Source organism: Amblyraja radiata, chromosome 13 (assembly GCF_010909765.2).
Source record: "Amblyraja radiata isolate CabotCenter1 chromosome 13, sAmbRad1.1.pri, whole genome shotgun sequence".
Classification (NCBI taxonomy): Eukaryota; Metazoa; Chordata; class Chondrichthyes; order Rajiformes; family Rajidae; genus Amblyraja; species Amblyraja radiata.
In genome coordinates this window covers 42,246,890-42,318,978 of record NC_045968.1, presented here as the reverse complement: position 1 = coordinate 42,318,978, position 72,089 = coordinate 42,246,890, and positions in this window count along the sequence as shown.

The following is a 72,089-nucleotide window of genomic DNA, read 5'->3' as shown; positions in this document are numbered from 1 at the left end:
CTCCCCCCCTCCTCCTCCCCCCCTCCTCCTTTCCACCGCTCCTCCTCTCCCCCCTCCTCCTCCCCCCTCCTCCCCTTATCCCCTCCTCCTCTCCCCCCCTCCTCCTCCCCCCTTCCTCCTCTCCCCCTTCCTCCTCTCCCCCTCCTCCTCTCCCCCCTCCTCCTTTCCACCGCTCCTCCTCTCCCCCCTCCTCCTCCCCCCTCCTCCCCTCATCCCCTCCTCCTCTCCCCCCCTCCTCCACCCTTCTCCTCTCACCCATCTTCTCCCCTTCCTCTCCCCTCCTCTGGCCTCTCTCCTCTCTCACCCCCTCACTCCCCCCTCTCTCCCCCTCCACCCTCCACCCCCCTCGCTCCCCCCTCCCTCCCCCCTCCTCCCCCCCATCTCCTCTCCCCCCCCCTCCCCCCCCCCCCCCCCCCCGTCCTCCTCCTCCCCCCACCTCCTCTTCCCCCCGCTCGTCCTCTCCCCCTCTCCTCCTCTCCCCTCCTATAATATCAACGGGGGTAGTTAATGTGTGTATGGGGGGGGGGGGGGGTTAGTGTGTGGGGGGTGTGGTTAGTATGTGCGTGATGCCACAGGCCGCCCCCCCCCCCAACCGCGCCTTGAGGGGACGGGACCCAACGGGTCCCCCTTGGTCTAGTGTTATACTTAAAATCTTCACTTTGTTCTTAACATTCTAAATGGTGTGTATGCAGGGATGTGTTGGCTTTCTTTTAATATCTTTAATTTGTATCTTCTTCCAAACGCTTGGCCACAGCCTTCCCATTTTCACACATGCTACTCACATTTTCTCCGCCGACCGGATACATATCTTCCCATCACATTTCAACATATATTTCACAAATTACTAACCTTTTAAATACAGCTTCAAAATATTAAAAAGTTTTCAGTTCAAATTTTGAAGAAAAAAATCCTGACTGACGTCACAATCAACTCGCAAGGCATGATGGAACACTCCATGCGGGAGGGGCACTCAAGCACTCCAAACACACAAAAAATAATTTCACTTGCAAGTCGGGTCCTCGGGTGCAGGCCCGCTCGCTGCCTGGTGGGGAGGCTGCTGCCGTGGACCGAGCCCGTTGACTGGGCCTGGGCCTGGGCTGGACCAGAGCCTGGAGTTGGAGTGAGGGCCGAGCTCGGAGCATGGGATGGGACAGCGACCGGCGCCGAAAAAAAAGCTGCCGGTGGAACCAAGGACGAGCCGGTGTCAGGGACGAGCCCGGAGATGAAGTCGGGGTCTGCCCGCAGATTGTTGGGGCCTGATCTGGAGACCATGCGGTGGCTGTAAATTGTCCCGAGTGTGTAGGGAGTGGATGAGCTAGTGGGATAACACTTGTTCGTGAGATAAATACTGCAAACGGGTGATCGATGGTTGGCGTGGACCTTGTGGGCTGAATGACCTGTTTCCTTGCTGTATCTCTAAAAACCTTCTTTATTTAAGTTTCCACTTCTAATGTGATTTCCACTACAAGCACACATGAAATGGTGTTATTGATGTTATTGATCATGTAACATTATCTGGCTGCAGTGACAATCTCCACTGCAGGTATCAGACCTGGATTACATATTTTCCCTTGTACACCATGCTTACTGTTATGGCAAAAGCATGGCACTGCTTTAATAGCTCATTGCTGCCTTGAACCTAAGGTAATAGTGAAATTAATAGCTCCAGGCCAACTACTTAAACAGTTTCACGCGATGATCTTTAATGTAGCACCACGGTTTCTGCTCACACCAATAAAATACCTTTTAGACTTTAGACTTTACTTTAGAGATACAGCATGAAACAGGCCCTTCATCCTACTGTGTCCACACTGACCAGCAACCATCACGTACACTAGCACTATTTTGCACACAAGGGATAATTCACAATTTTACCGAAGCCAATTAAACTACAAACTTGCACGTCTTTGGAGAGTGGGAGGAAACCGGAGTACTCAGATAAAGCCCACGTGGTCACAGAGAGAATGTACAAATGTGTAGACAGCACTCGTAGTCAAAATCAAACCCGGGCCTTTGACATTGTAAGGTAGAAACTTTACCGCTGCGCCACTGTAGAAATAAATTTACAATTATAGTATAAAGATGTAGAAACAAGGAACTGCAGATGCTGATTGGTACACTAAAGGACACAAAGTGCTGGAATAACTCAGCAGGACAGGCAGCATCTCTGGAGAACATGGATAGGTAAGGTTTCGGGTCAAGACCCTTCCCGAAACGTCACCTGAGATGCTGCCTAACCTGCTGAGTTACTCTAGCACTTATTGTGTCCAATTACATTTAATGTTGGGTTTTTTAATTACAGTGTCAGCTTGATGTTAAACACGAGGGACTTGTGCTTCTGCTGTTGTGCTGGGTATTCTTTCAGAGTTTGTTTTCACTAACTGGCCAAAATGGCACTAAAGTTTGTAAGATTACAAGGACACATTATACACCTCTTATATTGGTAGAGGTCAGCCCCACTTAAAAAAAACTATCCGTTCCACTAGTCATGTTCATCATAATTGTTTGCACCTGTTTCATTAGCTTGCAAGGTTCTAACGTGTATGGTTGAAAATCGTCTAATATTCATTACTTTACTAAAGAACTGACTACGCTGCACCAAAATAACTAGTAAATGGTTCTGTCATTGTCAGCTATTTATAATCAAATTACTCACAGGTGGTGGACTAGATACTGTGATTAATATTCTTATCCTTTAGTGATTAACCCATTTTCAGTTACATTAATAAAACTGTAGCATACTACTGTATCCCACAAAAGGATGCTAAGGAGTTTTTTTTAACTGAATTGTGAAATACTGCCCAATTGCATTAGTTCACGGCTGGCTTCATGTTCAGTGATTTGTGCATGAGTTTGAGTGGGAACTTGAGGAGTGGGCAGGTCTTGAAATGAGAGTGATTTTGATTGTAATTTGCTTTGCACAGAATCAAGAGTCACTAAAGTGGAAAGTTTTAGCCCTTGCTTTAAATCATACAAAATATCCAAGAATGAACCTTAAGTGGGTATACATGATTTGTATGTCATGCATGTCAGTAACAGGAAGAAAGAGGGAACAGCTGAGAAAACGCATCATAAATATACATCTTTTAGTCGTTAGAAATATGATACAACATAACTTTATTTATCTCAGGAGGAATATTGGTCTGCTAACAGTCATAAAACACACCACACAGCACAACACAACACACAACACACACAACAAGATACATGAAGTCCAAGAAATGCTCCCTGATAGGAAGTAATATCGGTCATATGAAGGACACTCCAGAACCCTGGCTGACCTTGCACCAGTTTCTCCCCTCCTCTTCCACCTCCACTTACATTCCTTCCTCCAGCTTCACCATTCACACGTTTTCTGTCCCCAAGCTTCATAATTCGCAATTCTTTATCCTTTTGGTTCACACCTGTATTTTTATCTCTGGCCTTCGTCTAACAATCTGCCTATGAAAAAATAACCCTCTCTGTGTTCACTATTGCCGGCCATACTTTGTCCAGCTCCTCCTCTCTTCCAGCTTTCTTTCTCAGCCCCGAGCATGCTAAAGATGTGCGGGGTGAGTTTTTTTACACAAAGGAGTGGTGGGTGCCTGGAACATGCTACTAGGAGTGGTAGTGGAGGCAGATGCCATAGTGGTATTTAAGAGGGTTTCAGGTTGGCACATGCAAGGAATGGAGGAATATGGATCATGTGCAGGCAGAGGAGATTTGTGTATCTTGGCATCATTTTCGGCACAGACATTGTGGGCCGAAGGGCCTGTTCCTGTGCTGTACTGTGCTGTATGTTCTACTTTCCCCAGTTCTTTGTGTTGATCATCCCTTCAAAAGTTGATCTCTTCATTTAAGGAAGCCAAAAGGAAAGTTGTTGCAATATTTTGCAAAGAAAAGACCTGATTTATTCAGGGCTAACCAATATTCTTGTTGGGAGTTTGTCCAATGGCTTTGTATCTGTGGTGGAGTTATATTTATGTTCTTATTATGACAGAGAAGGAGACCATTTTGTGACCGGGTCGTGTCAGGGCAATCCCACCACTCCCATTTCATATCTTTTGATTTGATTATAGCTCTACAACATTACGTTTATGTCATCCTCCTTGAATAGTTTTTCCACTTGCCTACTCCAAGAGGCAATATAAACCACCAAGTGCCTTCTCAGTGCATCTTTAGTATATGAGAGGAAACCAAAACACCTGGGGGAACCCAGAGTTCACAAGGAGAATGTGCCAAGCTTACCATTTTAACTCCCATTCCCATTAAGACCTTTCTGTCCTGGGCCTCCTCCATTGCCTTTGTGCGGCAATACACAAACTGGAGGAACAACTTTTAGGTAGTTTACAATCCAACAGTATGAACATTCAATTTCCCAATTTTAGGCACCCTCTAACAACCCCACCCCTTCTTCCCCATCCACTATCTCTCCCAACCCCCTACACTCAAACCTATTTCTCCTTTTCCCTCCCCCACTCCCACACCTTTTCCTGGAGGGAATGGATAGGCAATGTTTTGGGTTTGGAATGAAATTCTCATTGTTCAATGCTTCTTGAAAACTGTGGAATTAGTTTAAACACAGCTGAGTCTGATTTTCTATAAAAATAGTAATTGGAAGAAGATTTGCTCTTGTCCTTATTATATTGGCAAAGAAATGATCAGTGGGAATCTTCCGTTTTATATTTGCCTTGCTGTTTGTCAACTCTAATCATGGTCTGTGAATGGTTATTGGAAGGTTTGCTAAAACAGCCTGTGTAACTTTTAATTTTCTTTCCCCCCATGTGGGCAGTAACTGACATCCAATTAGGACTTCATGAAACCAACACAGCTAGGATCTGTAAATCACAATGATGCAAATCTAAAATTGGCACTGAATTAAAATTCTGCTGTACTGTGCCAACAATATTAAAGCAGGAATAAATAAATATAACAGACAGTGTGTGGACAGTTTTTGGAATAACTGGCATATAGGTCAGAGATAATGTGTTAAATACTTCAATTTGAAATATATCATAGATTGAGATTGAATGGAGAACTATTCACGCATTTCTTTGGGATTGAAGACACAAGAAACTGCAGATGCTGGAATCTTGAGCAAAACACAAAGTGCCGAAGGAATGGGTCAGGCAGCATTTGTGAAGGGAAAGGACAACGATGTTTCAGGTTGAGACCCTTCTTCGGACTGATTGGACCTGATCTAAAACATCATCTGTCCATTCCCTCCGCAGATGCTGCCTGACCTGCTGAGTTCCTTCAGCTCTTTGTGTTTTACTCTTTGGGATTAAAGGTGACTTGCTTCCATTCTGTTTTTGTGAGTTCTCAGCTGACCCTTGAGGCCAATGTGGGAATCTCAGCCTCTGCCACAGATGGGGTGGGAGGTGTCTGTTGGGTTGGGTGGAGTGGTGGTTTGTCATTGCCTCATCCTTCTGCAACATATGCTGGGTTGGCTACGTGGCCCTGAGGAATGAGCTGGAGGATCTTGGCTCCATCATGAAAGCTCAATTTTGAGTGATTGTAGGCCAGTGATTTTTCTACTTTCAGTGGCGATGTCACGTTTCAAGGAGACTTTGAGATTATCTTGCCAAAAATGGTCTCGGCAAAAAGAATGCATGCAAATTGTGCCATAAAGGGTAATAGACAATAGACAGTAGACAACAGACAATAGGTGCAGGAGTAGTTCATTCGGCCCTTCGAGCCAGCACCGCCATTCAATGTGATCATCCCCAATCAGTACCCCGTTCCTGCCTCCTCCCCATATCCTCTGACTCCGCTATTTTTAAGAGCCCTATAGAAACATAGAAAATAGGTGCAGGAGTAGGCCATTCGGCCCTTCGAGCCTGCACCGCCATTCAATATGATCATGGCTGATCATCCAACTCAGTATCCTGTACCTGCCTTCTCTCCATACCTCCTGATCCCTTTAGCCACAAGGGCCACACCTAACTCCCTCTTAAATATAGCCAATGAACTGGCCTCAACTACATTCTGTGGCAGAGAATTCCAGAGATTCACCACTCTCTGTGCGAAAAATGTTATCCTCATCTCGGTCCTAAAAGATTTCCCCCTTATCCTTAAACTATGACCCCTTGTTTTGGACTTCCCCAACATCGGGAACAATCTTCCTGCATCTAGCCTGTCCAACTCCTTAAGAATTTTGTAAGTTTCTATAAGATCCCCCCTCAATCTTCTAAATTCTAGCGAGTACAAGCCGAGTCTATCCAGTCTTTCTTCATATAAAAGTCCTGACATCCCAGGAATCAGTCTGGTGAACCTTCTCTGTACTCCCTCTATGGCAAGAATGTCTTTCCTCAGATTAGGAGACCAAAACTGTACGCAATACTCCAGATGTGGTCTCACCAAGACACCTCATAAGTGCACAGCATTTTAAGGAAAAGGTGGAAGAAGATGTCGCAGCTTGAAAGAGTGCACCAGCAGACTCAGGAACAGCTTCTCCACCTCTGTTATCAGGCTTCTGTATGGTTCTTCCATAAGCAAGGTTACTGTCTGATTCACCTCTACCCTATTGAGGACATTGCACTTTGCCCATGGAACTAATGCACTACAATGCTGAGAACTATATTCTGCACTCTATATCTTCCCCTTTGTACATGAGTTTGATTTGATTGAGTTTATGTATGGTATGGCCAATCTTTTTGGATAGCATGCAGGATTCTTTACCTTTAATTGTGCAATAATAAACCTAAACCTAATGCGTGAGGAGGAATAGAATAAAGGAATGCGTAGACTAGTAAAGCAAAGGAGGATGGAAGGTGACCCAGTTGGAATATGTACTTCCCATGGCTCAGATCGATGTTTTACATTCTTTATAATTCTATGCAATGATTTGGTGCATGGAAGTTTTAAATGTGTATGAGGTTCTTGGTTCTTGGTTTCTTGGTCCTCCAAAATATTCCAAATGGAATTTAAACTGGAGGTGATGAAGGGAGGGCTTAAGCCAGAAAGGGTTATTGGGAAGAAAGAGCTACTTTAAATTTAGTTGCATCTGGTTGGGTAACTATAGTTGGGTGGAGATTATTCCATGCTTTAATTGTGCGGGGGAAGAACGAATTGCTGTATACATCTGTCTTTGTAGCTGGGATCACAAATTGGATCGAATGCCCTCGTCTGCTCCTAATTGGTTTGGGTTTGGTGTAGGTCTTGTAGTCTATGTCGAGCTGACCATTTAACATTTTGTAAAAACAGGTGATTATCAAATTAAAGCTTTAGTGATTTCTACTGAGATAATTATATTTTTGGGTGGTTATTTGTTCATGGGGTACATTCCAACCAGGTTAAGAACGTGCTAGGGCCTCAGAATAAAAGGACGTACCTTTAAGAAGGATGAGGAAGAATTTCTTAAGTCAGAGGTTGATGAATCTGTGGAATTCATTGCCACAGACAGCTGTGGAGGCCAAGTCAATGGATATTTTTAAGGTGGAGTTGATAGATTTGTGATTAGTAAGGGTGCCATGGGTTATGGGAAGAAGATAGGAGAATTGGGTTGCTAAGGAAAGATAGACCAGCCATGATTGAATGGCGGAGTAGACTTAATGAGCCAAATGACCAAAGTCTGCTCCAATAACTTATGAACTTATGAACACTGCAAAAGGTGCAGAGCAGATTCACCTGGATGTTGCCTGGGATGAAGCAGTTCAGTTATGAGGAAGGACAGGAGAAGCTTGGTCTGTTCGCCCTAGAGTGGGGGAGGCTAAGAGAGGGCAGGATTGAGGTACAGAAATTAATGAGGATTGTAGATAGGGTAGACAGCAGGGAACTTCTCCTTATATCAGTGTTAACTAAAGTTAGGTTTAGAGTAAGAGGGAAATGAATTAAAGAGGAAATGAGAGTAAGCTTCTTCAGCTAGAGAGCGGTAAGCATCCAGAATGCATTGCTTGAGAGTGAGCTTGAATTCCCGTTGCTCTCAGCATTTAAGAATTCTTCGGATAAGCATTTTAATCAGTTGAGCATGGTGGACTATGGACCAAAAGTTGAGTGATGTTTGTCCAGTGTTTGGCAGGGATGAGTTGGGCCAAATGCCCCGTTTCAACGATGTACTGTGATGCTGTGAATGAATGGAAGATTTTAAATCTTGATTCTGATTTGCAGCATAACAAATATCAGACTTTCATTTTTAGTCAGGTCAACATCAAGGCCAGAAGTGCATTGACAAAGTAATTGAAAGCTGAGCTCATCAAAGAAAAGGTCCACATAGTAACACCCCAAAAAGATTGTTCTCAGATTACAGTTAAAGGCTTTCCAGTCCAAATGATTCACGCATTGCTCATCAAATGACACAGCATTTCATTCAGGTCTGTGTGTGTCATGAGTTTTCTTCCTTTTAAGTTCTCTGTTGCTTTTATAATTCATCACCATAACATTCATCAAATATGCATCTAGGCACCAGTGTCAACCACAGCATCATTGATTTTATGTTTAAAATTATTTTAATAGTGAATAATGTTGATCTATCATCAATAGGGTATTCTTTATTTTCGCAGATTTTCTAAAATCCAGCAAATCATATTTATTATTACTTTTCACTGATTTTCCTTTCAGAAGGGTGGTCATGGGACCCACTGATCATCTTTTATACACAAAAGCTGTAATGGTAAAAGTAAAGGTACACAAAAATGCTGGAGAAACTCAGCGGGTGCAGCAGCATCTATGGAGCGAAGGAAATAGGTAACGTTTCGGGCCGAAACCTTCTAACTCTTTTACTTAAGCAAGCATTCATGCAGGCTCATCATTCTCCGATGTTTATTTATTTTTAGCTAAATGCATGTTAGATAAAGTATCTTTCTATTTTACATTGATCTCAGAATACAATGATCTACTGCCATCAGAGCATACCTTTCCCACCTTAAGAAATAAGGATACAAAGATAGGAAATGCATTTCATAATTAATAATGTATTATAAAATTGGCCGGGTTATCTGGGTACCTTATACTTTATTGTTTTATGGGGTCTGATGAAGGGTCCTGACCTGAAATGTCACCTTCACAAATGCTGCCTGACCTACTGAGATCCTCCAGAACTTTGTGTTTTGCTCTTTATTATAGATTTATATGTTGTGTTGTTACATTAATGTACTGATCTGCAGCCAGTAAGAGTTTAATTGTTTAATTCCTGGTTCATCTGACAATTAAACACTCTTAACCCTTGACTTTATATGTGGTGACATTTTGCCAGCAGCTGAGCAGGATAATCTTTATTCCAGCTGTTGAATCTAATGTACCTGTAAGGCTGCAACAAATAAGAATTTCATTGTTCCAGTTCATATGCAGTGCATATAACAAATAAGCACTTTTGATTGCTGACTCTTGATATAAGAATTCTCATGAATGACTTGTTTTTTAGGCATTCACATGCCAACTAACCTGCTGTGTGTTTACAGAACAGGTTTGGATTTAGCATGGCACAGTGGTGCAACTGATAGAACTGCTGCCTCACTATCGCAGAGACCCAGGTTCGATTCTGATCTTGGGTGATGTATGTGTGGAGTTTGCATGTTCTCCTGTGACCGCATGCATTTCTTCAGGTGCTCCAGTTTCCTCCCACATCCCAAAGACGTACAGGTATGAGGGTTAATTGGCCTCTGTAAATTCCCCCTAATGTGCAGGGAGTTGATCAGTCTTCTGAAAATGTATCCCCTTCCCCCTTATTACTCCCAGTGCTCAAGCCTCTACAGTACTCTGGGGAGAGAATTGCAGACTCACCACCACAGTAATATTTCACTGCTTTCCTTATCAAGAATCAATCTACATCTGCCTAAATGACAGGGCGACACAGAGGCACATATGATAGGGCTGCTGCCTCAGTGCCAGAGATCCTGGTTCGATCCTGACCTCTGGTGCTGTGTGTGTGGAGTTTGCACATTCTCCCTGTGACTGCATGGGTCTCCTCCGGGTGCTCCGGTTTCCCCCCCAAAATCCCACCAAAGATGTGTGTGTTTGTAGATTAATTAGTTTCTGCAAATTCCCCTTAGTATGTAGGGAGTGGATGCAAAATTGGGATACCATAGAACTAGTGTAAACTGGTGACCAATGGTCAGCGTGGACTTGGTAGGCTGCAGGGCCTGTTTCCATGCTGTATCTCTAAGCTAAACTAAGATGCTGCTCCCATCGCTTTTTGAGAAAAAGACGTTCCAAAGAATCAACCATCTGTGAGAGACAAAAAATGCTTTATCTCCATCCTAAATGGTGACCCTTTTAAAAAAGAAAGTGACCATGGTGTTCTATTGATGCTGGATAACAGTACAATCTCTGCAGCATTTTAAAATTAAGTAATCTTCTTTTTAATTATAAGTAAATATGCCCCTGTAAATCATGACTAAGTGAATCTGACTGGTGGGTGTTTCAGATGATAAATGATGTCCCTCCAGCTTCACTTTGAATCTGTTGTTTGGTATAAAGCAAGGCTGTTAATTTTATTGTGTCAAAACAGAAGCTCTAATTCTTCTGAATCAATTATCAGACTTTTATTTCATGTAAATCTATTTGTAGATGATGCTTTAATGCTCTGCTCTTGATGCACAGTAGGTAGACAGTGGTGGATAGAGCCGTTTTCTTTCTCTGTGTTCTTTAGGTGGTCTACTGGATGGATTGCATGACATCACTGCCAAAGCTGTGAATATAATGTAAAGGTCATTTGCTGCATTGATCTCAGGTCCTGATAAAACCTAGGCATTATGATCCATTCTTAGAGTGTTTTATGCACACTGGGCGGTCGAAACTATTTACAAGTGAAGGTTTCATTGTCTTCATATTCAGCCACGGTGATAACTATACTTGCACTTTGTTGTCAAGCTTAGCACAAAACACTTAGGAGTTTCTGACCTTTATTTAGTGCCGAGTAAATCTATATTTGGTGGTTAAGAGACAACGAGGAAAAATATATCAAAGTAAGTGTGTTGCTTATGAGTTACAGAAAAACAGCACTTCCCCAGTATATTGAAAAATCAATTTGGCAGTGGCTCTACCTCAGGTTGTGTTAATCATTTTTAGTAAGATGTTGTTGCTATTAAAAATAACAGCTGCATATGTTAATTGCCTGAAATCAAAGAGGTACCTCCAGCATTGAGGTCCAGGAGAGCTGCAAGTAGCTATTCACGTCCAACTGGCCTGGACAAATGAGAGGAAGGTGCAAGAATTCAATTCAATTAGCAAACCAACAAAAGCTGACTGTACTGCAGGTTTGGATGATATAGTTCATTGATGGTTCAAGTTCGTCTCCATCAGTCAGGTAACTGTTGAAATTTGGGTTTTTTGCTCCCCTGTTCGTTGGGCCTGGCAGACCGTTGGGTTGGGAAGGTGAAGCCGCCATGACACCACCTGTTCCTCCCCCAATGATCATAGAGCGGGAGAATGGAACCAATGACCGTGGATGCGATGGGCGAGGAGCAAGGCCGGTAGGAGAGGAGAGGGAACTGGGGTCTGGCCTACCATGCCCTCATGGTCAGCTGCAGGAGGCACCACCTCCCAGGGAACAAAGGTGGACAGGCAAAGAGAGGGACGTGGCATCCAAGGAAGGAGAAGGCTTCCATGCTTGACTAATCTTCTGGAATTTTTTGAGGATGTAACTAAGAAAATGGACAAGTGAGAGCCAGTAGATGTAGTGTACCTAGACTTTCAGAAAGCATTTGATAAAGTCCCACATAAGAGATTAGTGGGAAAAATTAGGGCACATGGTATTGGGGGTAGAGTGCTGAAATGGATAGAAAATTGGTTGGCAGACAGGAAACAAAGAGTAGGGATTAACGGGTCCCTTTCAGAATGGCAGGCAGTGACTAGTGGGGTACCGCAATGCTCGGTGGGCAGATGCAGTTTAATGTGGATAAATGTGAGGTTATCCACTTTGGTAGCAAAAACAGAAAGGCAGATTACTATCTAAATGGTGTCAAGTTGGGAAAAGGGGAAGAACAATGGGATCTGGGGGTTCATCAGTCAATGAAAGTAAGCATGCAGGTATAGCAGGCAGTGAAGAAAGTGAATGGCATGCTGGCCTTTATAACAAGAGGAGTTGAGTATAGGAGCAAAGAGGTCCTTCTGTAGTTGTATAGGGCCCTAGTGAGACCACACCTGGAATATTGTGTGCAGTTTTGGTCCCCTAATTTGAGGAAGGACATTCTTGCTATTTGAGGAAGGACATTCTTGCCATTTAGAACGGAGACGAGGAAACACTTTTTCTCACAGAGAGTGGTGAGTCTGTGGAATTCTCTGCCTCGGAGGGTGGTGGACGTGGGTTCTCTGGATACTTTCAAGAGAGAGCTAGATAGGGCCCTTAAAGATAGTGGAGTCAGGGGATATGGGGGGTACTGATTGGGGATGATCAGCCATGATCACATTGAATGGCGTTGCTGGCTCGAAGGGCCGAATGGCCTCCTCCTGCACGTATTGCCTATTGTCTATAGGGCTGAAGGCCCGCAACAGCCTGGGACTTGCCCGGAACATGTTCCGCTCATAAGAACTAGTGTGGACTTTGAGAATGACGTCAAAACATGGTGCCTCGTCCATTTTGGCTTCCTTTCCGTACATTTGCTAATCAAGGATCGGGGTTATGGCAATACTCTACTGGATTGTTTGTATGAAAAATAATTTCACCGTGTTATTTCACAATATGTGCCAGTATTTATTTGCACATACACTTCACATATCTGACAACAAAAGAGGTCCAGCATTAAATTGGATGATTGTTGCAGTACCTACATTAGCAATGTTACAAAATTTTGAGATTTTAAAAATCAAGTCTGCAATTTATCACATCAGATAAAGCATAAAAAGAAGTTTAATTTGACACCTAATTCACTTTCATATCTTCAGTATTTAAAAGGTTATGGCCATTTTCATACTCGGAAATTAGCATCTTGTTCCCTATTGGTTTTCCATTGACTTAACTCAAAAGCTGTGATCGAGGACAGTCAAAAGCCCATAACTTTCTTAAAAATTAAGAGAACTGAATGAAATTTTCAGTTATTATAGATTGAAGCATTCTAAAACAGATATGAAACAATCTTACTTGGATGACCTGAAATTAAAGCTTAGTTAGTTACCTAATTGTAGCTAATTACAAAATTCAATTACTAGATCTAAACATCTATCAATTTCTTAAGAAAAGGTTACCATTTTTAAATAGCCTAAGTGTCTAAATAACATTCACACAAGAATTCACAATATAACATGATTTTTAAATCTCATTGTCATGAATTTATAGGCCAAATGGAAGGAATTTAATGTTTAATTCCCGTAAATTAATGGCCATTTTAATCATCTTGCGAGTGGGATTTTGTGGAACGCGATCGTTTGGAACGTTGCGGTTTGCGGTGAATTTAAACCCCATATTGGCAGGAAAAACACTGCCGGTTCGTATGGGGCCTAAGTCACCTTTTCGCAACGTACAATTTTGATTAAAGGCATCCTAAGAAGCACATTTATATGTAAAATAAACGGCTTTCCTTTACCTGTCCCGTACGTGAAATCCGTCCCCGTTGTCGGTGTTGACGGCTTTAGAAGTTGATTTTTAATTTACTCCTGCTATTAAAATATCCAGTGCAGTTTAAAAAAAACTTAATTAAACCGATGTCGGAGCGATTATTCTTCAGCAGCTAAACAGCCTGACAAAAATCGATTTCAACAGGCTTGGAAAAAATGGCATTTTAAACCCGCCCCCCTCTCAATGGCGCCAAAGTCGCGCACATGGGCAGTGACAGAACTGCAGCGCTGCTGAAGGTAAGTTCTGTAGCATACCTACCTACATGACTACACACCTTTTTTGGGGGATTTTGTTTTGATGAAGCACTTTTCAGGATCTGGGTGTCACAGGCAAGGTCAGCATTTATTGTCCATCGAGGGGATTTATCGCAGTCGCTGCCTCAAAAAGGCTGGCAGTATCATCAAAGACCCTCACCATCCTGGCCACACACTCATCTCCCTGCTACCTTCAGGTAGAAGGTACAGGAGCCTGAAGACTGCAACAACCAGGTTCAGGAATAGCTACTTCCCCTCAGCCGTCAGGCTATTAAACCTGGCTCGGACAAAACTCTGATTATTAGCAACCACTTTCTGTTATTTGCACTACCAGTTTATTTATTCATGTGTGTATATATTTATATCATGGTATATGGACACATTTATTTGTTTTGTAGTAAATGCCTACTATTTTCTGTGTGCTTAAGCAAAGCAAGAATTTCATTGTCCTATACAGGGACACATGACAATAAACTCACTTGAACTTGAACTTGAACCATCCTTAATTGGCCTCAAGAAGGTTGTGTTGAGCTGCCTGGCTTGAACCACTGCAGTTCTTCTGGTCAAGGTCTTTCTTTGAACATAAAGGCAGAGGGGCAACTGAATGTCTGGGAGGCCGGTGGACTGGAGTCACATATAGGGAAGTTAGGGCATCTCATTTCCTCAGTTGTCCACATGGCATCTTACGTCATTATTGTTATAAATAATTGGTTGTTTACTGTTCCAAACTCCATTTTATAAACTGAATTTAAATATCACGTCTAATGTAGTGGCAGTGGAACTCAATCTCTGGTTTGTATGTCCAGTACTCTGTATTACTACTCTGGTAACTAACCACTGCACTGCAACACACATTATTCATACTCATATTCATACCCATATTAATCCTTCCTGAAATTCTTTGACTTCCTTTGTATTTCCAGCTCTTTTTTTAATTAAAGTTGACCATTAAGTCTATAAGACATCGGAGCAGAATCAGGCCATTCAGCCCACCGAGTCTACTATGCCATTTACTCAAGGCTGATCTATTTTTCCCTCTAAACCCCATTCACCTGCCTTCTCTCTGTAACCTTTGATGCCCTGACTAATCAAGAACCTATCAATTTCCATTAAAGAAAATACCCTGTGCCTTGGCCTCCGCTGGAATCTGTGTCAGATCAATTTGATTGATTGATTGAATGAATGATACAGCATGAAAACAGGCCATTGGATCCATGCCTTCAATCATCCGTTTGCACTAGTTCTATGTTATTCCATGTTCATAGTCACTCCCTGCATACCAGGGTCAATTTACAAAGACCAAGTAACTTAAAAACCTGCACATCTTTAGGATGTTGGAGAAACTCCGAGCACCTGCAGGAAAATGCGCGGTCACAGGGAGAACGTGCAAACTCCAGGCAGACAACACCCGAGGTCAGGATCGAACCCAGCTCTTTGATGCGGCGAGGCAGCAGCTCTACCAGCTGCTCCACTGCAACGCTTCATATTTCTAGTCTCTGCAGTACTTCCCATTCCGTGAAAATAAATGAACTTGCCCTAATGTTGTGCATTCAGTTGGTAACTGAAGCTAGCAGAACCTCAGAATGAATCAAATCGGCTTTAAGAACTGAAGCTGTGGTGTGAACAGCCTGTAAACCTGCCGGCACTTTATACAGGCACTCAAAGAATGCTCAGCAGAGGACTATTGGGAATTTATCATTGGGCTTAATCCAATTAATCAACATAATTTTCCTGGGGCTAAAGGGGCCAGTGCATGCTTGTGATGCACACTCAATCTGCAGTCACAGTGGAATTAAGGCAGTGCGGCCCTACTTTCTGATCTTGTGGGCTCCTCATGCTGCTCGAAGAATGACGGAGTGGTATCATCTCTCTGGGACTTCTGCACTCTGCATGTCTCGGCAACTCAGTCCATTAAACAGCTGTGGAAGCCAAGCGAGTTGTTGTTTTAAATCTGAATGTAAGCCGCCACTTCTAGTGCTTTCAGCTGTAATCCAGCTCAATGAATGAATGCTTTGGCCTGCCAAATGTGCATTATTCTTTAATCTACATGTATTTATTTTTTCATTTTGAGGACATTTTAAACATTAATACTCAGGTCCATGTGGAGATAAAGTCTTCTTCCCCATCTTATTATCCTTATGTCAGCATACACTCAATCTACATTTTTTATATTCAATCAGATTTTCCTTTAAAAGCATAGGGAGGAGAGGAGTATTTGTGTTCCTGGTACTGTCACCTTTTGGAACGTAGAGCATAGAACATAGAGCAATACAGCACAGAAACAGGCCCTTTGGCCTACAATGTCTGCGCCGATCATGATGACATGTTAAACTAATCTCAGCTCCCTGCACGTGATCTTTAGAGTTTAGATTTTAGAGATTAATCATGGAAACAGGCATCGAGTCCATGCCAATCAGTGATCACCCCATATACTAGCACTATCCTACACACTAGGGACAATTAAATTTTTTACCAAAGCCAATTATCCTAAAAACCTGTATTTATTTGGAGTGTGGGAAGAAACCAGAGCACCCGGAGAAAACCCATGCGCATCACGGAGAGAATATATAAACTCGGAACCGGCAGCACCCGTAGTCAGGATCGAACCCACGTCGCTGGCGCTGTCAGGCTGCAACTCCACTGCTGTGCCACTGTCCCACATGTCTATACCCTCCATTCTCCATGAGATTTTCTAACAAATCTCTTAAACACATGTATCATATCTGTTTTTACGTCATTAAGTGCTACTGACTAATTTTTTATTACAAGTTTTTGCAAAGATGCTGCATTTATTCCCCTTGCCGGGGATCACCAGAAGCAGTGCTCCAACCGCTGGCCCGTGGTCTTTAACATTGTGAAGCTGCGGTCTCCAGTAAGAAGCGGTCGATTTGGGAACTCCAACCCGTGGAGTGTTCTGATCTGTCCTGATGTCAGAGTTTCGATCATCCCGACGAGAGGGCTTGTACTTCGGGCTGTCCGTAGTGGCGACTGCGGAGTGTTCAAGGCCCTGACCACGAGTGAACAAAGAAGGACGATTGACTGAACTTTACCGCCTTCCAAAACAGTGAGGAATGTTGATTCACTATGATGGATGTTTATGTTAAACTCTATCGTGTATTGTGTTCTTTTTACTTGTTTTAGCTGTATGGTAACTCAAATATCACTGTACCTTAATTGGTGCATGTGACAATAAATGAGAACTTGAACTTGATTTATTGACTGCACAGCATTTTCTACATTGCATAAATCAGTTTTGTTTAGTTTAGTGTAGAGATACAGCGTGGAAACAGGCCCTTCGGCCCACCGTGACTGTGCCGACCAGCGATCACCCCATACACTAGCACTATCCTACACACTTGGAACGATTTATAATTTTACCAAAGCCAATTAACCTGCAAACCGGAGCACCCGGAGAAAACCCATACGGGTCACGGGGAGAACATACAAACTCCGTCAGACAGCTCCCGCAGTTAGGATCGAATCTGGGTCTCTTGCAGTGTAAGGCAGTAACTCTAGTGCTGCACCACTGTGCCACATTTCTATATCCCTCCATTCTCTGCTTATCCATGAAACCTATCTAAAGGCCTCTTAAACACCTTGATCATTTCTGCCTTTACATTATTAAGTGTTACTGACTTTTTTTCATTACACACTTTTGTAAAAATGCTGCATTTATTGACTGCACAGCATTTTCTACAGTGTATAGATGAATTAGATGGATTCTGCCTTGCTCCTGTACTGTGACAGCTCAAAAGTAGTGTTAAACATACTTCTTCCTTTGTGTACCATTATATGAGACTAATCGAGAGAGAATTGTAAGCACGGATACACAAGAGAGTGCAGATGCTGGAATCTGGTGTAATAAGCAGTCTGCAGGAGGAACTCAGCAGGTAGGGCAGGGAAATGGACAGTTGATGATTTAGGTCGGGAGCCTTCATCTGAACTGGTGGCTAGTGTAAAGAGGTGAGGAGGAGGGGTGGGGCAAGAGCTGGTAAGTGTTAGATGGATCCAGGTGAGGAAGGGTGGATTGGCAGATGAAGTCGGGTATGGGAGGGATGGACGGAAATAATGTCATAGGCTGAGTGATAGTTGGTGTAGCCAACAAAAGGGTGTAGATGATGGAATCTGATATGAAAGGAAGGTGAGGCCTGGAACCGAATCAGGGAGGTCGGTCTGATGGAGCAGTGGGGGAGGCCAGAAAGCACTTCTGCTGAAGATGATGAGGATCCAACAATGTGAATAGTTTATTTTATTTTAACAGAAAGAGGCCCTTCGTCCCATCCAGTTGCCGTTGACCAGCGATCCCCGCACACTAATACTATCCCACACACTACAGGTAATTTACATTTTTACCAAGCCAATTCATCTACAAACCTGTATGTCTTTGGAGTGTGGGAAGGAAACCAGAGCACCCAGAGAAAACCCATACAGGTCATGGAGAGAACGTACAAACACCAAACAGAGAGTACCCATAGCCAGTTTTTAGGGATGGCAAGGCTGTTAGAGTGGCAATGGCAAGGCTGTTAGAGTGCTACCTCACAGTGTCAGAAACCTGGGTTCAATCCTGCCCTGAAGATAGACACCAATTGCTGGGGGAAATCAGCTTGTCAGTCAGCATCTCCGGTGAAAAAGAATGGTTGATGTTTTGGGTTGGAACCCTTCTTCAATCTGAAAGTAGACGGTAAGGGGGGAGGGGGGAATTGGAGATAGGAAAAGGCCAGAACAAATCAGGCCAGCAACAGATGACGAAGGAATGTGCAGTTATACAGGTACATGTGTAAGAAGGAACTGCAGATGCTGGTTTAAACCGAAGGAATGGGTGACGTTTCGGGTCGAGACTCTTCTTTAGACTGGTCTCCCATTCCTTTTGTCCAGAGATGCTGCCTGTCCCACTGAGTTACTGCAGCTTTTTGTGTCTATAGACAGGTACATGGATAGGACAAGTTTGAAGGCATATGGACCAAACGCAGGCAGGTGGGACTAGTGTAGCTGGGACATGTTGGCTGGTGTGGGCAAGTTGGGCCGAAGGGGCTGTTTCCACACTGTATCGCTCTATGACTCTAAGGAACAGTGGAGCCCATAATGTAGCAATGTTACAAAATTTTGAGATTTAAAAAAATCAAGTCTGCAAATTTATCCCATCAGATAAAGCATAAAAAGAAGTTTAATTTGACGCCTAATTCACTTACATATCTTCAGTATTAAAAAAGTTATGGCTTTTTTCATACTCGGAAATTAGCATCTTGTTCCCTATTGCTTTTCCATTTACTTAACTCAAAAGCGGTAATCAAGGACAGTCAAAAGCCCATAACATTCTTAAAAATTAAGAGTACTGAATGAAATTTTCAGTTATTGTAGATTGAAGCATTCTGAAACAAATATGAAACAAGCTTGGATGACCTGAAATTAAAGCATATAATTAGCTAGTTACCAAATTGTATCTAATTACAAAATTCAATTTCTAGATCTAAACATCTATCCATTTCTTAAGAAAAGGTTAACATTTTTAAATAGCCTAAGTGTCCAAATAACATTCACACAAGAATTCACAATATAACATGATTTTTAAATCTCATTGTCATGAATTTATAGGCCAAATGGAAGGAATTTAGTGTTTAATTCCCGTAAATTAATGGCCATTTTAATCATCTTGTGAGTGGGATTTTGTGGAACGGGATCGATTGGAACGTTGCAGTTTGCGGTGAATTTAAATCCCATATCGGCAGGAAAAGCACTGCCGGTTCGTATGGGGCCTAAATCACCCTTTCGCAACGTAAAACTTGGATTAAAGTAATCCTAAGAAGCACGTTTATATGTAAAATAAACGGCTTACCTTGCTTTGTCCCGTACGTGAGATCCGTCCCGTTGTCGGCGTTAACGGCGTTAGAAGTCGATTTTTATTTTACTCCAGCAATTAAATTATCCAGCGATGTTTTTAAAAAACTTGATAGAACGGATGTCGGAGCGATTTCTCTGTAGCAGCTAAACAGCCTGAGAAAATCGACTTCGACAGGCAGGAGAAAACGGCATTTTAATCCCGCCCCCCTCTCAAAGGCGCCAAAGTCTTTTTTCATCTGTGCATTAATTGCCTCATACTGTGTTTTGTATTGAATTCTGTCTTTACTTTGTGTACTAGTCATGTCTCTACTATTTATTTCATTCCACTTACATGTTTTTCCTCTACATGCTCAATTTTTGTAAGGTGTCCTTGACACTCTTGAAAGGCGCCCATAAATAAAATTTATTATTATTATTATTAAAGTCGCACACACGGCCAGTGGCAGAACTGCAGCGCCGCTGAAGGTAAGTTTTGTAACATACCTACATAATGGCCCATTGTTGGCTGGGGAAGAGATGATAACAAAGGGATACAAGGACGTAAACAGTGGAACTAGTGGAACAACTAGGGTGGGGAGGGGGGAGAGATTGAATGCAAGGATTACTTGAAATTAGAGAAAACAACTTTAATACCGTTGAGTTATAAACTACCCAAGTGAAATATGAGGTGCTGTTCCTACAATTTTCACCTGTCTGTGTGGAGTTTGCATGTTCTCCCTGCGACCATGTGGTTTCCTTCAGGTACTCTAGTTTCCTACAACATTCCAAAAACTTGCAGGTTTGTAGGTTAATTGGCCAATGTAAATTGTTCGTAATGTGAAGGGAGTATATGTGAAAGTGGGATAACATAGAATGAGTGTGAAATGGGTGATCAGGTAATACAGGTAATACAGATGTCAGAGGTTCTGGGGAAAAGGCAGAAGAATGGGGTTAGAGGGGAGAGATAGATCAGCCATGATTGAATAGTGGAGTTGACTTGATGGGCCAAATGGCCTAATTCAATTCCTATGTCTTATGACCTTATGATCGACGGTCGACATGAACTTGATGGGGCAAAGGGCCTATTTCATGCACTACAAATAAAGCATTTCTGGGATTTATTTTAGAAGTTGTGGAGATGACTCAGTATTGAGCGCACTGTCCTTGAGGCTGAGAGAGAAGGGAATTGATGGGATAGAAATGTTATCTTCTGGGTGATGTCTACTCATGGATACTTGTAAAACATATGTCGACCTGAAAATTACATTAAACAAGTTTCCATCTTTAATTAATCCTTCCCACATCAACCAAACTGATGGTCTTATAGGAGGCTCAACATTCCAGCACTGTATTCATCCAGTGTCCGTGTTTTATTGGAATTAATCAATTAATTATTAATAAAAATATTTCAGTTTTAAAGCATCTGATCATTTAATTTTAAAATAAAAAAAACAGGACATTTTTGGGATGCTCATCAATTCAGGCAACATGTGTGGAGAGAGAAACAGAGACAATATTTTGGGCCAGTGATTGACTGAATCATTGGGCCTGTTCATCTCTCCAAAGATGCTGACTGACCTGTTGGGATCCTCTGCATTTCCTGTTTTTATTTCAGATTCCCAACATCTGTAGTTTTTTGCTGGCTAACTAATTTCCTCCTGCCTTGTGTACATTTGGTGCTGTACAATAATAATCAATATATTTATGCATAAGCAGATACCAGTTAAAAAGGGTTCCTTGTGTTCATAACTTGCTTCAGTGTGCCGACAAGGATACATGGCAGACCTAGCAAGTGGAATGGAGAGGGGAATGAAAAGATAATAGCCCTGTCCCACGGTACGAGTTCATTCAAAGAGCTCTCCCGAGTTTAAAAAAAAATCAAAGCCGTGGTAAGCACGGAGAATGAACGTAGCGGGAACGTCGGAGCTCGGGGACGTCGGAGCTCGGGGACGTCTCTTAGCGGCTCGTATCGCTAACGGCCCATCAAGCCACCATAGTGTCCTGATGACATGATTTCCTAAAGACTCTCAGTGCCCTTGAGAGTAGAAATTATTCTTTATCTCAGTCTTAAATATGCTCCCTCTTCATCTGAGAGAATACTCTTCAAGCCTTTACTCTTCCATGAGGGAAACTATCCACTCAGCAAACAAGCGAGGTTTGGGCAGCACAGCAGCACAATTATGATTTGACAGTCCTACTCTTAATCCTAGTGGGAACATGTTTTGCACTGAATGTCTGGAATCTCCTCATGAAAACAATTAAAGTATGCAATTCATGCAGAATATCTGGTGCATTTATTAATTTAAATTTGGTATAAACATTGATAGAAATTAGGGTTGAGTTTAAATAATTCAGAAGTACAGTTAATGACTGAGTAACACTGCATCTGCAAAAAATACTGCAACAATTCCAATAACACTTCAGACCTTCATAATAATGTACTGGCAGACTGTTTGGAGTAACGGATGGTATTCCTTTTAATATATCAACACACATTTCATTAGCTTTTTTTTAATGTCACTTAATATTTACACCTCTACATCTATAACCACTGTGACTTGAAAATGGCGCCAAATCTAGCAACAGTGTTTACTGCTTCAGTGTACTACTTGTATCTGAGGTACATCTAAGATGTCTCTAAGTGTTTATGTATTGTGATACTTGGACTGAACTGTAAACACAAAATGTATTTCACTATACCTCGGTACATGACAAATAAAGCACCATTGAACCCCACTGAACCCCCATATTTTCCAGTAAACCCACTAAATTTAATAGATGCGCCACAAACACAGTCCTGATGAGTTTGAAAGGTGTGTGACAATCAGGGCCCAGTGACATTCGGGAAGGCAGGAAATGGGCTCCAGTTAGCTTTAGGCAAGAATTTGGACCAAGGGAATTTCAGAAAAGCACAGAAAATATCACCCGAATGGTACGATAGCAGATTGTCAGGGTTAAGTGCACAAGGAAACATAAACAACTTTTCAAAGTGGGTGTGCAAGTTGTAGAAAAAATGAACATTGTTACTTGCATGGTGCTATATTTCTGTGTAGAAAGCCCCCTTTGTTAATGGACCAATGTAAATGATCTGTGCGTGGATTTGGTGCTCAAATTGTTGTTGGTGATGGTGGTTCATAAAACCATAGGAAATGAAATCAAAGCACTAAATTTACCTACTCAGGGAAAAGTCACCTTTTAGTTTTAGTTTTAGTTTTAGAGATACAGCATGGAAACATACACCTTTGGCCCACCAAGTCCATGCCCACCAGCGATCCCCGCACATGAACACTATCCTACACAATTTACACGTACACCAAGCTAATTAACCTACATACCTGTATGTCTTTGGAGTGTGGGAGGAAACCGAAGATCTCAGAGAAAGTCCATGCAGGTCACGGGGAGAACGTACAAATGCCATACAGTCAGCACCTGTAGTCGGGATCGAACCCGGGTCTCTGGTGCTGCAAGCACTGTGAAGCAGCAACTCTACCACTGTGCTACCGTGCCACCCTAAAGTTACATTAAGCTTACAGTTTGATCCATTGAAACTCTGAAGGCATTGGAAAAGTGTAAAAACATTTGCAAGGATAATACAAGAATGACAAATATTACTATCAGGACAAGATGGATAGATTGGAATTGTCTTAATTCGATTGAGAGGTCACAAGCTTTTAAAATTATGGAGTGGTCCTGTAAGATATATGTGGAAAAGGTGTTCATCATTGTGAAGAGTCCAAAGCTGGTGGCCAATACTATAACATAATTGCCTCCAGGTTCATTGAGGAACTCAGAAGAAATCTATATTGAGGGTAATGAAAATATGGAACTTGCCAAAGATGCAGCTGAGGCAACTGAGAGCAGCGCAGTGGCATTGCTGGTAGAACTGCTGCCTCATAATGTCGGAGACCCAGGTTCAATCCTGACATCGGGTGCGGATGGCGCCCCCTCTGATCACCCGACGCCTGACATCGGGTGTGTTCACCCGACGCCAGAGCTTCATCATCCGGCGAGAGGGCCTGAAGCATCAGGCTGCCGTAGCGGCGACTGCGGAGGCCTCAATAGGCCCGACTATGGGTGAACAGGGGACGGGACTGGACTTTTGATGCCTTCCCCCACAGTGGGGACCATTGTCGGGGATGTTTTTATGTTTACCGTTAAATTCTTTGATGTTGTGTCTTATTTTTATTTGTGTGCTGCAATGGCAAGTTAAATTTCACTACACCAATTGGTGTATGTGATAATAAATGTCCTTTGTCCTTGTTTATGTGGAGTTTGTATGTTTCTATGACTGTGAAGGTTTCCTCTGGGTGCTGCGGTTTCCTCCCCCATCCCTGGTGCTCCAGTTTGCTCCCCATTCCTACAAAATAGAGCCTATTTACAGTGGCCCATCTGCCCCTAATAAATTGCCCCGATTGTGTAGGGAGTAGGTGTGAAAGTGGGATAATGTAGAACTAGTGTGAACAGGTGATCAATGGTCAGCGTGGACTCAGTGGGCTGAAGGGCCTATTTCAATGCTGTATTTTTCAAGAATTCAAGAATTCAATTATTCAATTTACAGCAAAGCAATTTAAGAAAATTTAGATGAACATATAATGAAGAAAGGTATAGACACAGATGGTTAAATGCTGCAAGGTGCTGCATTAATACTAGTGTCGATCCGTCACACTGAATAGTCTGTTTCTGGTCTGTAGATTTCTGTGTAAATATTGTCCAAGTAACCAATTCATCCATTAGAACTGTGGAGTTGAATAGTTAACAACTGAAGAGCAAGTTCTGTTTGTTTCACTTTGCATCAAGAAAAGAATTAATGAAAATATGGGAAATCTTAACATACCCATCAGAGAGCTGACACGATCAGACCAGTGCCTGCATTACACTTGCTGAATATTTTTTTCCATTGAGGTTGAATGGCTGGAATAACAATGCCTGGGTTTTCATTCCACTATCACTTTCACACCATTATTATTTACTCCATAGCTTTGTTTATGCTGTCAATTTGGCATCAGTCAGAATCCGACCAATTTAATTCCGAATTGAAAGTGGTGAAAGTCATGATTTTATCGTGTGCTCAGTATTATACAAGCAGATTTGCCAACCTCTCCAGAGATGGATTTTGTGCCTGACAGAATATATGAGGTGTATCAGTGCAAATCTAGAATCTGTATTCAGCAAGTATTACTATTGCATGGCAACACTAGGTGATTGGACTTGTGCCTGGCACTGGCATCAGTCCATCATCACACCATTATCTTTGATCAGAGCTGCCTCGCTGTGCCTGTAGTGTAAACAGGGCATGTTCTTTTCATTATTCCTGAGGTTATTTAGATTCCTCCTGGATATCAGTAACAAGTGTTACATGAATATAATTAGCATTGATGACGATCGCAATGCACTTGTTCAGGTGAAGTCCCGGCCAGTGTTTGATCTGCACAATTAAGCTCCAACTTCAAGAGGGTTAGACTTTGGAACTATCAATTTAACTTGAGCTCTTCAACATCGCGGCAACACAAATGCAACACTGATGCTAAATCTAAATTGTTTTTAATAGGATAACTTCACTTGTTCACTCACATTATCACTTGGAATACTTTTAGTTTAGTTTAGAGATACAGTGTGGAAACAGGCCCTTCCGCCCACCGAGTCCACACCGACCAGCCATTCCCGTACACTAGCACTATCCTACACACTTAGGGACAATTTACAACCTTAATCAAAGCCAATTAACCTATAAACCTATAAACCTTTGGAATGTGGGAGGAAACCGGAGCACCTCGGGAAATCCCATACGGTCACTGGGAGAATGTAAAACTCTGGTCAACTCTGCGTGGTGTTCCGACGTGGCAGTCCTGTCCAACACCTGTTCTCCACACCTGGAACATCTGGCGGTGAAGTGCCATCCCTTCTACCTCCCGAGAGAATTCACCTCCGTTATCCTGACCGCGGTCTACATCCCACCCCAGGCAGACGTCCGTCTGGCACTGGAGGAGCTGCACTCCGTGGTCAACAAACACCAGACGTCTTACCCCGAGGCATTTACCACCATTGCTGGGGACTTCAATAAGGCGAACCTCAAGAAATCACTCCCCAACTTCCACCAACATGTCTCCTGCTGCACCAGAGGACCTAACACCCTCGACCACTGCTACACCACCATCAAGAATGCCTATCGTTCTATCCCTCGCCCTCACTTCGGTAAGTCCGACCATACCGCGGTGCTGCTTCTTCCTGCCTACAGGCAGCAATTAAAGAGCGCACCCCCAGAAGTGAGGACAGTACAGAGCTGGTCGGGGGGGGGGGGCAGAAGAACAACTCCAGGACTGTTTGGAGTCTGTAGACTGGGCAATGTTCAAGGACTCGGCAACGGACTTGAACGAATATGCCACGGTCGTTACAGACTTCATAAAGAAATGTGTGAAGGACTGCATCCCTACAAAAACCTTCCGAGTGTTTCCCAATCAGAAACCTTGGATGAACTTTGAGATCCGCACTCTCCTGAAGTCCTAGACACAGGGCATTCACCTCCAATGATACAGTGGCCTACATGAAGACCAGATACGACCTTGGTAAGGCCATCAAAAAGACCAAAAGGGACTTCTGCTCCAAACTGGAGGACGAGACAGATGTTCGGCAGCTGTGGCAGGGCCTGAATGCAATCACCTCCTACAAGGCAAAACCAGGAGGCAGCTCGAATGTCGGTGTAACATCACTCCCTGACGAGCTCAATGCGTTTTACAGCACGCTTTGACAGGGAGAATACTGATGTGCCTTCCCGATCCCCCATTCGCTGTGATGGCATTTCAGTCTCAGTCACAGAGGCCGATGTCAGGAAATCCTTCAGAGGGGTGAACCCCCGAAAAGCACCTGGTCCTGATGGTATACTCGGTCGTGTTCTAAAAACTTGTGCGGACCAACTGGCGGGAGTTTTTACGGACATTTTCAACCTCTCACTTCTGAGTTCTGAGGTCCCCACCTGCTTTAAAAGGGCATCAATTATACCGGTGCCCAAGAAGAGTAAGGTGACGTGCCTCAATGACTATCGACCAGTGGCACTAACGCCGGTGGTGATGAAGTGCTTTGAGAGGTTGATCATGGAGCAAATCAACTCCTACCTCGACAAAAACCTGGACCCACTGCAGTTCGCGTACCGCCACAATAGATCAACGGTGGATGCGATCTCGCTGGCCCTCCACTCCGCACTGGACCACTTGGACAACAAAAACTCATATGTCAGGCTGTTATTCATTGATTACAGCTCGGCATTTAACACAATCATCCCCTCCAAACTGGTTACCAAACTGGCAGAACTGGGTCTCTGCGCATCCCTCTGCAACTGGATCCTCGACTTCCTCATCCACAGACCACAGTCTGTTCGTATTGGTGGAAATGTGTCAGCCTCGATAACAATCAGCACGGGAGCACCTCAAGGCTGCGTGCTCAGCCCCCTGCTGTACTCACTCTATACCCATGACTGCGTAGCGAACCACAGTGCGAACTCCATCATCAAGTTCGCTGACGACACCACTATTGTGGGGCGTATCACTGATGGGGATGAGTCAGAATACAGAAGAGAGATCGAGCAACTGTCCATATGGTGCCAGCGCAATAACCTGGCCCTCAACACCAGCAAAACCAAGGAACTGATTGTGGACTTTGGAAGGAGTAGGAGGGGGACCCACAGCCCCATTTATATCAGCGGGTCGATGGTTGAAAGGGTCAAGAACTTCAAATTCCTGGGCGTGCACATCTCTGAAGATCTTTCCTGGTCTGAGAACACTAACGCAATTATCAAAAAGCTCATCAGCGCCTCTACTTCCTGAGAAGATTACGGAGAGTCGGATTGTCAAGGAAGACTCTCTCTAACTTCTACAGGTGCACAGTCGAGAGCATACTGACCGGTTGCATCGTGGCTTGGTTCGGCAATTTGAGCGCCCTGGAGAGGAAAAGACTACAAAAAGTAGTAAACACTGCCCAGTCCATCATCGGCTCTGACCTTCCTTCCATCGAGGGGATTTATCGTAGTCGCTGCCTCAAAAAGGCTGGCAGTATCATCAAAGACCCACACCATCCTGGCCACACACTCATCTCCTTGCTACCTTCAGGTAGAAGGTACAGGAGCCTGAAGACTGCAACAACCAGGTTCAGGAATAGCTACTTCCCCACAGCCATCAGGCTATTAAACCTGGCTCGGACAAAACTCTGATTATTAATAACCACTTTCTGTTATTTGCACTTTACCAGTTTATTTATTTATTTATTCATGTGTGTATATATTTATATCATGGTATATGGACACATTTATCTGTTTTGTAGTAAATGCCTACTATTTTCTGTGTGCTTAAGCAAAGCAAGAATTTCATTGTCCTATACAGGGACACATGACAATAAACTCACTTGAACTTGAACTTGAACTTGAAACTCTGCACAGACAGCACCAATAGTCAAGATCTCTGCCGCTGTAAGGAAGCAATGCTACCGCTGCGCCATCGTGCCGACCCACTATTTATCCTTTATCTGTACATTGTGGGCGGCATGATTGTAATCATGTATAGTCTTTTCTTTGAGTGGAGAGCATGCAACAAAGGCTTTTCATTATACCTTGGTACACGTGACAATAATACACCAAACTAGACAACAATTAGCATAATGCAATCCTGATGGATAGGACTGGTGTTTGACATTTGGCCAATTTGTTGATCTTTTTTAATGGCACCGATTGTACAAGTAAATCAGTTCCAAAAGAAATTAATAACCTTCTAAATATTATTATTTTAGAATATATTTTTAAATGTTTTAGAGACATTTAACAGACGCTATTACATTGTGCATACTGATTAAATTAAATAATTTAAACCAACAATAAATCAAATAAAATATTAATAGATGTTATGAAATTAGTTAATAGGAATCAGGGTTAGGGTCACAGAATATTGGAAATGAAATCACCTGACATCAAGAATTCAATTGCTTTTAGTATCCATTGAAGTGAGACATGGTAGGTATGTTGCAAAGCCTACCTGAAGCGTCGTTGAAGATCTGCTGCTGAGGGTGTGCGCGATTTTGGCGCCGTTTAGAGGGGGCGGGTTTAAAACGCGATTTTCTCTAAGCTGTTCCAATCGAAAATGTTCAGCCTAGTTAATTATTAACGAAAAATCGCTGGAAGACCCCGTCGCAAAAGCTATTATTAGGTTTAAAGGCCTTGAATAATAGTTATAGTAGTTTAAAAATCAATCTCTAAACCCGCGACCGCCAGCAACCGCAGGGTCTCATAAAGCAAATAGCAGAAGTTAGGTTGTATATTTTTACATTAAAAAGGGCTTCTAAAGATCCCTTTATACTAAGTTTAATATTGCGAGTAGCTCAATTTGGGCCCATTATATCGCGCAGTATTTTTCTCGGCATTTGGGGCACAAATCTATCGCAATGTGAACGTTCTAAACCAGCGCGTTCCACAGGGACCCACTGGAAAGCTGATTTAAATGGGCATTTATTTACAGCAATTAAACACTAAATTCCTTCCATTTGGCCTATAAATTAATGTAAATGAGATTTAAAAATCATGTTTTATTGTGAATTATTTGTGAATATTATTTGGACATTTAGGCTATTTAAAAATGTTAATCATTTATTAAGAAATGGATAGATGTTTAGATCTAGTAATTGAAGTCTGAAATTAGCTACAATTAGGTAACTAACTAATTATATGCTTTAATTTCAGGTCATCCAAGTAAGATTATTTTATATTTGTTTCAGAATGCTTCAATCTATGATAACTGAAAATTTCATTCAGTTCTCTTAATTTTTAAGAAAGTTAAGGGCTTTTGACTGTTCACGATCACAGCTTTTTTGTTATGTCCATAGAAAATCAATAGGGAACAAGATGCTCATTTCCCAGTATGAAAATGGCCATAACTTTTTAAATACTTGAGATATGAAAGTGAATTAGGTGTCAAATTAAACTTATTTTTATGCTTTATCTGATGGGATAAATTACAGACTTGATTTTTAAAATCTCAAAATTTTGTAACATTGCTAGACATGGTAATGGCAGAGCTATGCCGCATGATTTCAAGTTGGCTGGTATGAACCAGATGAGAACTGGATGGGAAAAAAATCATATGGAGATAAAATCAAAGATATGGAGGCTAGTGGTTGGGTTTGGAGCATGGGTGAGTGGCAGCATATGATGGGCAAAGGAAAATTGGTTTTGGTGGACATTTGGTGGATGAACAAGTATTTGACAATGTCAGCACATTTACAAAGAGAATTCAATAGAAGGGATTCCCAACTGGTGCACTTATCACAGGCGCGTCTCACACCTATCATGCATAAAATTGAAGGCCAATAGAAACACAAGGAACTTCAAGTTAGTTGAAAGGTACAGCATGGAAACAGGCCCTTTGGCCCACTGAGTCCATGTTGACCATTGGTCACCCATTCACTCCAGTTCTATGTTATCCCACTTTCTCATCCACCACCTACACTCTAAGAGCAAATTTACGAAGGCCAATTAAACTACAACCCTGCAGGTCTTTGGGATGTGGGAGGAAACCGGAGCACCCGAAGGAAGCCCCCGCAATTACAGGGAAAATGTGCAAACTCTACACAGACAGCACCTGAGCCGGGCGATCGAACCCCGCGTCGGGACTGGTCGAGCCAGGCTAACCAGGCAGCTGTTTTGTCCCGGAGGATTTCAAACTTACATAAAGAGCAGAAATAGGAGAAATGCATCAATTCTCTAGTTTATGGCACCCCATAAATCACAGATCCCTAATGTAAAATTATCAATTTATCATGACTCCCTGTATTTTACTTGTTAGCACCACCCTTATCCATTCCAAACTAGGACTGAACTTTCCAGAGCATTCGGTAGGGTTGGCACGGTGGCACAGCAGTTGTGTCCCACTTGGGCGACCTAATCCGCGAGTTCTGGCGAGTTTGTCCTCGACTCATACTCACAGCGTGGTCGACACAAGGTCGTAGGAGATCTTCGTAACTCTCCTTCATGCTCAAGAGTGGTCTCCGCGTACTCGAGGCCTCTGCTGGGTTGCGGCATTTTTTTCAACATGTTAAAAAAGGTTGCCATGGAAAAATCGCTACTTTTTTACTCGTAGGTTTAGTCGTAGTAGGTCATAGGAGGTCGGCATGTTAGTCGTAGGTAATCGAGGGTAGTCGAAGGTAGTTGTAGATAGTCTTCATCATAGTCGAAGAGAGGTCGAAGGAGATCATCTCCATTCTCCACTATTTAGTGTCTAATTTTCCCGAAGTTAGTCATAGCTAGTCGTAGCTAGTCGAAGCTTATCTTCAACATAGTCGAAGGAGATCGAAGGAGGTCTTCTACATAGTCGAAGGAGGTCTTCAACATGTCATTTTTTCAAACTCATCTGAACTCGCCAATTAGGTCGCCCAAGTGGGACAGCCTCTTTACAGTGCCAGAGATCCAGGTTCGATCCTGACCACGGGTGCTGTCTGTGCGGAGTTTGCATGTTGTCCCCGTGACCTGTGTGGGTTTTCTTCGGGAGCTCCAATTTCCCTTGACACTCCAAAAACATGCAGATTTTTAGGCTAATTGGCTCGGTAAAATTGTAAATTGTCCCTTGAGTGTGTAGGATAGAGTTAGTGTGCAGGGTGATCGCTGATCGGTACGGACTCTAAACTAAAATAACCATTCCTGGCTTTGGTCTAAAAAAACATTTAAATAATAAAATATTGCTTTAAATTCCATCCCCCTCCCATTCGCAAAAGACAAAATCATTCAGTATTTTGAAAATAAAGGGCATGGGTCACTTTTTTTCAAACATTGTATAAAATTGCTCTTGTTAAATTAAATGTGTAATTAAAAAAATCGAATGCAGCTTTTTGTAATATTATTTGTTTAATCAAAGGTAATTATTTTATAATACATCTGCTGAATAAGTCTCAGTAATTGAGATTGAACACTGTTCAGTCTCAATCACTGCTATATAATGAATCTGATAATGAATATGTTAAAATTGAAGAAGGTATCTAATTTGAGAGGAAGAACTGACCCCATTGACCCCAAGTCCAAATGTTCCAGTTGCAGTGTTTGACTTATTATAAGCTTCACGTGTTGTAGGCTACAGCCATGTATTCATTTTCTTTTGGTCAGACGGGCATCTGGCAGATACTCAAATTGAGATTTAGTTTAGAAATACAGCGTAGAACCAGGCCCTTCAACCCACCGAGTCTGCGCCTACCAACGATCACAGCAGTTCTATGTAACCCCAGTTGTGCATCCTACACACTATGGGCAATTCAAAGAAGCCAATTAACCTACAATCCTGCATGTCTTCTGAATGTGGGAGCCCCCGGAGAAAATTCACGTGGATCACAGGGAGAACGTACAAACCGCGGGGAGAAGGTACAAACCGCGGGGAGAAGGTACAAACCGCGGGGAGAAGGTACAAACCGCGGGGAGAAGGTACAAGCGTGCGGACCGCACCCGTAGTCAGGATTGAACCGGGATCTCTGGTGCTGTAATACAGCAACTCGACCACTGTGCCACTGTGCCCGCCACAATGTAACAAATCTACTACATACTTCTCAATCTCGAAACCAAACTACACTAATAAATATAATGTGAGTAGCACAGAGTGCAGCTCCAGTGAACCAGGTTCAATTCTAACCTCCTGCGCTGTCTGTTTGCAGTTTGCATGTTCTCCTTGGTTTCCTGGTATTGGTTTCCTCCAGATGCTCTAGTTCCCTCCCACATTCCACCGATGTATAGGGTGATAAGCTTAATTGTCCACTGTAAGTTGTCCCTGATGTTGAGGTGGGTGGTAGAACGTGATTGGTGTTGACGGGAATGTAGGCAGAATGAAACAATGTTAGTCGAATGTTGGTGTTTGGCATGAACTTGGTGGAAAAGAAGGCTGGTTCCATGCTAGATGACTCAGTGCCTATTGTACGCGCATGCTTGGATGATTGGGTTAACCTATGATGCGTGTTTGATGGCTCTGGGCCTGTACTGGGGGTCCTCATTGAAACTTGCTGAAGAGTGAAAGGCCTGGACAGAGTGGATGTGGAGAGGATGTTTCCACTAGTGGGAAAATCCAGGACCAGAAGCCATAGCCTCAGAATAAAAGGACGTACCTTTAGAAAGGAGATGAGGAGGGATTTCTTGATTCAGAGGGTGATGAATCTGTGGAATTCATTGCCACAGAAGGCTGTGGAGGTTAAGTCAATGGATATTTTTAAGGTGGAGATTGATAGGTTCTTGGTTAATACGTGCCAGAGGTTATGGGGGAAAAGGAGAATGGGGTTGAGAGGGAAAAATGGATCAGCCATGATTGAATGGCAGAGTGGACTGGATGGGTCGAATGGCCTAATACTGCTCCTATAACTTATGAACTTATGAACTTATGAACATTAACTCTTCCCATGATGATATTTAATTATTTTTTTATTCAGGTGACTGAGACACAGCTGGAAATAGTAGCATTTATTGACCATCTTTAATCTTTTGTTTATTATGCATCTTTAATGGCCTCTGATCTGGAGCTAAGATTCAATGGCAGTGGTGGGTCTTTTTCTTTTCGTGTCTTTGAAGCTGGTTGACTATATGACAGTTTCCCATTCCTTTACACAGTCCTTTGCGTTTTTGTTGAACACTGCAAGATCCTTTGAGCTGCACTGGTTGGGTAGTAGGGGGCAGACAAGGCAGTGCTGCATTGTATGGTCCTCTTCTCCACATTCACAGGTGGTTTGGCCAGTTTCATAGCCCCATCTGGCCATGGCAGCTTTTGATCGCCCTGTTCCTGTTCTCAGGCGGTTGAGCGTCTTCCACTGGACCCATGGTGCTTCTGAGCCCGGAGGGAGGGCTTCAGAAGGAGGGATACCCATGTCAGTAGGAGGGGGGTCGTCCTCAAGCCTTTTTGTCCATAGTTGGAGTCTGGTTTCTTCCCGTGATGTTATTAGGGGCTGGACATGGCTGAGAAAGCTTCTCCTGGACTTCAGCCGTTGGGCCGGGGGTACACGTCCGTAGAGGAGGTGGTGTTCATCACTGGTGGCCTTGGTCATCTCTACTCGGCTGGCGACTTCCCGTCTCACATCAGCAGGGGCAATGCCAGCGAGGAGGTGCAGGTTGTTTATGTTGGTGGGCTTCAAGCAGCCAGTGATTGAGCGGCAGGTGTTATTCAACGCTGGGTCTAATTTCTTGGCATGGGATGATCTCTCCCAAACAGGACACGCATACTCCGCAGAGGAGTAGCACAGGGCCAGAGCAGTAGATCTTAATGTGTGTGCTGTGGCTCCCCATTTGGAGTTGGTCAGCTTCCGGAGGATGTTATTTCGGGAGTTAACTTTCAGTTTGGTGTTTTTGACGTGTTCCTTATAGGAGAGAGTGCGATCCAGTGTTACACCGAGGTAGACAGGGTTGGTGCAGTGCCCAAGAGGTGTTCCAGACCATGTGATGTTAAGGGGTCTGTTTGCTTCCCGGTTCCTGAGATGGAACGAGCAGGCTTGGGTCTTCGCAGGGTTTGCGTGTAGGTGGTTGCGCTCGTAGTAGAGGTGTAGCTCATCTAGGGCTGAGGTGAGATTCGCTTCTACAGCTTCAAACATACTCTCTTGGGATGTTACACAGAGGTCGTCGGCGTAGATGAACCGCTCAGTGTTCTGGTCCATTGGCTGGTCATTGGTGTAGATGTTATATAGTAGTGGAGCCAGCACACTACCTTGAGGCAAGCCATTCCGTTGTCGTCGCCAGCGACTTTGCTTGTTGTTAAGGACAACATAGAAGCGCCTATCTTTCAGGAGGGCTCCGATGAGGTCCGTGAGTGCCAGGTCTTTGGTATTCTCCAAGATCTTTTTTAGGAGGAGGTGGTGGTTCACAGTGTCATACGCGGCAGACAGATCAACAAAGACGGCTCCTGTCACCAGTCCTTTCTGGAACCCGTCTTCAATGTGCTGTGTGAGATTCAGAAGTTGACTTGTTGTGGATTTGCCAGGTCGGAATCCAGCTTGTTGAGGGATGATGGCTGGTTCAGCGACTGGGGCAAATCTGTTGAGGATCAGGCGCTCAAACAGCTTGTACGGGTGGCATAGCAGGGAGATTGGGCGGAAGCTCTTTGCATATGCTGGATCTTTACCGGGTTTTAGAAGAGCGATGATTTTGGTTTTCCTCCAGATCTTTGGGATGTTTCTTGTCAGCATGCAGTGGTGGGTGTGAAGTCAGATAAAGACCAGATGGGAAAGGAGTAGCTTCCTTGTCTTACATCTGTGAACCAGATTGTTTTTATGATGTATCATGTTTACTGTTGCTGTGATTAGCATTATAACGAAATTCCAGTCTTTGAAATTAAATTCCCCAAATGCCTCAGTGGGATTCGAACTGGATCAATAATTTGGGCTGGCCCTGATTTTCTGGCCTTTTGTCACCCCACCTTTTTTTTACGTCTGAAGAAGGGTTTCCACCCGAAACATCACCTATTCCTTTCTCCAGAGATGCTGCCTGACCCGTAAAGTGGCTCCATAATCTTGTGTCTATCTTCAATAGTCTGGGACCCTACATTCTTATCTGATAATCTGAGTACTGTCTTACCTCTTTTAAGCCTAAAAAATTTGAACAATGGCTTAGATGTACAGATGTTTCTGCAGAGAAACCATTCTAAATTGTACTCGTTGTGGCTATCCCTCGGTCGAGGATGATGGTCTACGCTCTGTTGTTTTTATGGACTCTCAGGTGGCTTATGAGTCCAATCCTGGCTTTGAAAGTTCTTTGGTATTCAAGACAGGTAATTCCAGATGGCAGTCAGGCTTTGGTTGTTGGTCCCTCTCTTTCCGTTTTCTTCTCTTTACTTCCAATTCTGTGCATATCTTGGCTTCGAAGGTCGCTGTTCCTTCTTGGATGATGGTTCGCCAGAGTTTCCTGTCCTTGGCATTGGTTTCCCAATTGTCGATGTCAATTTCACATTTCTTCATGCTGGCTTTTAAGGCGTCTTTGAATCTCTTCTTTTGTCCGCCTCCTTTACGTTTGCCTTCTTTAATCTGGGAGTAGAAGGTTTGCTTTGGTAGACGCTCGTCTCCCATCCGAACAACATGACCGACCCATCTTGGTTGGTTCTTGATGACGAAGGCTTCGATGCTCGATATTTTTGCTTCATTCAGCACGTTGACATTGGTTCTTCTGTCTTCCCAGCTGATATTTAATCTGCTGGGAATCTGCAGATCTGCCACCTCCCCCCCACCCCCCTCCCCCCCCACAGCCCCCCAACGCCCAAACCCGCCCCACCCTCCTCACCAGCACCTCACCAGCACTTGCACCCCCGCCCAAACCCCTCGCCCCGCCCTGCCTCGCCACCATCAAACACACACACATGGGACTGAACTGGATGGAACATGCTGTCATCACAGGTGTTCCACGGCACTTGTCACTTTGTCACTTTCCTTGTAACAGCACTACTTGTTATGTGGTATATTTATGGGTTATGTGTTATATGTGGGTATTGTTTTATGTGGGTTATGTGGTATCTATGGGGTACATATTTACTATGTGTTATATGTGGGTATTGTTTTATGTGGGTTATGTGTAAGTGGGGAACCATGCACAACTGGACAGGCACTTAAGCATTTCACTACTGGTTATACCTGTATAATTGAGTATGTGACCAATAAACTTGAATTGAAATTGAATTGCTTCGAAGTCATCATTGATGGAACTTTTCAAGTGTTTTCAGATGGCGTCGGTATGTTGTCCAAGTTTCTGATGCATACAGGAGCTTTGGAATCACCACTGCCTTGTACACTAACATTTTGGTGTCTGTTCGATTGCCACGATTTTGAAAGACTCTCATTCGGAGACGTCCAAAAGCTGTTCCAGCACAATTAAGACGATGTTGGATCTCGTCATCAAGGTCGACGTTGGAGGAGAGGTGACTTCCAAGGTACGGAAAATTATCCACATTTTCAAGGGTTGTTTCACCAAGTTGAATTGATGGTTCTTTCCGATTTGTCTCAGTTGGTGGCAATTGGTGGATAACCTGAGTCTTCTTGGAGTTGATGGTAAGTCCAAGTTTCGTGTATGCATTGTTGAAGGCAGTCAGGATCTGTTGCAGATGATTTTCTGAGAGAGCTGCAACACAGTTGTCGTTTGCGTATTGGAACTCGATGACGGAGTTCAAAGATAATGAGTGCTGAATATAGTTTTCAGCCATGCTGCATCAGTTCCATAGACTAATGTCCTCAATGGGGTAGAGGTACATTGGACAGTACCCTAGCTTATGGTAGGACTGATCAGAAACCTGATAACAGAGGGTACAAGCTGTTTCTCAGTCTGGTGGTTGTAAAATCTTTAGGTTTAAGTAAGGCACTATTTATTTTCCACATTTCCTGTTGCCATAAGATGCTATTTTGACCTATAGAGTGCATGCTGACATAGAGCAATCCCATTCACCATTAATATCACCTGCAACATTCCCCTCAACTCACATCTGATTTTGCCACTCACCTAGCAGCAATTTATGGATCCAATTAACTTAAAAACCCTCATGTGTTTGGTATGCAGGAGGACACCACAGGGAGAACATGCAAACTCTGAGAGGAAAGAACCAGAGGCCAGACTGACTTCAGACAGCTGGACCTGTGAGTCAGCACCTTCACTTGCTGAGCTACAGTACCATGCAATACTTTCTAAGTAAAGAATATGTTGAAATTCAAACTGAGTATTTTTTACTGGGAACAAAATGCTTCTTATACAAATTATCTAGCATACACAATGAAGGTCGGCACAGTGGCACAGATGTAGAATTGCTACCTTACAGTGCCAGGGACCTGGGTTCGATCCTGACTATGGCTTCTGTAAATTGCTTCTAGTGTGTAGGCTAGAACTAGTGTATAGGTGAAAGCTGGCCAGCATGGATTCAGTGGCTGAATTGCCTGTTTACATGCTGTATCACTAAATTGAACTAAACAATTCAAGAGCAACGGAGTCCTTCTGAAGAATTAGGCGGTTACTCTTTAGTACCATGCTGTTCAAACATCATGCATATCCCACTAAAATCCTTTTATTTATCATGTCAGCTTTGATATACACTGATGGCTCCAGTCAGTCTTGCTGCCTACGTATCCACTCCCAAGCATCATGCACCAAGTACTAAAACCATCCCCTTCATCCTTTGTACAAGCTAACAATCCTTTCCTCCCTTTTTTTAAATTTAAGTCAATGTGAACATGAAAATCTAAAATAGTTTAATCTACTTGTCCAAACTTTCAGTTGTACATCCTTATTTGTATCTTCTTGCACTTATTTATGAAGTATCTTGGGGCATCTATTTACATCACAGAGCTACATATACACCAATGCAGAATTTGCCAACAATACCACCATTGTTGGAAAAATAATGGGTAACAAACAGTCAGAGTTCAGGAGAGATTGATAAGCTGGTTGAATGGTGTCTTTAGTTTAGTTTAGTTTGGAGAGACAGTGTGGAAAGAGTCCCTTCGGTCCACCAAATCCGTGCCGACCAGCGATCCCTGTACACTAGCAACTATCCTACACACTAGGGGCAATTTACAATTTTTACCTGTAGGTCTTTGGAATGTGGGAGGAAACCGGAGCACCTGGAGAAAACCCATGTGGCCACTGGGAGAAAGTACTAACTCCGTACAATCAGCACCCATAGTCACGATTCAACCCAGGTCTCTTGGTGATGTACGGCAGCAACTCTACCGCTCTGCCACTGTGCCGCTCAAATAGCCAGAACAACAATCTTTCTTTCAATGTTAGCAAGATCAAGGAATTACATTTTTACTTCAGGAAGGGAGAGCTGAGAGACTTTGCACTTATCGTCATTGGCAGGATGGCAGTGGAGAGAGTCAACATTTTCAAGTTCCTAGGTGTACACAACCCTTGGTCCAAAATATTGATCCAATTGCAAAGAAAGCACACTGCCTATGCTTCCTCAGAAGTTTGAGGCGATCCAGCAATTCACTGAGTGTTCTATCAAACTTCTACAGGTGTAGGTTCACAGTATAATGATTGGTTACATCATGGCCAGGTTCAGTAATTCGAATGGTCAAGAATGAAGATGGCAGCAGAAAGTGATGAGCATTGACTGGCCCATTGTGCAGGAAGGAAGAAGGGTCTCGACCCGAAACGTCACCCATTTCTTCCCTCCAGAGATGCTGCCTGTCCCGCTGAGTTAATCGAACATTTTGTGTCTATCTTTGGTCCATTATGCATATTGATCTCCCCACAATTGAAGGAATCGACAGGAAGCACTTCCTCACGAATGCAGTCAAAGACCCATGCCATCTTGGCCATGATCTCATCTCAATGCAACCATGAGAAGAAGGACCAGGAGCAAGAGAATCGTTATCTCCAAGTTCAGGGTCTTGAATTGCCCTGCAGAACCTTAACCACAGCTCTGTTTCAACATGAAACCTCTGTGGACTCTGCATTACTGCATACTTTGGCTTGCACTATCATGGCCTGATTTAACTTAGAACAACTGATAATTTATTTTTATTTATAGTATTGTTGCATTTAATTTCGTTTGGCTCGGAGATACAGCATGGAAACGGGCCCTGAGGTCCACAGAGACCATGCACACTTGATATCCCGTACACATTCGTTCTATGTTATCCCACTTTCTTATACACTCCCTATACTTTAGGGGCAATTTACAGAGGCCAATTAACCTACAAAAATGCACATCTTTGGAATGTGCCAGTAAAGCTGCAGCAACTAAGAATTTCATTGCTCCATTCATGGTGTATATGACAATTAAACACTCTTGTCTCCCTTTTCCAATGGGTTTTTTTCCCAGTGTTTTTTTTTCTTTAATGAGTCTCTTGCCACCTTTTTCAGTTCTTTTTTCCTGCATATAATTATCTATCTTCCTATCTATTTGCTTTTCAAGTTCCACAAGTAGTAGCAAGAGTAACACTTTACCAATTCTCCGGATAAATATGTTTTTAATTGTACTCCTCACTACATTAATTAATTAATATTGTTAATTTCTAATCCTTACTTTTGGACCACCCAACAAGTGGGAACATCTAAATCACAGCATGGAGCATTTTTTCTTATCCTTAGTTTTGGATATATCAATGAAAATTATAATTAAGAATTTAGAGTAACTATACTGCCAGAGTTAATGTCCTTTCTGATACAGCTCAGTTTAGAGGTTGTGTCGGAAGAAACTGCAGATACTGGTTTAAACCGATATTAGACACATAATGTTGGAGTAACTCAGCGAGTCAGGCAGCATCTCTGGAGAAAAAGAATAGGTGACACTATGGATCAGAATCCTTCTTTGACTTGTTAGGCTTCAATGCCTGGTGTATAACGTGCTGGTTGGTTCCATTGATGGTACCACGATTAATTTAAGTAGCTCTGGACTAGCAACCAACCAAGTCAAATCGAGCTTATTGCCATATGCACGTATGGTGAGGTAAAGGTATAATGAAAATCTTGCTTGAAACAGCATCACAGTCACATAGATTCAGACTTCACACAAGAAAACAAGAAAACATAAATTCTGTGAGAATTACAAATCAAATTTCTGCAAGACAGTAAAAAGGATAAAAAATGCGTGCAAAACACAATTAGAAAAGTGTCCATGATGTGCAAAAGGTGCTCCACTGTCGAAATAGGATATCTGAAGAAGGGTCTCGACCCGAAACGTTGCCCATTCCTTCTCTCCAGAGATGCTGCCTGACTTTTTGAGTTACTCCAGCATTTTGTGCCTATCTTCAAAATAGGATCAGGGTTATGCAGGTTGGTTCATTACACTGCATTTTGTAATAAAGTAGCTGTTTCTGAAACTTCTGTCTGTGACTTCAAACATCTGTACCTGCTGCCTGATGGTAGCAGCAAGAAGAGGACATGGCCCAGATGGTGGGATCCTTTATGATAGAGGTAGCGTCTTATTTATAGTAGATACTTTCAATGGTGAGTAGGGCTCTGTCAGTGATAGACTAGGGTGTCTCAAGAACCTGTCCTTGAGGAATGACTGATGACCATATCTTTCTTACATGAATGATGTGCATTTGATGCACCAGAATAATGTCTTCAAGAAGACAGAGGGTAGCACGTTGGCCCAGCGGTTGAGTTGCTGCCTTACAGCGCCAGAGACCCGGGTTATGGGGGCACTCTGTACGGAGTTTGTACATTCTCCCCATGACCACAAGGGTTTTTTCTGGGTACTCCAGTTTCCTTCCACATTCCAAAGACGTACAGATTTGTAGGTTAATTGGCTTCGGTAAAAAATTGTAAATTGAAAAAATAGTGTGTGGGATAGTGCTAATGTCGGGGGATATAACACAGTGGGCCGAAGGGCCTGTTTCCACTCTGTATCTCTACAATCTAAGCTTTAAACAAACATGCAAGAGGAGTTACATGAAATTTGGATAAATTAATAAGAGGTGCTTTCATGAATAAAATTTACATTTTAATAAAAAAAATACCTCAGCGTTTAAATCCATAGAACTGGGATTGATTGAAAGTGCCAAAGAACAAAAAAAAAATCATACATTTGAAAAGAAACGGTGCAGCAAAAAATATGTTTGAACAAAATCAGTGGAAAAATGAAACCAAAAATGAAATAACCATAAAAGTGACAGTGTAGTAACAGAAGATTTACTGTGTCATGATAAAACAAGGAAACTGAATCCTTCTGGATATCCAAACATTTGACTTATTCGAAAAAATCTTGCTTCACCCATCACTGAAGCTTGATATGAATTCCCCAGACATATGCAGAATTGAAAAATATATACTTTTAAAATCTCAAGCAGCTTGCAGATCTACGTGTGTCGCATAAGCCTCTTGTACCTAAAAGCACAACATATTTCTTTTCCACAGGAGGTAGTTATGACAAATTAGAAGTCCAACGTTTTTCCAATGGTGCACAGCCTCCAGCTGTCACTAGGGAGATACTGATCAGATTTCCTAGCTCCATGGTCCCGAGGCGCTGCGATGAGTTCCATATGGTCAACCAAATGCTTCACCTGTATCTGGTCACACTTTCAGTGAGAGTTCTCATATGATTAGAAATCCTCAACTACATTCTGTGGGTGGGGTGGGGGGAGGGTGTGAGTGGGTGGGCGGGGGGGTGAGACTGGGGGAGACTGGCTGACCGGCTGATATTTACTTTCTGCTGAATAATTTGAAAAACACACGCTTCTATAGTTTTCAATGCTACTAATTGAAGGAGTTTCCAATATGTTCTGGTGAGCTCAGTTTCTTCCCTGCCACTTTTAAGCTCTTTAAATTCACCATTCAAGTGAGCGCCATGCAGTGCTTCATATGTCCAAGCTGAGAGGCTAATCTCACTGATCTGCTTCTGCCAAAGCTGTTCCTAAAAAAGGTTGCCACAAATGCATGTCTTGGTCCTTCACACATCCACTTCCTATGGCGAAAGTGCTGAGCCTTTCACTCATTGGCCAGCTTTGATGGGGAATTTAAGATTTAACGACATGAGGGTAATTACTTACCCTTAATCTACATCTTGCTAGTCCATGGAGCTTCATTTCCTTCCTTACTCTGAACAAGTGCAACTGTTCAGCAGCACTTTTATCGGTATAGAGCAGTAGAGCAAGGAAACATGCCCTTCGGCCCAACTCATCCATGCCGACTAAGACGTCTGAAGAAAGGTCTCGACCCGAAACGTCACCTATCCATCTTCTCCAGTGATGCTGCCTGACCTGCTGAGTTACTCCAGCACTTTGTGTCCTTTTATGTCTTTTTGTGCCCCATCCAAGCTAATCCGATATTCCATAACCCTCTACCCCTTTTCTGTTCTTGTACCCATCCAAGTGCCAATAAAATGCTGTTATAGTACTTGGATCAACTACGTCTTCTGGTAGCTCTATCCATATACCCACCACTCTCTGAGTGCCATTCAGTTTCCTATTAAATCTTGCCACTCTCACTTTAAACTTATGTCCTCTGGTTCCCGATTCTTGACTGCCCAGGAAATTGACCTCATCTATGGCCCTTATGATTTTACACACCTCTATAAGATCACATCTCAGCCTCTTGCTCTCCATGGAATGAAGTCCTAACACTGTCCAACCTTTCCCTAGAGCTCAGGCCCTCGAGTCCTGGCATATCTCTCACTCTTCTTAGGGCACTTACTGGGAGGTGGTTCCACAGTTATCAGCAACCCTTCATCATTTATGAGTTAATCAGTGATAGCCAGCGTCCTTCACTGTCCTTCAACTCTGGAGATCTATGTCTAATGCTAGTTTGGGAATGAATGATGAAGGTTATTCCTCATTAATCGCTGTTAAGGCCACAAATGAATGTCTTCTAAAAGTCTTAAATTAAACCTTCCAAGGGTATGTTCCACAAAACTACTCTAATCCAATCTCATAAGCGCCCCAAACTTCACACGTTTAAAAATATTACTGCGAGTGAGAAAAAAAAAAAACACTTTGTGTGTAAGAGCTGTTTTACGACATGTTTGGGGGTGAAAACTCCAACAATCCGTGTTTCAGACACTTATCCGACAAATGTTGATTTAATAAAAAGGGGGGAAAAAACTGTTAATTGTCTGTTCAGTTTACAGTTTTAAATCAAGCTTTTATCTGAGTTCTGAGGCTCTCTGACCTATTCAGAAAACTACATCCATTGTGATTTGTTGCATTGTTAATCATAGCAGCATTAATCTTCAATCGTGCAAAACTCATTGAACACTACAAAGATTACATATTACACTCTGAATCCTTTAACATAGAGGTTTATTGGGATGCAATCTAAATCAGGGAGAACACAACACAGAGGAGGCTATTGGCACTATTTACTGTAATGTTACAATGCTGGCTTTTTAAAGTTTTATCCACAACCCTGAAAGCACATTATAATTAATTGTGTTGATTTATTATTACATATTTCAACCACATTTAGATTTTAAAAATTGTTCAGTATTGTCATTGTGGGCTGTGGGCCGAAGGGCCAGTTCCTGTGCTGAACATTTCTATGTTTAAGGAGGAACTGCAGATGCTGGAAAATCGAAGGCACACAAAAATGCTGGAGAAACTCAGCGGGTGCAGCAGCATCTATGGAGCGAAGGAAATAGGCAACGTTTCGACCCGAAACGTTGCCTATTTCCTTCGCTCCATAGATGCTGCTGCACCCGCTGAGTTTCTCCAGCATTTTTGTGTACCCTGAACTATGTTCTATGTTCCATGTTCTGTCAGTGTTTGGATGTTTATCTAATCGGCAAACATTGGCAGCACTGTCACCACAAATAAGGCTTTCGCTGGTCTCAACAGTGTGAGGGAGAAGACCCGTTCATTCATGGAGGGCTGCTTAGCTTTTGATTACATTCTGCCAACCTGTGCAAAACTGGCAAGGTTGTATTCATTCCCTTTTCCAGTTAACCTCAAAAGATGATGTCATTCTTTACTTATTGGATAGACTTGGAGTCATAGAGTCATAGAGCGTGGCAAAAGGCCCTTCTGTCTAACTTGCCCACGATCCAACATGTCCCAGCTACACAAGTCCCACCTCCCCGCATATGGCCCGTATACCTCCAAACAGGCCCTTTCCAAGTTCCTGCCTAACTGTTTCTTAAATGTTGGCATAGTTCCTGCCTCAACCACATCATTTGGCAATTTGTTCCATATGCCCACATTAGTTCCATACCATGATAATTATTAATTAATTAATTTATTTACTCAGAGCATCAATAATGAAGCCAGCATTAATTGTCCATTTGTAATTGCCCCAGAAATAATGATGCAGGTAAAATAAAATCAACCATTTGGAACTTTATTTCTTGTAGTGCAGGAAACTGATGAATGATTTTAGAGAGGTGCATAAAATCATGAGGGGAGTAGAACTGGTGAATGCATAGAGTCTGTAATCCAGGGTAGGGAAGTCAAAAACAAGAGGACATATGTTTAAGGTGAGGTGAAGATTTAATACAAACCTGAAGGGCAACTTTTTCACTCAGAGGGTGGTGGGTAAATGGAACGAGCTGAGAGAGGAAGTAGTTGAAGCAGGTACTATAACAGAATATAAAAGACACTTGGACAAGTAAATGGATAGGAAAGGTTTAAAGGGATATGGGCCAAACTGGGGCAGTGGAACTGGTGTAGATGGGCCATCTTGATCGGTATGGACGAGTTGGGCTGAAGGCCCATTTCCTGGCTGTATGACCTTATGACTATTTTGGTATTGTAGGAAGCATATAAAGGCCTGACTGCATAAGCCTATCAGATTCCCATCCTGACAAGGCATTAGTCAGTTCCTTGGTCCCCATTGCTTGCTCTGAATTTATTTAATTAACAACATTTTAATTCCTTTACAGTAGTGGTAGGGTTCAAATTCACAACTCCAACGGAACCTCTGGGTGTTAGTCCAGTAACAACCAAGCTAATGCATCCTATAATAAAGATGCTTTGATGATGGTGTTAGGTATGCAATTATACGATTTCGCTCAAACAATGATTAAATAAGGATGATTGACGTTCAAATCATAATAATGCATGAGTTGCTCGGGAATGTGGTTGATGGTATCCCATATCATTGGCACTAGATCTGACATAGTGAGGTGTGGATGTGCACACAACAGCCAGAGAGTGGAGGCACAAGAGGCTACAGATGTTAGAATCTTGATTGAAAAACAAAGTCCTGGAGGAACTCAGTGGGCAACATCTGTGTAGGGAAAGGACAGACATTGTTTTGGGTCTGGAGCCTTCTTAAGGCTTTTAGAGTCATGGAGTCATTCAGCCACCTTCTTCAACTGATGGAGTCTGTGCTTTGAAGTTAATCCCACAGTTGTTAAAGGGCTTTCTCACTGTGCGACCTGAAGCAAGACTTAACAAGATTTAACATCGTGGGAACCTTCTGCGATAGCAGTACGGCATTCGTGGACCACCGAGGACCTCCGTGGCGCTAACGGCAGGTAGTCGTGTGACTTGGTAAGGTCGGGAGAAAATTCAAACATTTTTGAATTTCTCCAAGAGTGCCTTGAGCACTTTTTGGTGAGCGTTGCAACATTGTATGAACGCAGTGGCCCGTGCGATATCCGTAATAACTCTTGCGGGTACCGTGGGAACTCCTGCGAACGGTGAGTAACTGAGCAGTTTGATTGTCAGTGCTTGTTTTACCTCATTGTTAAATAAATATATTTTTTACTATCAGATTGATGTCTGCAATTCTTCATTAACACATCACTACAAGATGAATGTCTCTAATGTTATAATCCCTCTCATGCTGAAACACAAAATAGTTGAAGGGAGGTGAAATAATCACATTTTCATTCTTTTTCATTTTTGAGTGTTCAGGTACCTCACTTGCTGAGCTATTTTACTCCAGCAGTTTGTGTCTCTTTTTGTCTAAAGCAGTTTCTAAGACTGGAGGAACTCCACGGGCCAGGCAGCATCTACGGAGGGAAATGGACATGCGACCCTTTCTTCAGGCTGCCTTATCTCTCTCCCCCCTCCCCTCCCCCCAACTCCCACCCCCACACACAAATGCTGGAGAAACTCAGCGGGTGCAGCAGCATCTATGGAACGAAGGAAATAGGCAACGTTTCGGTCCCGAAACGTTGCCTATTTCCTTCGTTCCATAGATGCTGCTGCACCCGCTGAGTTTCTCCAGCATTATTGTGTACCTTCGATTTTCCAGCATCTGCAGTTCCTTCTTAAACACAAATGCACCGAGTTCCTCCAGCACTTCGTGTTTTGCTCAGTATTCCAGCATCCGCTGTCTCCCGCGTCTCCAATAAAACAAAACTACTGTCAAAAGGGTGAAGAATAGGGGCAGAGATAGATACATTCCTGATTAGTGCGGCTGTCAGGAGGTTATGGGGAGAAGGCAAGAGAATGTGGTTGAGAGGGAGTGCCCATCTGTTACTATTAATTGGACAGTTCGGTCTGTGAAACGCAACATGCCAGCCCCGACATCCAGCCCGGTGGTCAGTCCTTTGAAGATAGACACCAGTTGCTTGGAGCAACTCAGCGGGACAGGCAGCATCTCTGGAGAGAAGGAACGGGTGGCGTTTCGGGTCGAGAGCCTTCTTCAGACTGAAAGTTTCACCTTTCAGTAGATAATAAAATAAGACAATCATCACGGTCAATGTGAGACACAGTCTTTATTCCTATTTGACAAAATAAAAAGACGACTTCTTGCACATATTGAGAGAAGGTGCATCACACCAAACAACATTTGTCTAAAAAAAAACAGATTATTCTTCAGCTCATTAAAGAGCTCGGGTGAAAAAAAACAATATAGTGTGTGAAAAAAAGTAACATCATGTGTGCCACGTGATTAACAACACTACAGTCCATGATGTTCATTCAAGATTAACGGGAAAGATCGGGAGACGGACAAGTCACTCGCACAAATAACAGAAATGCCGAGTACCGTGGGAACTCTTTATCTACCCCCCGTTATATCATGCGGAACTCGTGCTGGACCACGACCACTTCACTCGGGTGACATCTTGCTTCAGGTCGCACCGTGAGAACTGGCCATTAAGAAGGATTTCTATGACAGTAATGAAGGAATGTTGATTTATTTCTAAGCCAGAATGCTCTGTATCATGGGATAGGCATTTGGAAGCTTTGATATGATTTCTTCCTGACCACTACTCTATCCCTTTAATGTGGTTGAGGTTTGTGTGTTGCAACATGCTGATAAATAACTCTTGGCGGATTTAGCAATGCATCTCATAGATTGTCCAAATTTTATTAAATTGTGCTGGAAATGAATAAGGTAGGTCGATGCTTTGTCAAGGATAATGTCAAAGTTTCTATACCAAAAATCCACCATTACCCATTACATTACAGTGCCAGAGACCCATGTTCCATCCTCACTATGGGTGCTACCTGTATGGGGTTTGTACATTCTCCCCGTGACCTGCGTGGATTTTCCCCGGGAGCTTCAGTTTCTTCCCACACTCCAAAGATGTGCAGGGTTGTAGGTTAATTGGCTTGGTAAAATTGTAAACTATCCCTAGTGTGTGTAGGATAGTGTTATTGTGCGGGGATTGAAGGATCTGTTTCCGCGCTGTATCTCGAAACTAAACTAAACTGAACTAATGTAAAATAAACTTTTACTTTACTTTAGACTTTAGAAATACAGCATTGAAAACAGGCCGTTCAGCCCGCCGAGTCCATGCCGACCAGTGATCACCCCATACACTTTCACTATCCTACACACTCGGAACAGCTTACAATTTACAGAAGCTAATTAACCTATAAACCTGTATGTCTTTGGAGTGTGGGAGGAAACCAGAGTACGCAAAGAATATCCATGTGGTCACAGGGAGAGTGTACAAACTCCGTACAGACAGCACCCATAGTCAAGATCGAACCTGGGCCTCTGGTGCTGTGACAGCAGTTCTACCGCTGCACCACTGTGCCGTCCTATCCTGCGAGCACTCCTTATTTCAGTGAGTGTGGTTATTGGAATGTAAAAGCTCCTTCAGTATTTTCACCTCTTTCCACAATAGCATATTTCATAAGCATGTGTGTAAGATAATGCATATAAATTCCATGGCACTATTACTTCCTCAGAAATGCAACAGGCCAGAATTTTAATCTACTGATTTTATTTCCCAAAATTGCAAACAATATATGCTAGAAACATGCGGCATGTTAGGCAGCATCTATGGAGTGAGAAGCAGTTAGCATTTCAGCAAAATGGCATTCTATTACTTTAAAACTATTTAGATAGATGAAGGGACCATTCATACAAATAATAGAATGTCTGTTAAGTGTATACAACATAATCCTGGTGTAGTAATCCTGGTAAGGGAAACAAGAGAACCAGCTGATTCTGAAGATATATGTGCACAGAGTCCAAATAGTAATATGTTGTTCCAGTGCCACTAATTTATTGGGCTTTCAAGCAGTGTTTGGGGATTTCATGGAGGGCAAGAGTGTCATCTAAAACTTCACATACTATACTTACAGTATGTCCAACACAATGAAAAGTCACGACGTAACCTCAAATTTCAGATAGAACTATCCAGCTGAAACTAAGGCAGTCAGGACAGCGGAAATATCAATTTTGCTGGATTTAGTTACACAATGAAGGGCAGTTCTTTAAGGCACCTTACAAACATATATCATGTATGTATAGGGTAACTTTAAGAACAGATGTGCATCACATGTTATAACTGTAACATTCTTGTGGTTAACTGCTTTGATTACAGGATGTGTTGTTTAACTCTATGGAATCATGAGGGGAATAGATAAGATGAATGCTCTGTCTTTTCTCCTGGATAGGAGTATCAAGAATTAGATGGCATAGGTTTGCGGAGGGGAAAATGTTGGTAGGATACTGAGGTGCAATGTTTTTACACAGAGGGTGGTGGGTATATGGCACGAGCTGCCAGAGGAAGTAGTTGAGGCAGGCACAGTAACAACATTTAATAAACATTTGGACAGGTACATAGATGGGAAAGGTTTAGAGGGATATGGGCCAAATGCAGACAAATAACACTAGATTGGATGGGGCATTTTGGCCCGCATGTATGAGTTGGACAGAAGGGCCCATTTTTGTGTGAGGACTCTATGACACAACCACAGTTTGAATATATTTTCACTGTGGCAGCTTTAAGGAACATAGAAAAATAAAATAATAATAATACGAGAGAGAAATTAGGGTGACTCTTGTGCCCAAATTATAAACCCTGTCTCATTTCTGCTCCAGCACTAAAAATAGGGACATTTGATTGCAATAGACTTTCATGTTGGAAGGTTATGCCTTGATCAAATACATCACATACCGGCGATTTGAAATAGTTGTGAGATGCTAGACATTAGATGATCACCTTTAATCATAGGTGTAAGCAATAGATTCTTACATAAATAAAATAGACGTAAATATTTAACAAGAGTAAATACTTAAACTATATGATCATAAGAACAAAAGATCATGTGATAGGAGCAGAATGAGGCCATGTGGCCCATCAAGTCTAATCCGCCATTCAATCATGGCTGATCTATCCCTCCTTCCTAACCCTATTTTACTTCGGAGTCACGTGAGTGACTACGTGAAGAACCCGCTTCCAACGCATGCGTGTCATATCGCTACAGCGCATTGCACGAGTCAACAGAAGGGTGGAGGACATCCCCCAGTAACGGGAGAAGGAAAAAAAGGACCAGCAAAAGGCAGGTAAGGACTCTGCATTTTTATTCACAGAAAAATGGACAGAGTGAAAAGGAAGCGGTCTGCAAAAAAGCTGCCCGAGAAACGCGTTGAAAGCGCGGATGAACGGCAGAGACAGCAGCCGTCGGCTCTAGAGGCCTCGGTAGAGGAATCAGCTGTGCCAGAAATCATTCTGGCACCGACGAAACTTACTCACCGGCCGGGAGGCAAAGTTCAAACAAAAACGCACCATCTAGCAGAGCCCGACTTGGAGCAGCAGCGGGCGACCAGCCCGTATCAATATTGGACCAGGGCTGAACGGGTGCAGCAGACGGAACAAACCCGCTATGAGTGGCTGCATACGGAGCAGCCAGGAGAAACAGCTGACCGGGAACAGCGGTGGACCTACACACAGGACCGGTGTGGCCAGCGGCGGGACGAGGAAAGCCCGCAAACCAGCACCCGTGAGTACCGGGAACGGGAACAGCTGGGATACATAGAAGAGCAGCACACTGCTGAAAGGCTGCAAGAATGGGAGCAGCCAAAAATAGCAAGTGCAGCTCACCGTCTAAAGGAGCTGCTGGAGGAGCTCCTTCACAGTGGCAGTCCCATGAATGTGGAGACTAGCCACAGTGGGCAGACAAGCCCCATATGGGTACCCCGTGAGGGACCCCTGAAATCTCGACCTCTTCGGAGGAGAGTGGGCAGGACCCTGATGGGCCAGACCCTGATCACACAGCTTCCCATGATCCTGAATCTGCAGAAAAACATACACTGCTGGACATGGTGGCTGATTACTTCAAACCAAGTCAAACAGGGGCAGACTTGGATTCCAGGATGGCAGCCAGTATTAACTACATGTCTGGCCATCAACTCCAACAACAAATATTCACAGAGACACTGGCCAGACATCTGCCACCTGGTAACTGTGATGCATTACAAATCCCCAGTGTCAACCAATGCATTTGGAAGCATATGGGGAAGGACATCAGGAACCATGATCTCAAAATCCAGAAAGCCTTAAAGGGGCTTACGGCAGGGATCACAGCTTACATCCGCACCCTGGACAAAACAGAGCAAACTAAAGGCCACCAAGACGCACTAGCCCTGTTCTGTAATGTACAATATGAGCTGAATAGCATGCGGAGGGCGGCTATTCAGCCAGCACTGAATCCTAAATATGCAACAATTTGCAAACAAAGAGCCGTTAAAACCCCAACCCTTTTGTTTGGGGAAGCCAAGACACTGGGGCTCATCAAAACCAGCGCAAAGGCTTATTTTGGATCACGGTACCAGCCACATGGAAGACCGAAAAGTGTGGCTTATATCAGTGGCAGTGCCAGAACCCAATATAACCCGCAGCAGCCTTCTTTTAGGGTATGGCCAGGGACGGCCACCCTGGAAGATGTGGAAGCCTAAAACCTCCAGTACAACCACGAACACGAATAAAAACAAAACCCCCTTTTTTCAAAAAACAAAGAAAATAATACAACCACCAGTAACCATGGAGGTAGGTGGGTGTGGTTCTTTTGTAAAAAAGGGACCCACGACAGTGGGAGGGAGGTTGCAATACTACAGTGACGAATGGTGTAAAATCACTACAGACTCGTATGTTCTAAGCAGTATTCAGGGTTATCTGATAGAATTTACTCATCCCAATAACCCCCCAGTACAACATACACCAGAAAGGCATTTCGTCCTTACAAAAACCGAACAATCTAAAGCCCACATGGAGCTACAACGATTGTATACAAAAGGTGTGATTGAGCATACTACTCATGAACAATTAAAATTTGTATCAAACATATTTATTAAAAATAAAAAAGATGGGGGTTGCAGGATTATCATTGACCTTTCAACCCTAAACACATTTGTTCAATATGTTCATTTTAAGATGGATACCTTTATCACTGCTAAAGAATTAGTATCAGCTGGTTTCTATATGACAAGCATTGACTTAAAAGATGCATACTATACAGTACCCATCAGAGGGGAACACAGACGGTAGTTAAGTGTAAATTGATACCAGAAACGAATATGGATTATCTAGGATTCACCATTAACACGGTCAATATGTTAGTAACTTTACCAATAAATAAAGCCGCAGCCCTACAGGAGGATTGCAGCGAGCTTCTTAACACCAACAGACCCTCCATTAGACGGTTAGGCCGGATAATTGGGAAGATTGTGGCTACATTCCCGGCCACACATTTTGGGCCATTACATTATCAAAATTTGCAAAGAGCAAAAATTAGAGCACTCAAATTTAACAAAGGTCATTTTGATAGACCTATGGAGCTGCCTACGGAAGCTATAATTGAACTACAGTGGTGGGAACATAGCATTAGGTATTGCTCCAACCCCATAATTATTGACAACTCGTCTATGGTATTACAAAATGGTGTATCCAAAGAAACATTTGGATATCGGCAACATACCTACCAGGTAAGCTAAATTCAGTGGCAGACACCAGGTCACGCAAATTTAATGAAAACACGGAATGGATGTTAAATAAAAATGTATTTGCTGAAATTACAGCAAAATATGGTAGACCAGATATTGATATTTTTGCGTTCAGGTTGAATCACCAATTACCAAGGTATGTGTCCTGGGAACCAGACCCTGGGGCAGAAGCTACAGATGCTTTCTCACTGCATTGGGGGAAATGGCGTTTTTTATGCTTTTCCCCCATTCTGCATCATCAATCGGGTACAAAGGAAAATTCAACAATATTCGGCATCTGGGATTCTCATAGTACCCGATTGGCCTACTCAACCGTGGTATTCGGTCATACAGGGGATGGTGTTAGAACCATGTTCCATTATTGGACATAGCCCGAATTTATTAATTCATCCAGTAACTGGAGGGGGGCAGTCACCCATGCCATAAGACTATGGATTTGTTGATTTGTAGAGTCTGAAAGACCCGCTACACGGCATGGGGCTGTCAGACAGGACGATGAATCTCATCACATCCGCACAAAGACTGTCAACACGGAAGCAGTACCTCGGACACATCAAGAAATGGGGCATATATACTGCTTTGACAACAACCTAGACCAAAGGGCCAAGAACATTCCGGCCGTATTGGAATTCTTAACAAACCTCCATTATGATAAACGATTGGGCTACAGTGCCATCAATAGTGCCAGAAGTGCACTCTCCAATTACCTATCACAAGGAACGGAGCGGCACACGGTGGGAACGCACCCCCTGGTAACAAAACTTATGAGGGGCATATTCAATGCAAATCCCCCTAAAACCAGGTACTCCAAAATCTGGGATGTGGGTGTCGTTTTAAACATGCTGAGGAGCTGGTCGCCCATAAACAGCATTATCACTGCAGAAACTGACCATGAAGATGGTTATGCTCATGGCGTTAGTTACTGCACAACGAGTCCAGTCATTAAGCAAACTGAGCCTGGACTCCTTGATCATCTCACGAGAGAAACTGGTGTTTGTCATACATGAGTTAATAAAACAAACAGACCAGGTTCATCGGGTCAAGTGATTGAATTTATGGCATATCCATATGACGAACGTCTGTGTATAGCAAGACATATCCAATTATACATGGAATATACTAAGAGCATTCGAGGTCAGGAAATGGCTCTGTTAATTTCTTACAAGAAACCGCACAAAAGGGTCACGACCCAAACTATCTCAAGGTGGCTCAAATGTGTCCTAAAGATGGCAGGAATAAACACTAATGGTTTTAAATCTCATTCCACCAGGGCTGCAGCAAAATCCGCAGCAAAAATTCTGAGGTACCCACGGACCAAATCCTCAGAATAGCAGGATGGTCATCCGAAAGGACTTTCCAAAGGTTTTATAATAAACCAGTTTTTGGAGCCATCATCATTTTCGGAAAGCATTTTACGTTCAATATTATAATTTGCCCGAAGGGTTACAGGGCTATGATTTCAATTAATAAATGTATTTTCTCGTTATATCACACAAGTCTTTGTATAAGTGTGTCTAAAATTGCTAATGATACTCTCTCCCGATACCCAAGGCAGTTGTGAAGCATGGACTCGTTCCACGGCATGAGGTCACAGAGCTTTGAAATCTTCACGTAGTCACTCACGTGACTCCGAAGTAAAATAGTAAGATTAAACGAGAACTTACCAGTTTGAAGTTTGATCTGTATTTTATGAGGAGGAACGTTGAGGGAATACGTGCCCTCCGCTCCCACCCTCCTATGATCATATCAAAACTGGTATCTCTTTGATAATCTTACTATGTTAGGTCATTATAGTTTCTGTGACCTCACACCGCTGCTTTGAAGAATGACACGCATGCGTTGGAAGCGGGTTCTTCACGTATTCCCTCAACGTTCCTCCTCATAAAATACAGATCAAACTTCAAACTGGTAAGTTCTCGTTTAATCTTACTATTCTCCTGCCTTCTCCCCATAACCTCTGTAACCCTTACTAATCAAGAATCGATCCATCTCTGCCTTAAATATATCCACTGACTTGACCTCCACAGCCTTCTGTGGCAAATAATTCCATAGGTTCACCCCCCTCTGACTAAAGGAATTCCTCCTCATCTCCTTCCTAAAATAACGTCCTTTAATTCTGAGGCTATGACCTCTAGTCCTAGACTCTCCCACTAGTGGAAACATCCTCTCCACATCCACTCTATCCAAGCCTTTCACTATTCTGTACATTTCAATGTGGGCCCCCCTCATTTTTCTAAACTCTAGCGAGCACAGGCCCAGTGCCGTCAATTGCTCAAACGTACTGTTGTGGAGGACCACTTAAAACTTTAAACCAGGTGGGAAATTATGTTTTGTTCTTAATGTCCAATTGTTATGTATCACAATTGAAGATAAGGCATTATCTTGTTAAATAATAAACTTTTAATTTAACTCCTTTAGAAGGAAATATTCAAAACTAATAATTGAGTGACGTTGAACACATAAGTTCAAGAGAACCAAATAATCAATCAAGGATGAATCTTGGTATTCTGTGCCAAAAAGCAGTACTTTTATCTGCTGCATAGTTTATGGCCAAATTGCAAGGATTTCATTTTTGCATAGAAAGGATCTCAGCCGATTTAGCTCTTGGCAAACAGATGAAAGGTGAAATCTGGTAAGGTTATGAGTAAAATTAACAAATTTTCAGAGTTAAAGTAAAAGCATGAGATTATCCACAATACAAAAGTTATTAAAACTTTAGATGACTGAATCTTAAGAGTGTGAATGCTTAATTCGTTGAAAGTATAACTTTTCAGGGCTTCCGCAACGGCGACTTCTCCCGCCCGAGTTGCGGGGTTGAAGAGCACCTGAGCGGGGCCTTACAGCACCGCCCCGCGCGGCTTGGAATGGCTGCGGGACTGAGAGCGCGCACCGGGGGCTCTAACATCAAGACCCGGTGTGCGGCCTTGCATCACCCGGCGTGGCTTTAATGGCCGCGGGACAATTCGCCATCGCCCGCCGGGGGCTTTGACTTTGACTTTGACTCTGACATCGGGGGGGAGAGTGCAGTGGAGAGATAAGTTTTTTTGGCCTTCCATCACAGCAATGTGATGGATGTTTATGTAAATTATGTTGTGTCTTGGGTCTATTTGTTTGTAATGTATGGCTGCAGAAACGACATTTCGTTTGGACCTCAAGGGGTCCAAATGACAATAAATTGAATTGTATTGTATTGTATTGTATTGTATTTCAATCAATTATTCATTGAACAATTGAAAAGTTATTAAATTATTTAGAAACATAGAAAATAGGTGCAGGAGGAGGCCATTTGGCCCTTTGAGTCAGCACCGCCATTCATTGTGATCACAGCTGATCATCCACAATCAGTAACCCGTGCCTGCCTTCTCCCCATATCCCTTGATTCCATTAGCCCCTAGAGCTTTATCTAACACTCTTTTAAATTAATCCAGTGAATTGGCCTCTACTGCCTCATATGGCAGAGAATTCCATAAATTCACATCTCTCTGGGTGAAAAAGTTTTTTCTCATCTCAGTTTTAAATGGCCTCCCCTTTATTCATAGACTGTGGCCCCTGGTTCTGGACTCCCCCAACATTGGGAACATTTTTCCTGCATCTAGCTTGTCCAGTCCTTTTATAATTTTGTATGTTTCTATAAGATCCTCCCTCATCCTAAATTCCAGTGAATATAAGCCCAGTCTTTCCAATCTTTCCTCATATGACAGTCCCACCATCCCGGAGATTAACCTCGTGAACTTATGCTGCACTGGCTCAATAGCAAGGATGTCCTTCCTCAATATTAGGAGACCAAAACTGCACACAATACTCCAGATGTGATCTCACCAGGGCCCTGTACAACTGCAGAAGGATCTCTTTACTCCTATACTCAAATCCTCTCGTTATGAAGGCCAACATGCCATTAGCTTTCTTCACTGCCTGCTGTACCTACATGTTTACTTTCAGTGACTGATGTACAAGGACACCCAGGTCTCGTTGCACTTCCCTTTTTCCTAATCTGACACCATTGAGATAATAATCTGCCTCCTTGTTCTTGCTGCCAAGGTGGATAACCTCACATTTATCTACATTATACTGCATCTGCCATGCATCTGCCCACTCACTCAACCTGTCCAATTCACCCTGCAACCTCTGAGCATCCTCTTTGCAGTTCACACTACCACCCAGCTTTGTGTCAATGTGCGAATTTGCTAGTGTTACTTTTAATCCCATCATCTAAATCATTAATATATATTGTAAATAGTTGCGGCCCCTGCACCGAGCCTTGCGGCACTCCACTCGCCACTGCTTTCCATTCTGACAGGGACCCGTTCATTCCTACTCTTTGTTTTCTGCCTGCCAACCAATTCTCAATCCATGTCAATATCCTACTCCAAATACCATGTGCTCTAATTTTTTCCACTAATCTCCTGTGTGGGACCTTATTAAAGGCTTTCTGAAATTCCAGATGCACTATATCCACTGGCTCTGCTTCATCCATTTTCGTAAAAGTCCAGAAGATCAGTCAAGCAGGATTTCCCCTTCATAAATCGATGCTGTCTTGGACCAATCTTTTTACTGCTATACAAATGTGCCATTATTACTTCTTTAATATTTGACTCCAGCAGCTTCCCCTACACCAATGTCAGGATAACTGGTCTATAATTCCCTGTTTTTTCTCTCGCTCCTTTCTTGAAAAGTGGGATAACATTAGCCCACATTCCTCCAATCCACAGGATCTGATCCTGAATCTGCCTGTTAAGGTGCACAGCTGGTCCCCTGCCTGTTAAGGTGCAACCCGTCCGTTTTGTACAATTCAACCTTACCCCAAAACAGATCCCAGTGGTCTAAGAATCTAAATTCCTGCCCTCTGCACCAGGTCCTCCAGGCCACACATTCAGATCCCTTATCTCCCTGTTCCTGCCCTCGCGAGCACGAGGAACAGGAAGCAAACCGGAAGTAACCAACCTGGAGATCCTGCTTTTCAGCCTTCTTCCGAGCTCTGTAAAGTCACGCCGCAGAATCCCTTTCCTCTTCTCCCCGATGTCAGTGGTAGTGCCGACATGCACTGCCACTTCCGGTTGCTCACCTTCCCCCTGAGGATACTGATCATTCCGTGACATCCTGGATCCTGGCACCAGGGAGGCAACACACCATCATTGAATCCCGCCTGTTGCCGCAGAAACCCCTGTCTGTACCTCTCACGATGGAGTCCCCGACTACCACGGCTCTGCCTGACGTTTTGACTCGCAGACCTGTCCACCGCCCAGAAAGGCAGTGTCTTCTGTCCCGACAGCTTCCAAGAGGGTGAACCTGTTTTCAAGAGGTACATTCCCCGGGGTCTCCTGTACTCCAAGTTTCCTTCCCTTCCTCATTGTCACCCACCCTCTCTCTTCTGGTATCTTCGTTGTAACGATCTCGCTGTAGATAATTGAAAATAATTATGGATATGCAGAGAATGAAGGAAAATGGATCACGTGCAGGCATATTAAATTTGTTTGACGACACCATGTTCAGCATGTATGTTGTGGGCTGAGAGGCCTGGTCCTGTGCTGTACTGTTCTGCGTTCCATGTTTGTTCTAATTATTATCTCCTAATCAGCGTTTCTGAAAATAAAGAGGAAAACTTATTCATTATCACATCACTGTTTGTGGGAGCTTCGGTGCAAATTTTGGCAGCTACATTTCCACATTGCAGCAATGATTTGTCTCCAAATGCACATATTGGCTGTTAAACATTTTCAGCTGTTGGGAAAGATCAAACTTTTAAACTTTTTTAAATTAATTTCTGACGTATGTTGAAACTGGAAGAAATTATTGAAGAAAATTCCCAGGTTCATTTAAATTAAGTGCACATTAACTGCCAATTGGTAAAATTTCAGCTCACAAAATGACACTATTATTTATGGAAAACACACATATATAATAGCATTGATAACAGGCAAGTAAAGAAAGTAACAATGCCTTTCGTTCACAAGAAGGCAGCATATGCCCTATAATCAGAGGTAAACTTGACACATCTAGGTCATCCATCTGAATGAACAGAACATTTTATGCAAATTAATGAAAACAATATCCATGAGGACACTGAAAATCTGAAAACACACTAACATGTGGTCACTCACTACTAAATAGCAATCAAATGGAAACTTTGAAGTATGCGGTCGTATCCCTTAAACTACAGTGAAAACATATTGCAAGGGACATTACTCATTCTCTTTTGAAAAAAACAATCCGTGTCCCTTTTGACATTGCTGAGTTCAGTTGTAAGCAATTCTTCAAATCCCAGACTGGCAAATCTCGCTTCTGGAACATCATTGATCAAATAAAATGTCTTTATTAATAACCAAGTTAATACCAGTGATACGTGGCCACTGAACCACAGATACCTTGTCAACAGTTTGGTCTTGAAAAGCATCACAAAAAGGTCGGCAAATAAATTGGAGTAACAAAAAAAGAATCAGATGTTAAGATATATAAGTTAAAGCAAAAATTGCAAATAATAAAAAGCCTATTAAGTTAAACCTGAGTCCTTGCTACTTAATCTTTACGTGTGAACTGCGGACACCTTGATTGTGTTCATGTACTGCATAACACGCAAACAAAATATTTTCACTGTACCTCAGTATACTTGACAATAATAAACTAAACTAAATTAATACAACGTTAACACACACTATTTTCATCCACTTGCACAGGCCTGTTGGGAGATCAGGGTGTGTGGGGAAACCTACAGCTAGTGCAAAGTCACAGCAATGCAGGTAGGACTAAAGTGGGGAGAATCAGCGCATCAATGTCATTCCCTTGTTCAGCAAAAAGGGGACAAAGGGGCAAGGAAGCTTTGCTCACAACAGTGCCATGCATAAAGACAGAAGAGGGTGACAGGAAGATAAAAGGTAACAGCTAGATAAATGGAGGGGTAAGAGGTTACAAACATCCAAGAAGCAAGAATTAAAATTGATTTACACAAAGAGAAACAGTAAAATATAAACAGTACTTCCATGAAGTTTGGAGAGGAGATATAATTCCTCTGCATGACAGGTATTACAGTGATCTACAGTTTTAGTAATCTGTGTATATGAACTCCTTTGACCCTCTCCATTATTAATGGATTAGCACAGATACTTTATAATTAAACTCAGAAAGTATGAATTGATGTCATCTACTCAGTATGGCGGCTTGGCATTTTATGCCAAAGCACCTGTTGTTCCAGTGAGAAGCAGCTGATATCATTATCCACCCAGCCGGACTGCACAGGTTCCTGCTGCTTCAAGATTGTCCAAGGGGTTACACTCATACTGTAATCAAGAATAACATAAAGGCTACAAATGACGAAGGTAACCATTAATGCGATCAGATTCAGATGCATCCCTTTAATTAAATAGCAAACTATCTCAAATCTCCATGCGTTTTCAGGTAATGTCCTTATTTTAACATCTCACTACTTTGGCATTTCTTTGTTTGCTTCCATTTAAAGAACTGGTTGAAAAGCGCGGTGTAGATTTTACAGCTAATTGTGGAGCAAGGATTTTCTCTTTGCTTGGATGACAGGATAGTTTTGTGTTGCATACTTCACTTTCATTAAACCAGTGCTTATTTTAACACAGCTCCTGGGACGGTAAGGTCGATGTCAAAGTCTATTTTTCCATTTTTTACACACACCGTGGCAGTATTAGAACTACACAAGATACAGGGTAGCTATGGGGAATTAAAATCACTTATTTAATGCAGTTAATTTACAGTATTTTTTTCTCTTGTAATGGAGATTGTTAAGCACAGCAATTCCCAGATAGGGGTAAACATTAATAATATGCAACTATACGAATAATCAATACAAAATAATAATTGATTTAATCCAAATTAGTCTAAATTAGACTATATTAAATCCCAGATGATCAGCAAACATATGGTAATCAGACAATATGGTTGCTCGAGGCAAAAAAACTACCTTTGCCACCGCAAAACCAGAAAGCTTACTATTTACAGCTGAGGAAATTGAATTGATGATGTGAATCTGCTAAGAAAGAAACAGTCATGTCTCCAGCTTCTGCCACCAAACGCTGCAGAAATGCATAATAAAGGATGGCTGAATAAAATTAAAACTGCCACCTAAAGGAGAAAATCTGGGAAAATATGGAACATTATAAATATATGGAATGACACTTCTAAACTGAAATTAAAATGATCATTATATGAACACAGAACAAACAGCATGGAATAGTACTAACAGGAACAATATGTGTGCCAAACATGATGCCTAGTTAAACTGATCTTATCTGCCTCTACATGATCCATTTCCCTCTATTACCAGCACTTCCATGTGCCAATCTAAAAGCCCCTTAAACGTCACTATCATATCTGTTTAATGCGTTCCAAGCCCCCACCACTCTCTGTGTAAAGAACGTGCCTCGCACACCTCCATTAGACTTTGCCCTTCTCACCTTCTTGTTATGCCCTCTAATTTTGGACATTTCCACCATGGGAAAAAACATTCTGACTGTCTACCCGATCTATAGTATGTCACTCATCATTTTATACATTTCTGTTAAGTCTCCCCCCAACCTTTGTCATTCAAGTGCAAGGTCAGTCAGGCGTCAAGGGAACGGGGGAAGAGGGAAGGGGATGTTATACATGTACAGTGATCCAGGATGTAACTAAACAAACATGATTTTTATGATCCGTGGCATGAAGGAATTATTAAACTATGTCATGGAGAGATACATTTTTTATACAAATCTTACCACGTCACTGTATTTTTCCTATATTCCCATCAATTTCCTACATATTCTATGGGTCACCTACACATTAGAAGTCATTTGCAGTGTCAAATTAACCTACCAACCTGCATATTTTTGGGACACAGTGGTAACTGGAGCAGCCAGATGAAACCCACAGAATCTCAGGGAGAACATGCACTTTCCACACCCCGATAGCACCAGAGGTCAGGACTGACCCGGGCTGCCAGATTATTGAGGAAGTAGACCTGCTAGCTGTATTACTGTGTAGAAAGGAACTGCAGATGCTGGTATATACCAAAGATAGACACAACGTGCTGGAATAACTCAGCGGGTCAGGCAGCATCGCTGGAGAAAAACGGTCTTGACCCGTTGAGTTATACCAGCACTTTGTGTCTATCTGCTATTTTACCATGTTGCCCTGTGACAAACCATGGTTTAAGAATGGCTAATTGCTTTCCAGTTGAATTTCAATAAGCAAAAAGTAAATCAATTGTATGTTCATATTAACTTTCGTTATAATGCAAAGTGAGTATTTCTGTTGCCTTTAAAGGTTAAAGGTAATAGAAGGGAGTCAGTCCTTCTTTGGTGACATCTATGAAATACGGAGCGAGCTGTCATGATGATCCTTCTCTGCATGCCTTTTGCAAATGTCCCTAGATAGTTTCTTATTGGTCAATTCAAGGTCACTGTATGTGTCATCAAGCTTTTTCTTCCCTGAATCTATCATTGCCAAGGGGCACATCTGTTCTTTGGACAGGTTGGACTAATGCAATGTTGATCAGCCAAGTTATGCACAAAGCAGTCTTTGAAAAATATCCAAGCTTTCCAAAAATGACAGTCTAAGTATAACAATCATTAACAATCTGATAAGTATGCATCAGTCTCATCTACGCTTTAACTCTATTTTCCTCAACTTTTACAGTTTCTAAGATTATAAGGTTTGGTATAGTATAATTGTATATCATATTGTATATTATAATGTGTATCTCCGTATATGCGATATTGCATATAATGCTGTCGTGCATTTTTGCATAAATATTCTCCACACAATGACTTTATACAAGGAACTCAAAACCAAGAACATGTAAGGAATACCTTTTTTGGATTTTTTTTTAATTTATGGACTGGCTGGATTATTTTGAAGGAGTGGTGCTTGCTTGCTACTGTTATGGGTTGAAATTATACATGCTACCAGCTGAAAGGGTTCGACATTTGGACTTGTCTGAGCAGTCCATGTAAGGTTTTGGGGGGTCAAATATAATTGATGGCCTAATTTGTAATGACTGCAAGAGTGTCTGTTCAGGGAAATTGAATTATCATTTAAGCCTCAAATTGCATAATGTGGACAATTCTGTGCAATGTTATCAGGAAAAATGTATAAGTTTTTAGATTTGCAGATACAGTGTAGAAACTGGTCATTTGGCCCGCCGAGTCCCACACCCCACACCACTCAAGTTCAAGTTCAAGTTCACATTTATTGTCACATGCACTAATTGGCACAGTGAAATTTGAGTTACCATACAGTCATACGAATAGAAAGAACACAATACACAATTGAATTTAACATAAACATCCACCACAGACAATTTACAGAGGCCAATTAACATACAAAACTGCACGTCTTCGAGATGTAGGAGGAAACTGGAGTAGCTGAAGAAAACCTCTCAGGGAGAATGTGCAAACTCTGTACAGGCAGCACCTGAAGTCAGGAACAAACCCGGGTCATGGCGTTGTAAGGCAGCAACTCTACCTCTGCGACACTGTGCTACCTACAAGAATTAGAACAAAAACAGGAACTCTGCTGGAATGTTATGAGGGAAGAGGGATTGCAGTGATGTTGGAAAAGTTGTGAGTCTTCTACCCAGAACAAATTAAGAGGTGCGGATTTCCAAGCTGGTTTTGATATGAAACATTCATTCCACAGCCAGTGAGCGGAGGTCATTGATCCAAAATCATTGGAAAAGGTAGAAAGTGGAGATGAAGGTTTTTTGTTTCAATCAGGGCCAGTAATCGGACTGGCAGTGGGCGGTAGTGCAAAATTGGAGTCCCTGCAGCAGCTTGGAACTCAACCCAGGGGCCAGGTGACCCACGTCTGTATCCCAACCGCATGCCCAGCTCACCCACCACAGAACCAAGTCACCTGGAAAGGGAAGGCCTTTGTGGCCAGCTGCAGCTGGGACTGTAAAATGGTGCTAAAATGGCACCTCTTGCATATGGACTCAGTTAGCTGTTCTGTACATTCTGTACTAACCAGGGGATTGTGCTTATGTATGGGGATAGTCTTGCTTAGCTGTATGTAAAAACTTTCACTGTACCTGGTACATTTAACAATAAAGAAACCATTGAACCATTGAACCTTCCAGAAGTGTAGGACGCTGATGTATGACCTTTATAAGTATACTAGACCAAGTGGGACCCATTGGGTCCCGTCCCCTCAACGTGCATTTGCGGGGGGGGGGGGGGGGTGGTTGGGGGGGGGGGGGTGTCCTGCGGTATCACACACACACACACAAACCCCCACACACACACTAACCCCACCCCTTGATATTATATTAATATTATTCATTCGCTCCTTATCCATCATCCCCCGCCCTATCCACTCACGCATGTCTCCCAACTACGCAGGCGCAGCTAGAGAGGGAGTGGGTGAGGGGGTAGAGAGGGAGGATGGAGGGAGGGGAAGGGTAGTAGAGAGGGAGAGGGATCGGGGTAGAGATTGAGGGGTGGAGGGGTGAGGGGGAAGTTATCCCCTCCCATTGGTACGGAACATTTGCATTTTTCAGCTTGAAATTGTGCAATATGGTGCATACTCTAGTGAGTCTTTTAACTTATACTTGAATGCAATATATATGCTTTAAATTGGATTGGAGTGTTTTTGAATGGGGGGAGGCTGTGTGATAACTGATCACTGGCCTTGGGAATACCCGGTGAGGGCGTGGAGCAACTGAGTGGGGAGAGCATGTGGAAGAAGGGTGTCCCCCCTCCCAAGGTAGGAACTTTTTGAAATTTGATGTATTAAAATCATGTTTTAGTGCACTGTAGAAGTATGATTTCAATGTTTTTTGTATGAAGTGTTTTTACGAGGTAACTTTTTAAGGGGTAACTTTATCCACACAAAGGGTGATGGGTGTATGGAACAAGCTGCCAGAGGAGGTAGTTGAGGCAGGGACCATCCCAACATTTAAGAAAAAGTTAGATTGATACATAGATAGGACAGGTTTGGAGGTATGGACCAAAATCAGGTGGCGTAGCTGGGACATGTTGGCGGGTGTGGGCAAGTTGCGCCGAAGGGCCTGTTTTCACACTGTATCACTCTATGACTACATTTGGCCTCCACCATGCATGAATGCTTCAAAATCAAGTGATCAAGTTTTATTGCCATATACTCAAGCATAGAAACATAGAAAATAGGTGCAGGAATAGGCCATCGGCCCTTTGAGCCAGCACTGCCATTCAATATGATCATGGCTATTCATCTAAAATCAGTACCTCTTTCCTGTTTTTTCCCCATATCCCTTGATGTCGTTTGCCCCAAGAACTAAATGTAACTCTCTCTTGAAAACATCCAGTGAATTGGCCTGCACTGCCTTCTGTGGCAGAGAATTCCACAGATTCACAACTCTCTGCGTGAAGAAAGTTTGTTCTCATCTCAGTCCTAACTGGCCCCCCCTTTTTTCTTAAACTGTGACCCATGGTTCTGAACGCCCCCAACATCGGGAACATTTTTCCTGCAGTTACAGTAAGTGAAAATCTAGCAGGCAAGCAGGATGCTTTCTCCAACCACCCCCATTTGAAGGCCACTATCTTCCACCATTTCTACCCAGTGCTTGGTACTTACTTCCAGCAGCCACGGGTTGTCCTCCAGGATGCACCGAGCTGCAGCCTGATCCATGCCGGTCACCTGGGCAAATTCGGCACAGAGACTCTCACGGCAGCGGCGCAACGCTTCGACGCCTCCGACGGCCCAGGACTCTTGCACTGAGGCTGCTCCATGGCCGGAGCTGCAGTGAGCGACTCGCCAGCCCGGCAAACACTCGCCAGCTCCGCTCCCCATCCACATCTGTCCCCGCCGCTGCTTCTACTTCCAACACCCGCGGCCCATGCAGTTGATATGAGTTTTTAAATTTTCATTGATCACAGAATTTCAGAGCGAGAGAAATTTGTGATCAGTGTGAGAATTCGGTGAAATTCGTGATTCTCACGCTCAATGCATGGGAGTTGGCAGCCCTGCCTCTCTATCCCCTCTACCCCTCTCTCTCTCCCTCTCTTTCTCTTTCGCTCTCTTACCTCTATCTCTCCCACTCTTTCTCTCTCCCTCTCTCTCCTCTCTCTGTCCCCCTCATTCTTTCCTCTCTCTCTCCCACCCCTCTCTCTCCACCTCTTTCTCTCCCCTCTCTCTCTCCCTCCCACCTCACTCTCATCCCTCTCTCTCTCCCCTCTCTCTCTCTCTCTCCCCCTCTCTTCCACTCTCTCTCCTCTCAACCCCCCTCTCTCTCTCCCCCTCTATCTCTCCCCTCCCCCTCTCTTTCCCCTCTTTCCCCTCTCTCTCTCCTCTCTCCCTCACTGTCTCTCCTCTCACCCCCTCTCTTCCCCTGTCTCCCCCTCACTCTCTCCCTCACTCTCTCCCCTTCCCTCTCTCTTCTCTCTCCCCTCTCTCCCCACTCTCTCTCCTCTCTTCCCCCCTCTCTCTCTCTTCCCCCTCTCTCCTTCCCACCTCACTCTCCCCCCTCTCTCTTGTCCCCTCACTCGTCTCTCTCGCCCCCTCTCCCCTCTCTCTCCCCTCTCTTTCTCCTAACTCTCTCTCCCCTCTCTTTCCCCTAACTCTCTCCCCCTCTCTTTCTTTTCTCTCCCCCCTCTTCTCTCTCTCTCTCTCTCTCCTCTCTCTCTCTCTCTCTCCCCCTTTCTCTCTCTCTCTCTCTCCCTCCCTCTCTCTCTCCCTCTCTCTCCCTCTCTCCCTCTCCCACATCCTCTCCCCCCCCTCTCTCTCTCCCCTCAACTCTCTCTCTTCCCCCCCTCTCTCATCTCTCTCTCCTCCTCTCTCTCCCTCTCCCCCATTGCTCCCTCCCACCTCACACTCCCCCTTGCTCTCTCTCCCCTCTCTCTTTCTCATGTCTCTATCTCCTCTTTCTCTTTGTCCCCCGCATCTCTCTCTCTTTCCCCGTTTCTCTTTCCCCACCCCTTTCTCTCCCATTCCCTCCTAACCTCTCCTCCCTCACCACCCCCTCTGTCTCTTCCCTCTTTCTTCCCTCTCACCCCTTTCTCTCTTCCCCCCTCTCCCACCTCACTCTCCCCCCTCTCTCTCCCCTACCTCTCTCTCCCCTCTCTCTCCTCTCTCTCTTCCCCCTCTCTCTCACCTCTCTCTCCTCTCTCTCCCTCTCTCCCCCATTTCTCCCTCCCACCTCACCCTCCCCTCTCTCTTTCTCCTCTGTCTCTATCTCCTCTTTCTCTTTGCCTCCCCATCTCTTGCTCTTTCCCCGTTTCTCTCTTTCCCCCTCTCTCCCTCTTCCCCCCTCTCTTTTACCACCCTCTCTCTTCCCCCTCTCTCTCCCATTCAATCCTACCCTCTCCTCCCTCACCACCCCCTCTCTCTCTTCCCTCTTTCTTCCCTATCACCCCTTTCTCTCTTCCCCTTCACCCACCTCACTCTCCCCTCTCTCCCCCCCCTCCCTCTTCTCTCTCTCCATTCACCCCCTCTCTCTCCCCCCTGTCTCCCTGTCTCCTTCCCCTCGCGGCAGCGGCGCAATGCTTCCGACGCCTCCGACGGCCCGGGACTCTCGCACTGGAGCTGCTCTATGGCCGGAGCTGCAGCGAGCGACTCGCCAGCCCCGGAAACACTCGTCAGCCCGGAAAACACTCGCCAGTCCTGGCTCCCCGCATCTGTTCCCGCCGCTGGTTCTGCTCCCATCCCCTCCCTCAGCCCCGGCTCTCCAACACCCGCGGACCATGCAGTTTATCCGAGTTTTGAAATTTTCGTGAATCAGAGAATTTCTCATCACAGAGCGTGAGAAATTTCTGATCAGCGTGAGGGCGTGAGAGTTTGCTTGAGGGCGTGATTCTCACGCTCAAAGCGTGAGAGTTGGCAGCCCTGCGTTTAGAAGAAAATGCAAATTAAGATTAAAAGAAAGCCAACACAACCCTGCAAACACACAGACATTTAGAATGTTAAGAACAAAGGGAAGAGTTTTAGCATAATACTGGATTAAGTGGGACCCTTTGGGCTCCCAGACACAGGGGCAGCCTGGTCCCCCAATGCAATATTCCACCACTCACCTGTTCCCCCAACGCAACGGCAGGAGCGTTCTGTAGCCGGGGGACGGTGACTGCTTCAGGCGGTGAGCGTCCTGCAGCCAGCAGAGGGGGATGACTTCAGGCGGAGCCAGTCAGATGGGGATGTGTGGGGGGAAGGGGGGATGTGAGGCCGGGAGAGGGGGGTAGTGAGCGTAGGGGGGGATGGTGGGGGGATGTTGGGGGTATGGGGGGATGGTGGGGGTGGGTGGGTGATGGTGGGTGACAGACAGACAGACAGACAGACAGACAGACAGACAGACAGACAGACAGACAGACAGACAGACAGACAGACAGACAGACAGACAGACAGATAAAATCAGGAGGGGCATAGATAAGGTGTATGGTCATAATCTATTTCCCAGAGTCTAAAACAAGAGAGCATAGATTTAAGGTGAAATGTAAGGGACAACTGTTCCACACAGAGGGTGGTAGGTATGTGGGAAGATGCTGCCAGAGGATGTGGTAGAGGTGGGAGCAATTGTAGCATTTAAAACCCATTCCAATTCATAACGAGTTGGTCTCCATTCGTCGTTTTTTTGGAATCATATAGTGCAACACAATTGTAAAAAATAACTGTTTCAGGACTGGACGAGGGTTGGTCAAGATTATAAATAATGATCTCCTTTTCTTTTTTATTTTATTTTATTTTCTCTATTTTCTCTCTCAACTTTCTTCATTTACTCGTTTTCTTTTTTCACACACTATATATTTCACATCTTTCTATCCTTTACTATCTAACTTCTTTTTCTTATTCTAATCTTTTTTCAATGTAACAAAAAAAAAAAAAGAAGTTGTACATAAAACGTATTATGAAAATATATATTAGGCACTTTGGTGCCATATGACTGTACTTACTTCTAATAAAATAAAATATTAAAAAAAAAAAAACCCATTTGGACAGGTACATGGATAAATATGGTTGAGAGGAACATTGGCCATACATGGGCAAACAGAACTAGCTAAGGTTGGCATCTTGATCGGCATGGATAAGTTGGGTTGAGGGGCTTATTTCCATGTCATATAATTCTATGATGCAGAACAATGGGGATATAGGGAAAAAAATAGGGATGCAGAGAGTGAATGCCATCTCTTTCAAAGAAATATCACTGGCAGAATGGGCCCATTGATTTACTCTGGGAGATTCTTTGAATCTGTGAACATAAAGCATGAAATAACTAATGCCACCCTACCATGCAATATCAGATGTACCACTTGAAAGAAGCATGAATATTTCTTTGTTTATAAAGTTAGTTGAACTAAATTCTGAATGTACAGTCACTTTCCCAATGCCAATATTCAAACCAGACTATGGAGAAAAAATTTAGCCTTCTTCTTTCTATTGCCAACAGTCAAATACCATCATAAACTAGGATATTAACATTTTAATTTTTTTTACCTTACTTTCTAATTCCATTTCAAACTAATTATCCATTCAATAACCAAAAATGTTTTATAAATCCACTGCCTTGAGGGAGAAAATCTTCTTTCTAATCTGTCGCATTCCAAAACATTCATTCTAAACGTCATTTTGCAACTCTCAGTCAATAATTTATTGTATTGACAATATCTGAGCTTTGCAGCATTTGGGAGGCGAAGCAGATATTGAGACACATTAATAGACTTGCTGCAAGTGATAATGAAATGAGGTGCAAAAATGGAAAATTGTTGGTTGAATTCCGACTGAGGATGACATGTTTAAAATTAATAAGCCTTAATTATGTCAGACATTAAAAACACAGATTTTTTTTGGAGTTGGGGGGGGTGGGGGAGAAATTCTACATATTGAACACTATCTCACAGTACAGGTCCACCACTGATTTTCCAGCAACTGGTAGCCTGGAACCATCTTTAATCCAGACAAAATTATGAGAGCTCACTTGAAATCCCTTCCAGTAGTCTCCCTGAAAATGTAGTGCCCAGGCCAGGTGAGGCGGCCAAACTCGACATCGGAACATCCATGGCTGACCTGTAGGTTGAATTTGGCCCCTGCGGCCAGTGCTCTGGGATTCCCAGCCCGGCCGGAAACCGGCAGATCCGTTCTCATGGCCGACTTCTGAGGCAGAATTTACGGGCTGATATCTTGGCTTCCCGGTGGCCTAGATGGACCGTCCCAGTTCCTTAGGACTCTTCTCCGAGGCTGTGACCTCAGTTGGCTCGGCAAAATTGATAATCAAGAAAGGCTCTGGAAGCGAGGGTGCTGGAAAATCGGTAATGGACATGTACTACCCATCTATGATACTCCTGAAATAGAAGGGTAGACCTGAGTCAAAATGAAGAATTTTGCCAGATGTCTTTCATCAATTTTGTCCATTACATGAATGGAGCACTACCAATATCTCGTTCAATACTTCTTCCAAAAGCAGACAAAAATGTGTTTTCATTTAGAAGTAAATTGTCCCATCTAAAGGGTTAATGCATAAAGTCTGGTAAAGGTGATGTTGCATTGTAGTGAATTAAAGCATTACAAGAAGCGGCAACAATGTGTAACGGTAAATGGAAACTATCTGGACGTTACTTGGGTATTTGTTTAGCAAAACTGTGACATTTGCTTTTCTCTAATTTCAAGTAACCCCTGCATTCCCTCTCTGCCCCCTCCCCACTCTAGTCATCATACTAGTTTCACTGTTCCCATCCCTTGTATCCCTTTATTATCATCGCTTCCTCAGCCAACAATGGGCCATTATGGGCTCCACCCTTCCTTGGTCATCTGTTGCCAGCCTTGGTTAATTCATGGCCTTTTCTTACCTCCAGTTCCCTCCCCTTTGGCGCAGACCCTGTGAGCTGAAGGGCCTGTTTCCGCACTGTATCTCTAAACTAAACTAAACTAAACAAAAGAGGTGTTCGGCCATTCAGCTGTTCTATCATTCTATAAGATTATGGCTAATCTTCAGCCTCAGTAGCACTTTACTGCACCAGCTCTGTATCTCTTGATATCCTCTGTATCTAAATTCTATTATGCACATATTGTTTGGACAGTCTCCCCTTCTAGTAAATCATTAAGTGATGCAGTCTTAGAACATAGAACACTACGACATCTATCCATGGTCTCCAGGGATGCGGCCCGACCAGCTGAGTTACTCTAGCATTTTATGTCTGTCTTTAGTATAAACCAGCATCTGCAGTTCCTTCCTACACATTGTAATCATGCATAGACTTGTTTCTGACTGGATAGCGCGATACAAAAAAGCTTTTCACTGTACTTCAGTACACGTGACAATAAACTAAACTAAGCTAAACTGAACAGGCCCTTTGGACCACATTATCTGCACCGAACATAATGCCAAGTTAAACTAATCTATTTTACCTGCACAAGATCCATATCCCTCCATCCTCTGCTTATCCAACCATGAACCTATCTAAGAGCTTATCATATCCGATCATATCAGCCTCCACCTCTGGCAGCACGTTCCAGGCACTCACCATCTGCATAAGAATACTTGCTGTGCACATATCCTTTAAATTTTGCCCCTCTCATCTTAAAGCTATGCCCTCTAGTCTTTGACATTTCCACCCTGGTATAAAGGTTCTAAATCTCTACCCGAAAGATTTTCTTGAAGTTTTCATCTCAGACAACCAATTTGTTACAACCGAGGAGAATCTATTGCCTGCAAGGGTACAAAATATTTTAAGGCAGACTAATTGTAACATTGAGACTTTCAATTGTAATAATTATAAGATTAATAAAAGATTTGGGGACAATGATTTGGTTTATATATTAAGCTGCTGTATAACCTCCATTGATTACTCCCTATGGATGCATCAGTTATAAACATGTTACATATAAGTATATATATTTTATCAACACGTACATTGCATGTTCGTTCTGTTAGTTTCAAGTTTCTGCTTCTGTTTCTTACATCTGGTTTAGTTCTCCATTGTCTGATCAGGTCAACAAATAGCTTTCTATTAAAGCTTTTAGAGGCAAAAGTGTCAGTGTTGAACAAGATTGGAGACCTTTATTTCAATGTGGAAAATGGCAGCACAGTGATATATTATTATGTATGTCTTTTGACTTTCGATTAGGGTGTCGATGCACTTGTATGAAATTGACGTAAACATCTCAGCCTTGCCCATGACTGCATGTCCTTCTCATCGTATTTAGAGATGATGTGTTTCAGATAACCATTCCGCTAGAAAATATTCAAAAGGTGACCCGACTGTGAAAGTTTTGAATAATGGCATTTTGTATGGGTTATTCAGATGGGTCAGACTTGAATATTACCAGTGCTTTTAAACTACTCATCACAGATCCACCATATCATTACAAAAAGTATCAACAAATACTTCCAGGTTATTTGCTTTGGGAAAATAGCAAGTATAACATTCCAGTTATTTTTCTGTGTGTGAAAATCACACTTGTAAGGACATTGCCAAGGCTGGAGAATGATGGATATAAATATGAAGTATGTTTATTTGTTATAGGTATTAACAACAGAACAATAAAATTATTACTTGCAGCAGGATAACAGGCCTGTAAATGTAAAACACACAGATACTGTACATAAAATATATATTTTTTAAATCAATAAATAGCTGTGATACTAGTGCAAATAAAAGTCTGTAATTCAACGAAAGACAAAGTCTATAGAATATATATATGGCGGTGCAGTGGCGCAACATGGTGACACAGTGGTGCAGCGGTAGAGTTACAATGCAGGAGACCTGGGTTCAATCCTGAGTACGGGTGCTCTCTGTATGGCGTTTGTACGTTCTTCCTGTGACCACGTGAGTTTTCTCAAGGTGCTTCGGTTTCCTCCCACACTCCAAAGACTTACAGGTTTGTAGGTTAATTGGCTTCGGTAAAAATTGTAAATCGTACCTAGTGTGTAGGATAGTGCTAATGTACAGGGTTCGCTGATCGGCGTGGGCTCGGTGGGCTGAAGGACCTGTTTCTGTGGGGTATCTTTAAAGTCAATATTTTCCAAAGTCTAAATATCATAAATAAAGTTTAACGTCTAAATGAAGTCAGTTGCAGATGTTATTGGTGTTTAGTGTTGAAGAACCTGATCGTCGCTGGG